General features: G+C 39.0%; 2 protein-coding genes across 2 annotated transcripts in view; one reads left to right on the plus strand and one right to left on the minus strand.

Moving 5' to 3' along the window:
* LOC143987803 (olfactory receptor 8D1-like) overlaps positions 1 to 1,612 on the plus strand; it is a 7,872-nt gene extending 6,260 nt beyond the window's left edge. Inside the window, exon 3 of the mRNA XM_077486835.1 lies at positions 783 to 1,612. Coding sequence (XP_077342961.1) covers positions 783 to 1,591 — 809 coding nt within the window. The 3' untranslated portion in view covers positions 1,592 to 1,612. The remainder of the gene's footprint in view (positions 1 to 782) is intronic.
* Positions 1,613 to 17,919: 16,307 nt separating this feature from the next.
* Positions 17,920 to 26,097, minus strand: LOC143985973 (uncharacterized). Its single transcript, XM_077484763.1, has 2 exons — positions 25,162 to 26,097; positions 17,920 to 21,598 (listed from the first exon to the last, which is right to left on the minus strand). The coding sequence occupies exon 2, from the start codon at positions 21,543 to 21,545 to the stop codon at positions 18,789 to 18,791; it is 2,757 nt and encodes a 918-aa protein (XP_077340889.1). The 5' UTR covers positions 21,546 to 21,598; positions 25,162 to 26,097; the 3' UTR covers positions 17,920 to 18,788.
* Between the last annotated feature and the right edge of the window lie 45,992 nt (positions 26,098 to 72,089).

A 72,089-nucleotide genomic window follows, 5' to 3' on the forward strand; every position in this document is an offset into this window, starting at 1 on the left:
AGAAAACAAATTATACAGGGGTGATAACCCTTCCCTATGTTTTCCAAAAAGCTTAAAAATAGTTTTTTGGACTGGAGCTACACTTTAAAAATGTACCAGTTGAAAATTACAAACAGATTCAACTTAACACAACAAACCTACACAGTCCCTGTCTTGTTTGCACCGCCTGTATACTGCTGTTCTGAGTATATAGGGCCTGGGGGCCATACGCATTTCCTTTTTTTAATATGGGTACGGGGTTCCCCTTAATATGCGTACGAAACCCAAAGGGGCTGGTAATGGGCAGGGAGGGCTACCCATGCCATTTTTCTGAATGATTTTCAACCATATTGCAGGAACCAGATATAACATTGAAACCGCAAGCAGTTTTAAATGGTGTTATTTCCGTTTAATGTCATTTTGTGCAGGGACTGTTCTAAACACGGGAAACACGTGGCACTTCACAGGCATACTACAGACACCCCCCAGGCACCATATTTAAAGGAATATTTCATTTTTTTTTCACTTTAATCGTCATTAAAATCAGTGCTCCCGCCAAAACGGACGCTTTTAAAACTTTTTTTTGCATTGACCCATGTCCCCTGAGGCAGGAGTCAGGTCCCCAAACCCTTTTTAGGACAGTATCTTGCATATCAGCCGTTAAAATTAGCACTTTCCATTTCGAACGTTCGAGTCCCATAGACTTCAATGGGGTTCTAACGTTCGTTACGAACGCGGGGTCCGTTCGAAAGTTCTGGTGCGAACCGAACCGGGGGGTGTTCGGCTCATCCCTACTGGTAACATGTCTATTCTCTTCCTGGTCTGCCTGGATACTAGTCTTCACACCCTAATGTACTTCTTCTTGGGCAACTTGTCCTTCCTTGATGTGTTTTGTCTGACAATCACCCTTCATAAAATCCTTTTGTCTTACATGTCTGGAGATAAAACTGTTTCTTTTGCCAACTGCATGTCACAAATGTATATCTTTTCTACTTTGACTTGCAGCGAGCTCCTTATACTCGCAGCCATGGGTTATGACCGTTACGTTGCCATTTGCAACCCCTTGCTTTACCACATCATCATGAGCAGCAGAGTTTGTGTTCTCTTGGCCATCATTTGTTGGGTTTTGGGTTTTGTAGAAGTTATACCTCACATGTGGGCAATATCTCGATTCTCATGCTACAAGTCAAATGAGATTAATCATTACTTCTGTGACATCTTGCCAATCATAAAACTATCCTGCAGTGACACCACCCCATTGAAGCTAATAATATTCATTGAGGGGCTCTTGGTAGTAAGCTTCACCCCCCTCCTCCTTACCTTCATCTCCTACAACTTCATCATAGCTACCATACTTAGGATACATTCAAGCACTGGAAGATGCAAAGCCTTCTACACTTGTTCGTCACACCTCACTGTTGTTATAATTCTGTATGTGAGTCTCGTCTGCCAGTATCTAAGGCCAAAGTCAACTGACACCTTGGACTCCAACAAACTGTTCTCTTTGTTTAACACAGCTGCAGTTCCTGTCCTCAATCCGTTTATCTACAGCTTGAAAAATAAAGATGCGAAGTCAGCGGCAAGAAGGCAATTGAAGGGGTTAATGCAGTAAGCAAAGTGTTATAAATGTATACTGGGGTAATAGTATATGGAACAGGAGCAGAGTCAGCTGTGACTATATCTCAGTTCCAAGAAGTAATGTAACAAAACTGTAAGTTGAAGTGCCACACCACTGCTGTAAGATTCGTGTATAGGATTTTACTCTAGTTAAAATTAGGGAGACAATCCCTCTGACTTTTATCATAACAGATGTCGTATCTGGACCTTTTAGCAGCGGTGTGGCACTTCAATTAAAATTTTTGTTATATTACACTACAAGCCAAGGAGATTGTGGAGATCCTCTGGGGTGTAAATCAATTACCGATTGAGAACAAAAAGGGGGTGGGACTTTACATGCATCGTGCAGGGTCTAATACATACACATACCAAAAAGGCTTATACAATAAACAAATCTTTAATTTCCATATACAAATGGTTAGATTTAAAAAAGTTAAATCTAAATCTAACCATTTTTATATGTAAATGAAAGATTTGTTTATTTTTTAAGCCTTTTTGGTATGTGTATTTATTAGACCCTGCACGATGCATGTAAAGTCCCACCCCATTTTTGTTCTTATTCAGTAATTGTTTTATATGGGATGGTACCTTTGTAGGGTCATAATTGCCTAACATTCATCCCTCATACTCTTCTAACATACTCTGGGGTGTAAAGCCATGTGCCCAGGGACCAGATCACTTATAGTACATCAACATCAATACTTTAGGATAGCAATAACATTAAGTTCCAGCGCTATTTTTCCACTTTCCTCAACTGTGTGTTCCAAGTGTGGCCAGTTGTTATGCCACTTTTTTTGTCAAGCCAAGGAGACCGTAGAGAGGTGTAGAAGCCACGTGCCCAGGACCCAGATCCCTTACATCAATATTTTAGGGTAGCAATGACATAACTATAGGTCCTGCGCAATTTTTCCACTTTCTTCAACTATCTGTTCCAAGAGTGGCCAGTTGCTGTTGCCTTTACTGCCTTACCAGCTATAAAGTCTCCATTATGCAGACTGGACAAAGAACATGCTGGATGGAAAAACTGCAGAAAAGTTACAGTCCTGGTGAAGGACATGTGTGATGTCGGATCACATGATCATGTGCCGGGTTGTATTGGTATTTGCATTGGTATTTACCTATGTCAATAGCTTCCTTGTGCAGTTCTGCAACCCAATACCTTTCATTATGGTGGGTTCCCAGCTGTGCAGTACGGGGAGGGGTTACCCCAAAAAAAGGACACAATCACAACTATCCATAGACATAAGTTTTGTAGAGTTGATAAAATTAATGGGTTGCTTTGAGTGTTGGGTACCAGGGGAGCTCATACCCTCCATATAAATATCGTCAAATTACGTCATCATTTAAATCAACCTTTTGTGATTCCTTCTTTTAATGTAATGTATAATTGTGTTTTCCTGAAAGAAAAGTATTTCTTAAATTAAAGTAACAATAAAAAAGTGCCACTGGTTGCAAATTTATTTTACTAATTAGTACTAATTGAACACAAATTGTATTAATCTTGCATTAAAGCTGAAGTTTAGTTAAAAACAAAAAAAGACTAATTACTTTTCAGGGTCTTTGCCTTTTGACTTTGTCCTGGGTAAGACAGCATGCATGGCACGTCACTGTATTTATATCTTATAATATCCTAATTATGATGTAATTAATTATTCTCGCTTTTTCTATTCTTTATCAAAGTATTAAATGTGATGATTGCTCTATCTAATAAGATCTTGAAGAAGTGGTGGTTTCCCCCTGCAAAACATATTGAGCATCCAAAACATGGATGGTATATTCTAAAGCTGACATTGGTTATTCTTCAAAGGTCACTCCATCTGTGATTTTTTAAAGCTGATTTTCAAGGACACAGGTCATTGTGTTCATTTTTAGAATGTCTGTATGCTTTAATATATTGTTGGAATAAAACTAATATTTTTTACTTATTAGCCTTTGTGCGGTACCATGAAAGTCCACAATAGCCTCTATTAATTTTCTCTCCAATTTGATAAGACGCAGACAACATTAATAATTGTTGCTAAAACCGACACTTCCTTTCAATATATTGTTTGGGTGGATAACACACCCTGGGGCAAATATTTAGTGCCATATTTACTCAATCTAAACATACGTAAAATATTGTTTTTCTTTCGTTTTCTCTACATTTATGTGAATACGGTTCCGGACAGATTGTGTGTCACAATGGATCTTCATGGTACCGCATGGGCAGGGTTCATGTCCCGAATTGAAACAGGGTATACTGTAAACAAAAAAAGTGATGATGATCTTGCTATGTATCTTGGTAAAATTAGGCTATTACTTACTATATCTATATGAATATTTCCAACATTACATTAAAGAGGACATAAATCCCCAAGGCTTTCCCCTCCCCACATTTCCAACGATAAAAAAACCCTCCGAGGATTTTAAAAAACTATGTGAGGGAGTCCTAACTAAATGTAGCAGGGACCTTATGACCTTATTGGTCAATCAGTATTCCAATGATTTACAAACATTGGATGCGGTGATTTACACTCTTAATGACCATTACAAACATGTCATTGATCTCCCTGTATTTCCTTCCAAATAGAAGGAGCTCAGGGACCACCAAGAGACTATGAATAAAGAGATTGTCACTAAAAAATAGAAAATGTAATTTAGATACATTAGCCTTCTCGAAGGGCTATGCCTATAAGTGGAGTCAACAACGTGATGCTACTGCATGCTGGGACATGGCGGCCATTTTTCTGGTGGGGAGAGGCTGTATACATACATACAGAGCTTGCTTTTGTTTGTCAGCAATGTGAGTGCAATTTCAATTGTTCTTATCGGAATAAATGCTGTTATGATGTACTGTGCAATGAGGTTAATCTCCTTTTGTCTGCATGGCATGTCATATATTTGATAATTATCTCTGGAGGGTAATTTTTGAACAAGGAAAGTCACATTCAGGTTTTCTGCATCCACTATCCGGTCTGCTGCCACTAAGTGTATGAAGATTGATGGGCTTCATTCTTACCTGAGTTTACTTTACATAAGCTGATGTGACCTTTATGATGAGGGTCTACCACATGGGGTAAGCGGCTGTATTGTCGGGTGCTGGTGACGGGTCTTCCTATTCCCTGTCTATTGAACTACTATTGAACTTTTGTTCCTGGATTGTTCTTTTGGGATTTAAAGAGCTTTTGGGATTGACTTCCTTCAATATTGTGCTGGCTGCTGATATATTATTAACCCAACTGATACTAAAGATCTGTAGCGCAACAAATTCTTCGTATTTTTTATGCCTATAAGTGGACTGGGAGAAATGTAACTAGAAATTTTGGTGGAAGTAATTTTTCACACACGCACCCCCAAATAAAAGATACCACAGAATCTGACTAATCTATGTCAGGTCACCTTGAGGCGAGGTGACAGATGCACTCCGTAGGGATCAGGAGTGCACCGCAAGGTTGTGGACCCTACGGCTGACTGCTGCGGACGGGAGACAGGTCCCACTGGGGTTAGAGCGTAAGATTCCCTGGGGCGCGGAGCCTAAGAGCCAGCAGGTGTTCACCAGAGCCTCAAGTGGTGAGGATGGACATGGCTGCAACTGACTCCAGGTCGCGACCCCCAGGGTCCCCCAGCTCACACCCACAGTAGGCAACAAGAGGATAGGGATGGTGAGGGACAAAGCCAAGGTCGGGGCCACAAGCAGACAGGAATAGTCAGGGACACGCCAAAAGGTCAGGATCACAGGCAAACAGGGATAGTCAAAGACACGCCAAAGTCGGTAACGGAACAACAGATGAGCACACGGCAGGTAACAGGAAGCTAAACACACAAAGGAATACACAATGGTTGATCAGCAGGGCTGGCCTGCAGTGCACAGGTTAATATAGAGCTCTCTGATAGGAGCTAGGGTGGAGGCATGCCAGAGGATGGATTACAAAAGCAGACAGGTGAGGGTCGGCTAGTCTCTAGATGAACACATGGGAACAGGTAAGCAGACAAACTATTGCATAACCATGACAAGCTACTACTGCTTCTGTTTCCTCATGGGTTATTTTGCGATTTTCAAATTCATAATCATTATGAGCACGTCTTCCCAAATGTTCTTGTAATCATGGTGGTTGCTATTCACCTACAGATATTGATAAATAAAGCACGTTCCAATGTGTCGCCTCGACTGGAAGAATCAAGCATTACACCAATAATACACAATCTGCTGAATAAATGCACCACAATTGTACCAGCTAATACCAAGCTCCCTGCTGCAATGGGATTGTTTAGACCCCACTCTGGCTTTGTCAGAAGCCAAAACTCAAAGCAACCTAAATACTTATGTGGTGCGGACTCCACAGGCACCAACAGTACCAACCACCCAGAGCTCAACATAATTACTCCTACAGATCTTCCCCCCACGATGGCTCAAGAATCTGTTTCCAGGTGGGCGTGGGCTTTTGCCCTTCCCAAGAGATAGATGTAATGGAAAAAATCAAAGATCTCTATTTGAATGTGACCTCACTTATGAATGAATGTTTGATCCTGAACGTAAGAAAATCGAGAAAGTAATTTCTGAACAAATTAAGGACTTCACTATGAAGGAATTTTGAGATCCTGGGACTTAATGTTGCTGTAGAACTGGATCCACCACTCCAGTCAACACAAAACATCTCCGAACCTAATATGCACAGGGTGAAAACATTCAAGCCCAAGTCACTTCACTTCCCTGAATTTTCTCTCTGTCCCATATATGGATGTTTTTTCATCAAACTATTAGAGAAATGAAAGCTGCACAATGACAATCCCACTTTTCTTCCTCAATTTTATCTGACTAACAAATCACTGCACTTAGACAACACAAAACGCAGATCAATGTAGTTATTAAACCATTTGAAAAAGGTGGAAACATAATTCTGATATCCTACCCGGAGTACCAACAAATGTGCTATGATGTACTTAACAACAAACAATCTTTTAGATCTCTTTCGAAGATCTTTGTACACAAGCATTTTTAGAAGGACTGATTGACAAGGAAACTCTGGATTATCTAATTAACCCCTATCCACGTATGCCTATTTTCTATACCTTACCCAAGGTTCACAAGAGCCTTACCCATCCACCAGACAGGTCCATTATTTCAGGCATTGTGTTATGTTCAGCCAAGGGCTCCATTATTAAATTGAAGATAAGGGGTGATAAGGGGCAGCCCTGGCGAATGCCATTAGTGAGTGCAAATGGTTTAAACAGCATCTCGGATGTGTACACCTGTGCTGAAGGTCTCGAGTATAAAGCCATTATTACAAAAAGAATGTGGCCTTGGAGTCTGAACTTAAGAAGTGTAGCTCTGAGATATGTCCAGTTGACTCTATCGAATGCCTTCTCTGCATCCAAGGATAGAAGTAGAGAAGGCGTTCACTCAGACTCTGCATTGTGAATTATATTGATGATTCTGCGGGTTGCATCGAACGTTTGTCTACCTTTCGTTAACCCGGATTGGTCTGGGTGAAATAGTGATGGCATAATGTTTACTAATCTTGTTGCTATGAGTTTAGCATATATTTTTGTGTCAATATTGAGAAGCGATATATGTCGAAAATTTTGTGGAGAGGTGGGATCCTTACCTGGCTTCAGTAGTGTGATGATTAGTGCATTTAACATTTCCTGTGGGAAAGAAGAGGAGGCAGCGTCATTGCATTGCATTTGGGCCAAGAATGGAGCAAGAATGTTGCGGAATTGTTTATAGTACTCCCCGGTGAGACAGTCTGGTCCAGGGGATTTGTTAGACGGTAGGGACGTGATTACCTCTAAAATTTCTGTTGGAGAAAATGGGGCATTTAGCGTTTCCAATTGATCCGGGGATAATTTTGGAAAATTGATTTCTTTTAGAAAGGTTTCTATTTCCTCTATGGATGGTTGACTAGTGGTGGAGTCATCTTTTAAATTATATAGTTTTTATAATAATGACTAAACGTCTCTGCAATGGCTTGTGGGTCTATTCGTTTTTGTTTTGTGGAGGGGTGATAGAGGTGTGGTATTTTTGTTTTAATATGATGGCCTTTGATTCTAAGTGCCATGGCTTTTCCTGCCTTATTCCCTGTGGAATAGTGATTAGCTTTAAATAGTTTTTGGGCTCTGTTATATGAGTCAAATAGTAGATTACGTAATTCTTGTCTGAGAAGTACTAGTTTTTCTTTAAGTTTAGGATCAGACCTTTTTGATTTTGATTATCTGTGGTTTCAATTTGGGAGATGAGAATGTCAAGACGCTGTGATCTCCTCCATTTCTCTCTAGCACCTATTAGGATAAGAATCCCTCTAATGACTGCTTTATGAGCATTCCAAAGTACTGTGTTATTTGATGTTGTTCCCTGGTTTAGAGCAAAGAATTCTTCTAAATGTTTACGAATAGTGGCAGAATGCTCAGGTGATTGTAGGAGACGTTGATTCTCCACAGCTTCATACGTGGGGAAGTTGGCAAATCGTCGATGGTTATTGACACTGGTGCATGGTCAGACCAGGTTATTGTGTCTATAGATGATTCAGATACTTTGGGTCCACTTGTCGACTAGGAAATAGTAAATCCTGGTGTACGAATTATGCCGGAGGGAAAAAAAATACAGTGGTATGGTGGCAACTCCATACATCGTATAAGTCATTGCTGTGTAGGAAATTTCCCATAGGTGAAGTACGTCTGGTTTTACGAGAGGAGTTATCCATGGAAGTATTCGGTAAAAAAAATACAACAATAACTCACAGCAGTGAAGTAAAACTGGTACTGTTGTGTTGTTGTGGGTTGAAAGCTTGTGGAGCAATTTGCAACAAGCAAGGCATCCGACCGGGTTTTTGGTAGAATGGATTATGTGTGATCCTACTATTCTGGTAGAAGTCAGCACCCACCAGTATGGCGGGTTTCGTTGGAGGGTTCAGTGCTTTCCCTATGATTGGTTGGTGCTGGGTTTGATGGATCAGGGATCTTCAGGTATCTTCCACCGTGGAGATGTTGTGTTTAATTCAATTTTTGGTGACTATTAGTTTGGTAGGAAAGCCCCATTGGTAAGGGATCTTGTGGTTGTTGAGAGGTTTAGTAATAGTTTTTAGTTATATTTTCGTTGTTGAGTATGCTGGGAGTGATCAGCGTACAATTGGAGATTAGCGTCTGGTGCCGGCAGTTGACCGAGATGTCTGGATTTGAATAGAAGTTGGTCTTTAGTGTGAAAAAAAAATTCTCATCAGGACATCACGCGGGGTTTCCGCTGGGAGGTGCGGGGGTTTGGGTAGACGATGAATTAGATCGATTATAGTTCCCATAGGTGTGAAATCAGGTAGGAGCGTGGAAATTAGTTTTCTGGCATATGCGTTAAGATCATGTGGGAGGACAGTTTCAGGGACCCCTCTGATCTTTATATTATTAGGACGGGACCGGTCCTTGAGGTCCACCATCTTGGCTCTCATCCATTGTTGTTCATTGACTGTTTCGGGCATTTCACCCACATGTTTTTCAACAGTGTGCAGTTTTTGTCCCATATGATGTATTTGTGAGGAGAATCTGTTAAACATGTTGGAGATGTCATTGTGAAGGGCGCTCTGAAGGGAGATGAGCATCTCCTTCATTGTAGTGTCCAATACAGGCTGATTTGAGGTAGGGAAGGCTGCTATGGGGGATGGGAGAGCAGGGATGGTATTAGATGCAGGGCTCACCTCATTCCCTGCCAAGTCTGTATCCACGACTTTACTGGGCTGTTGCTGGTCGGTGAAGCGAGGGATGATGGTGAGGCATCTGGGGAATGTAGTGGAGGTGTTATTTCCAAATCATCAGCATCCGGGAGATCTGTATAGGCCGCCGTTTTTTGGGATCAGGGCCGCGGGAGCCATCTTGGATTCTCGGCATTGAGAAGAAGTCTGTCAGTTTTTTAGGCTGATGAAAATCTTTCTTCTTGCGGTTCATTCCGGATGGTTTCGGAATGTAATCTGGTGTTCTGACAGTCCATGCAAGCACTGAGGGCCACGAGAGCAGCGGGGATGCTGAGATGAAGTCCGGTCAGTGCAGGAGCTGTGTAATTACACGTCCATCTTGCTCGGCGGTTGGCCACACCCCCACACGGAAGTGTTTTTGACAGGTATCCATCCCCCCCCATTCATATAGCATTTGCTTCTTGTAATCCACCTGCCCTTGGCTCAGACATGCAAACAGGAGGGTGTTCTTAGCACCTTCTCCCCTTCTGAAAACTCTTGGGATGTATTAAACCATTTGCCTAGATCAGAAAAACCAGGAAGTATCTGAAGAAATGTAAAAATAAAGTTTAAAATAAATCTGATATACTTTCCTGTCTATTTACTAATGCTAGTAGCATAAGGATTACAAATAGTCAATGTTAAGTAAGAGAGTGAAGTTCAGATTTTTTCATTTTAAATAATTAATTCAATGAATGATTAAATTAAAGGTTTTTTTTAACATAAGGAAAATGGTTGAATAATGAAAAAAAATGATGTAATGATATTATCTATCACCTGTCCAAGTATGTATACTTTTTTTGTTCATCCTAGAGCTCATTAAATATTATTATTGTATAATGCTGCATTTAATAATGTTAATGACTTCTTGAAACAATTGGTCTCTGGGGGAGTTAAGCCCTTTGGAGACAAGGCCTCAGGTAGATTTGATAATAAATAAAGTCTCGGCTCAGACACAATGGGATTAAGCAGTGAACCATCTTCATAGTTGGTAAGTGCACGCAGATCGATGAACATTACATGATCCATTGACTGGTAAAAAGATAATTGATCAATGGAAAACACAATCAAGAAGTGACACCCTGAGTGTACAAGCAGTGTAAGCCACCTGCACACACACACACATATATATATATATATATATATATCACAATATTCTTAGCCAATGAGATGATCCATAGAAGAGGACTGTTGCATTGGGCACCAAAGCCATGCTCAACCAGGGTTCCATGGAACTCTAGGGTTCCTACAAAGCTTGCTAGGGGTTCCTTGATCTGTCGCTGATTGACCTCCTATTTGATGGTGCCTGCAAAGTTCTAGGACCAACACCAATTGGCAGAGCCAGCTGTATGAACTCTGTAAATCTGTCTGTAAGGGTGGCATTGTGACCACCACTGCAACAGGGACACAGCTCCCAAATGATCCCCTGAGAACCTAATTTTTTTTTCAAGGGTTCCTCTGCAGTAAAAAGGTTAAGAAAGGCTGGGCTTTAGGGTTGAATTTTCACGTAATTGAGTAAATGACAAGCAGAAAATCAGATTTAACCACTTGTCGACCAGCCACCATCGTTATATACAGCGACAGGTCGGCACGTTCTTGCAAATCGCCATAGGTGTACATCAGCTCCTTAGGAGTGGGAGTAGGAGCCGTAGGAGGGGTGTGTGCATGTCCGCTGTATGGCGGGGCACCGATGCACGTGGGCGGCGACAGCATCCATCCAGCAGGAACAAGAGCCTGAACGGGAATCTGTCAATGTAAACAGACAGATCCCTGTTCTGACAGGGGAGCTAAAAAGAGATCTGCTCTTCCTCCAGTCAGCCCAGCCCCCATGCAGTTAGAAACACTCAAAGGGAACACACTTAACCTCTTGATCGCCCCTAGTGTTAACCCCTTCCCTGCCATTTATACAGTACTTAGTTGCTATTCTTAGCTCTGATCACTGTATAAATGTCAATGGTCCCAAAAAAAGGGTCAAAAGTGTCTGATCTGTCCGCCGCAATGTTGCAGTCCTGATAAAAATCACAGATTAACACCATTACTAGTAAAAAAAAAAAAATGCTATAAATATATCCACTATTTTGTAGATGCTAGAACTCTTGCACAAACAAATCAATATACACTTATTGCGATTTTTTTTTACCAAAAATATGTAGAAGAATACATATTGCCTTAAAATGATGAAGATTTATTTATTATTTTTTTGGGGAGATATTAATTATAGCAAAAAGTCAAAAATATTGTTTTTTTTTCAAAATGGTCGCTTTTTGTTTATAGCGCAAAAATAAAAACTGCAGAGATGATCAAATATCACCAAAAGAAAGTTCTATTTGTGGGGAAAAGGGACTTCAGTTTTGTTTGGGTACAGCTTTGCACGACCGCACAATTGTTAGTTAAAGCGACACAATGCCGCTATCGCAAAATATGGCTTGGTCATTAAGGGGGAAAATCTTCCGGTCTGTACAAAATATATGTATATTTTTTAAATTTAGCTGTATAGTTCTTGTTTCTATCATAACCTACCACCAAAGAACAACCCAAAATAAATTCTCCTGCTCCCAACAATCAAAGCAATACCACATGTATGCATGTTATTTGTTGTTTGTACCCATAGTACAGCCCAGAAACAATAGTGTGCATTTTACTTTTTTTATCCTGCATAAAACACACGGATACTAATTAATTTTTTTTTAATCCTGCCCAAAATATATTGACCATGACCTTTGACCCTAACCTTTACCTTTGACCCTTACTTACACACTACACACACACTAACCCTGGCACAAAACTATACCAAACCTTCATCTAGGGTGTTTTTATTTATTTTCTTTTCTTTCTTTATTTTTTTATACAAAGTTGTTTGTTTCTCTCTCTGCAAGAAGAGGGAGATATACAATGTATCTTTCCTATTCATTTAAAAAGGGAGAAATACAGGGGTGACTGATCACTGTGTTAGCCAATCAAAGGCTATCACAGTGATCAGGTGACCCAGAACCAGTACTGGATGCACACTGTGTGGCGTGCTCCCTGGACAAAGACAGATACGCATATATGCGGCTCCATGGAAAAAGAAGTGGGGCCGTATATATGCGTACTGTCGGCGTAAAGGGGTTAATGAATCCCTATGTGTCCACAGGCCATTATGATGGAAATACAGCCATGGTTCTGTCTATACAAACATTATGCACTGAAGGATCATGTAGGATGATGCTACTTACGCCTCAGTCTAAAAATGTAAATTGCTTGGCTTCCACGATGAGCTAATGTCTTCAGAAATTTTGATATGACTAACCTGAAACAGATACTCAAATAAGCACTTCTGAGTTCACTCCAGTTTTATTTCAGCGACATCAGTTTTCCTGTTTTTTATACATATTATATTATGTATTTATACATTAACATCAGTCTCTGCCCTCAGCACCTACCAGCATGTTTTTGGAATGTGCAGGCTCAGGCAAAATATGCAAACTATGTGCAGGTAGTGCCAACAAACCTAGTGCTGCCAAGTGCTAACCACTAACCCATTGTGCTACTCAATTTGCTGCAACTTTTGTGGATCATTAATTGAATGTATAGCACTCCACGTTTTAAAAATAAGTCTGCTTTTATTCCATGAATATATATAATCACAGCAAATAATTCAATGTTTCTGACCTATGACTCGATGGAGGACCGGTGACACTCTCCAATGTTGTTGTACACAATGTCAGTGGTTGGTTGTTTCAGCCCCCACGTGATGATGGTTAAGGAGAAGCTTGGTTCTAGCATTTTTATAAAGCTCCTAAATCCTCACCCAAATCCACATTCATGTGACACTCTGGCTCCCAAGTCATCTTTCTTAGCACAGCAAAGTTGGAGGGTCATTCTCCAGGACATTTCTCAGTGCCTATCCAGTGGCAGGTTCCTCTCTGGCTCCAGAACTGTAGCAACGTGATGAGGACACCGCAAAAAATACAGTTTGGAGTGGGCACATACTGCAGCTCTAGATCAGTGTTTCTCAACCATTTTCAGTCAAGGCATCCATTAAAATAATGGACAATCTCAAGGCACCCTTTAAAATTATGGAAAGTCTCAAGGCACCCCATTCTAAAATGTAAAAAACTATACTAAAAGTTTTACGTAATGCGGCAGCATCAACACATGGACATTAAACGTTTGAGGTGATTTATTCTTCCAAAGCAAACACACTTTTGCACACTGGTACAGACCGCTATGCCAGTGTTTCTCCTCTCCCTCAGTTTCTCTCCATCACTCAGGTAATTAGACCCACAATGCTGATGGAGAGGGGCAGGGGAGAGTCATACAAGGATGTTGGGCAGATGATCAACATCCTTCTTATCAACACTGATTGACATCACTGGTTTTACTCATTTGTGGCCAATTCTTAAACATTTTGTCAAGGCACCCTGGTTGAAAAAGGCTGCTCTAGATCACCAATTTCCAACTGAACAGGCACCAAAGCTGAACTCATGACAGTGGATTTAGGTCAGTAATAAATGGATTTCTTAACTACTTCAGTCCCAGAGCCTTTCTTTCATTGTTTGTACACATGTTAAAATTCACAATTTAGGACTGAAGATTAGTATAGTACCTTCTAGTGAGTGCTAGAAGTAGTGTTAGGATGGGTATGTTTTGTTTAGCTCCGGGCTAAGCCTGAGCTATAAATCTGGGTCAGGGTTCAGTGAATCAGGGCTGCATGACTCATCCTGACAGCTCCTCTACTGTCTCCCCCTGGTCTAGAAGGTTGTAGAATCTTTTAGAGCTAGCGGGTGGATGTTAGGAGGAGCTGTCTTGAATATTTATGAGGCCTCTGCTAATCCCCTGGAATGGGCTGGCAGCGGGCAGAACTTACCTCATAAACAGGCATGAGCATGCCAGCAGGGGCAGTCAGGTGGAAGATGGCGATATAGTGCTGAGGAGGCTGCCGGTGGCCCTCAGGGGTACCTACTAGTCTGGGGAGGGGGGTGTCCTGCCTGGGACCGGGGTATGGGTGCTGGAAGGATCCTGCCACAACACACAGAGGAAGCCCTTCCTGGAGGCACGGGAGCAAGAGAGAGAGGACGGCATGAGTAGGTCAGCACTACTGGGACCTGACAAAGGGGGGAGACTGCCACATGTAGCCAGTTCTCCCTGAAAATAGTAGTGGGCTTAGTCTTCATCCTACCCCAGGAGATTTCCTGAGAGTCAGCTGGGTAGGCTGGTGACATGGGTCAGCAAGATGGGCTGGTGAAGAGCAGACTGTACCGCACTCAACCCTATGTACTGTAGCACCCTTCACCATGTTACCAGTCCTTATAAGGACCTTTGTGGACCAAGTAGGTTGTGTGTGACTGATTAGCAGACTGTACATCAGTCCCTATACTGCTGAAGGACTGCTGCAGTATAGGGCAGCGGTCAGCAGTGGTGCACCTCAACCCTATCTATTGTGGACCGATAGCGGTCCTTACAGAACAGCAGACTGTACCTCACTCATCCCTATGTACTGTAGCACCCTTCACCAAGTTACCAGTCCTTATAAGGACCTTTGTGGACCAAGTAGGTTGTGTGTGACTGATTAGCAGACTGTACGTCAGTCCCTATACCGCTGAAGGACTGCTGCAGTATAAGGCAGCGGTCAGCAGTGGTGCACCTCAACCCTATCTATTGTGGACCGATAGCGGTCCTTACAGAACAGCAGACTGTACCGCACTCAACCCTATGTACTGTAGCACCCTACACAGACCAAGTTACCAGTCCTGATAAAGAGCTTTGTGGAACAAGTAGGTTGTGTGTGACTGATTAGCAGACTGTACGTCAGTCCCTATACTGCTGAAGGACTGCTGCAGTATAGGACAGCGGTCAGCAGTGGTGCACCTCAACCCTATCTATTGTGGACCGATAGCGGTCCTTACAGAACAGCAGACTGTACCGCACTCAACCCTATGTACTGTAGCACCCTACACAGACCAAGTTACCAGTCCTGATAAAGAGCTTTGTGGAACAAGTGAGTTGTGAATGATTAGCAGACTGCAGCAGAAGGGCAGCAGTGAAGTATAATATTCTTTCTATATTTGGAAGAAAGAATATTATACGTGTACAAGCCTATTACCATACCACTGATACCAGTCCTGAAAAGAACCTTTGTGGAACTAATAGTAACAGCAACTGTTTAAACTGACCCTCACTGCCTGACACACTGCTTCCTTCCTTTCCCTATACAAACTGGCAAAACAGAGGAGACTGGAACAATTACTGGTTACTCGAATAGCTCTTTGTGGACCTGATAGTAACAGCTAATGATGATGATGATGATGATGACTAATCTGGCTGTCCCTAAAATAGCAGCAGACACAGCGCTCTGTCCCTTTCTCTAAACTGACAAAAGACACTCAGGCTGCTGCAACAATCAGTAGCACAGCAAACCTATATACACCTAACACCTATACCAGTCCTGAAAAGAACTTTTGTGTACCAAATAGCTAGTGGTTTATCTGTCCCTGCTCCAAACAGCAACCTTTCCCTATAGTGACAGAAGAAAGAATGTAAAATGGCCGCCGGATCGGGTGTATTTATAAGTTAGGGGGAATGTCCAAGTGTCCATGTGCTGTCATGTCTCAATTGGCTTTCCTGTACCCCATGATGGATGTGTCATAAGGTCAAAGTTCCTTTACACAGTAACAACACGGAAGTCCGCCGGGGCGACCGACGCCAATAGTCCGCCAAATTGGCGGACCGCGAACAGCCGAAATTCGTCAGGAAACGACTGCCGGGCGAACTGTTCGGCCATCACTACTTATTTTATTATCTATTTGCCCAATTTTTATACCAGATAGTTTTGTGGCAGATCGTATATGTTCTGCTAGAGGTTCGATGGCTAAATGAAATATTAAAGGAGATAAGGGGCAACCTTGTCGTGTTCCATTCGAGATGCCAAAGGGCCTAGACATCATATCATTTGTGTATACTCTCGCTGAGGGGCCCTTATACAGTGCAAAAATTGCCGATAAAATATTTCCATGAAAGCCGAATTTTAAAAGCACTGACTGTAAATAGCCCCAATGGACCCTATCAAACGCCTTCTCTGCATCCAAAGAAAGGAGCAGAGAAGGCGTTTGATGTCTCTCAGTGAAGTGTATAATATCAATCAGACGTCTTGTTGCAGCTGAAGATTGTCGACCTTTAGTAAAGCCAGATTGATCTTTGTGAATGAGGTCTGGTATGTAGTTCATCAGTCGATTCGCTATTGCTTTGGCGTATATTTTGATGTCAATGTTCAATAATGAAATTGGTCTGAAATTTTGGGGAGCATTGGGATCTTTGCCTGGTTTCGGCAGTGTTATGATCAAGGCCTGAAGCATCTCAGCCGGAAATTCTGATTTGGATGCCGCTTCGTTAAAAAGTGAGCATAAGTGGGGAGCCAGTATATCTCAAAGTAATTTATAGTATTCTCCTATCATTCCGTCTGGGCCCGGAGATTTATTGTTGGGCAGGGAGTCTATAGTTCTAGCAATTTCTTCCACTGAAAATGGGACGTTAAGATGAGAGATTTGATCAGTAGTTAATGATGGGAGAATAATAGTATCTAAGAAATCACTTATTATCTTTCGGGTAGGTGTGGGAGTTTGAGAATCATCTTTAAGATTGTAAAGGGAGCTATAATAATAGCTAAATGCATTCGCTATGTCTTGGGGGTCTTGCAATTTTTCTCTAGTAATAGGGTGGTATAGATATGGAATCTTTAATTTGGAATATCTGCCTTTGATCCGAAGTGCCATGTTTTTTCCTGCTTTGTTGCTAGTATGGTAATATTTAGCTTTAAGTTTTCTAGTATGTTTTTCAAATGTATCCAATAAAGTCGTTCTGAGTTCCTGTCGTAATATTTGTAGTTTAGTTTTCAGTTGTTGTGATGGGTGAGATTGGTTTTGGGAATCTAATGTTTTAATGTCAGCAGTAAGTTTCTCAATGAGTTTCGTTTTATTTTTCCTGAATTGAGCATTCAGTTGCATTAGGATTCCCCTACTAAATGCTTTATGAGCACCCCATAGGGTGGCGGAGTCTGACACCAATCCCACATTATATTCAAAGAATTCAGTTATCTGGTTTTGTATAGCTGTAGCATAGGTAGGCATTTTGATAAGATACGCATTTGTTCTCCATAGAAAATGGGTCGTTTGAGAGTGTTTAGGTAGAATAGTCATACTAATTGGGGCATGATCAGTCCAAGTGATGGGTGCAATGTCAGACTCCCTCACCTGCTGCAATAACCACTTATCCGTAAAAATATAATCAATACGAGTATAGGTATTATGTACCAGGGAATGATATGTGTATTCACAATCTCCAGGATGATGGCATCCCCATACATCATAGAGATCGCTTTTATTCAAAAAAAAAATTTAAGTGCACAGTTGGCTCTGGTTTTGGGATTAGAAGTGTCTAGTTCTTGTTCATGTATTGTGTTGAAGTCTCCACAAATTATTAAGGCACCTTTTCGGCATTTACCTATTTTTCTCATCAGGCCATTCAGAAAATGGGATTGCCTTTTATTAGGCGCATACACATTTACCAATGTAGTAAGTGTATTATCAATGGTACATATTAATATGAGGTATCGTCCATTGGTATCTACATGTAATATATGAAATATGAAATAATTACGATATTTCAAAGTCTTAAGTATATGTTGAAATCAATCAATTCTTGTGAGACGAATTTCCTTAATTAGATCTGAGTCAGCGTAATTCAAAAATGTGTATTTATTTGTACACATTTAAATACAAAAGGATGCTTACAAAAATAGTACAATGTTAATCATTTGTATCTTAAAAAAGGTTCTTATAGAAGATATAAGGTTATTTCAAACCTAAAATGGCAGAATAGCCCTTTGTATGCTGGCAGCCTGTGTGCAAGACATGTGTCCTTCTGTGTGTAAAATTCAAGCGCCCCCCTTGCTCCCAGCACTTCTCATTATATTAACCAGGCTCTAATCTCCTGCCCGAAAGATAACTCCTCCTCCACAGAGGTGGGGGCTAAGGGTGGTAGTTATAACAGAGCTGACATGTGTTAACACTTAAATCACAACTCCACAGTCTAATGACAGGATGTGAGGGAGAAGGAATATTTTAGACTTAGAGTCTAGAAAAACATTGTCTCAACTTACATAAGCCTTCTCACTTACACATAAAATGACTTTCTAAAAACATATATATAATGAACTAGATAAGTTTACATAAACAATATCACTTTACATAGCCCTTGAAAGTATATATAAAATATACAATATTCATCAAAATCCTGACAGGTTTTAAATATTTACTTTTCCAGCTATGCAAGCCACAACACAGAATTAATTGATTCAAGGTTTTGCATTCACACAGTATGATGGGAATATTATTATCCTGAATAAAGTATAATAAAGCCAATTAAAATTTAGATATTAAGAATATAACATTCCCCTCTGAAATATGAATACTAATCATATTTTTCAGATTAAAAATTCATCCATCATCATTCATGTCACATTCAAACAAACTTTGATTCAATAATTCCAAATGTTTTGTCATGCAAAACTGAATTCATACCTTCAAAACGCATTTTCCTCTTCAATTTACTTTGTAACAAATCATCTCCTTTCTTAATATCACTTATAATTCGATAATATAATTTTTTCATTCTAAACATTAAACATAACTGGAATATAAGGAATAACATGATAATAATAAAAATAATTACAATAGGATGTGATAAAATATTTCCTGCTGCTGAAGTTATCGAAGTTTTTCCCCACATGGATACACTATTACTAAATCTTTTCCACCAATTACTTCCTGAAAATTCTGACCATTGATGTGATATTTCTTGCAAATTACCTTGTTCATGTTTAAACAATATTTCTGCATTCTGCAATTCCTTAGCCAAAGCTATTAATAAACCTTGATCCTTTTGAATTATATTTGCCCATTTTTCCCATGGAAATTCATCTATTTGGGAAATATTATACTGTGTAGGTAGAGCGCTAATATTTTTCATAAACATATTTGTTAAATTTGTTCTCAACCCATTAATACTTATTGCAACAATATCTCCTTCTATACAATACAACCCTTGATTTAGGTTTTCTGTATTTGTACAAGAAGAGAAAAAAGTTTTAACCCTTTCTGTATCTGACATAATTTGAAAACAAACCTTCTTTTTATCTACACGAGTAACTAATTCAGAATTAATTTTATTTTCAATTCTTGCTGAACATAATGTATGATTATGATAACAAGAATGAAATATGCTTTTATCTTGATTAGGTAAACATATAATTTTAGACTGGAATTGTAAACATGATGACAAATCTAATTGTTCTAATTCAGAATTTTCATTGTTAAATACAAAATCTGTATACTGTAATTTATAGTATAATAATTGTGTATTACTGACAGGTAATCCCAAAACAGTGATTGGAACCAAAATTTGTTCTTTTCCGGCTATTGGAATCATAGAAGAACTATAACATATGTCCTGCTTGCATCCTATCCATTTATTTACCCATAAATCTGTATGATTTATCGCATATAAATATTCTTTGGGCAAATACTGTAAAATGCCAAGAGGAGTTATTCCACTCTGAAATGCTTGCGCAATTATTTTAAAATTAGTGGAATATTCCGTTTGAATCTCTAAACATGCTCTGGCTATATGAGAATGTTGTTCACTTCTCATCAAATCAAGAGTAATATTTTGAAGATGTAAAATAGATGGACCCATTATATTAGCAGTTTTAATTACCATATTTTCTAAAATCTGATTTAAATGTCTTTGTATTTTAATACCATTACTTCCCACTAAACCAGTGGTTTCTAGATCAGACTTTAAAGTATTAATATCCATACTATTTGTAATACTCCCGATTGTGCCAATCCCTCCTAAAATACCTTCAACAATACCACGCTTATTCCTGTTATAATTTCTATTATTAATTCCAAACGATCTCTCAATACCCAATTCCATATTAACCAGATGTCCTTGACATTGTGGAAACCTTGTAGAAATTTTCCATTCTGAAACATTAAAGTTCCACAAAACAATGACAAACTTTCCCTCTCTCAAAAGAGTTCTGGATTGGAAATGGTTAATCTGAAAAGGGCTTGCAGAGAAACTATTCTTATTGACACATGGAGTTTTCCTTGGAGACATAACAACAACACTTGCCTTTGCACATTTCACCGGATAATTTTCTATTGATATGCAACATTCATATATGCCAGTATCATTCAAAGATACTCTCATTTGTTGATAAACAAATGTATTATTAATCCAATTCACATTACCAAAAATTCCTTTATGAATTATGATAGTTGAACTATAAAGAAAACTACCCAAAAACTCATCATTCCTTTTCCAAGTCAACAATGAATTTTGAGGTAAAGATATCTTTGTATCACATATCAAATGCAAATTATCTTTATCTTCCATAATTTTCAAAGATTGTGGGAAAATATTAATTTCTGGAACAATCTTATCAACTATAAAGATATCGATTTTGACCCTTATTTCAGTAAATTTTCTTATAACTTTAAAATCCCATGTTCTTACAACGTCTCCTTTTTCATCTCCAATGATGTTTAAATATTTTGGATTTAATATCTTTACAAAACTTTGAAAAAGATAATAAAATTGATCAAAGGAATAAAGTATTTTCCCAGATCTTGTCATAATATTAGTAACATCTCCAGACCAAATTGTTGACTCATTACCCTTTAAAAATATAGACCAGAAACTCCTCAACAATATGTTACACTCAAAAGTTCCGGTTTTGTTATTTAGTCTATAAGATCCCTGCATTTTAACAAACTTTGTTTTGGATTCTATTTTAACTTTGATGTCAATATCATTGCTGTGAATGAAATACAATTGTAAACAACAACGATATCCATCACCAATACATAAAAATCCATACAAATCTTCTGCTGTATTAATATCAACATCTCTAAAATTATGATTTTTATCATATGCACTAATATCAATAACTCTATCATTTTTGTCCTTTGTAATGATATCAATGTTCTTATTTTTCAGTTCATCTGCATTGATATCAATGTCTACATCTCTCTTATTTCTGAATAACATATGATCTTTGTTGTGTAATTCTTCATTCCTGTTAGTCTTTATATAACTTGAGCAGTTCTTGATATATCTTATCACAAATAAAATTGTCACTAAGGAAAAGATGCATCCTGTAGTGATGATACACTTTCTCTCTTTCAAACTTTTCATTTGTTGTGCTGACATCTTTTTCTTTTGGAATACGCACTTTCTTCAGGTTCGATTTTTATTTTTAATTCCTGAAAAAATAAAGGCAGCATCATTATCTTGGAATATAAAATTTGTTATACCCACATTTTTCTTTCTACATACTTGTTTCACTGAACTGAGAAAGTATTTGTACCCCTTGAACATCCCAAAATGTCCATGGACTTTCCCAATTACTTTTCCATGTTTCAACTCCTGAAACTCTGTGACGTGCATTCAACCATCTTCTGGGTGTGACCTCACATGTAACAATTCTTTAATCATCCTTTATCTTTTCTGTCTTAGACTTGTGTCAACAATATCTAATTTTATCTTAAATAAACCTTTCTGTTCCTGGTCTACTTAATAGACCGCTTATCTTATATAAAAGATAATTTTGGTTTAACAACAAAATAACAAAATGTTACAAAAAACAATATCAATTGTAAAATATATTATTCTGAAGATTAAATCCGATATGTGCTTGGATTTAATAACAATCCTTCATGATATATATATGTCTTGTGTGTGCTGGAGAAAAAATCTCCCTGGAATGTGTGTCCTCCAGTAATTGACTGTGTCTCCTCTCCTGTTACAAAATTCTACTCCTAAACACCAACTCCCACCTTTTTCCTTTTTAAGACTAGCTTAAAAGTTCCGCTGGGCTATATTGTTCCACAGAATGAGTATTTTCCCTCCCACCTTTCTAAAACAATGGGTGTCTCATTCTAAATTCCTAAGCGTTGCTATGAATAACCCTTTGTAAAAAATCATTTTAAACATACACAAACCTTTTTACCTTATCAATATATATACAAATTATTTCTTAATCTCTTAATCAAGAAACATTGTAATATAAAAACTTATATTTTTAACTAACAAAGACACTTTTTATCATGAATTAACTTTCTTTTTCAAACTTAGAAATATGAGGAGGAACCATTTTGTATACCTTTCTTCAACCAATTATGACTCCACGAGGCAACACAGACGCCATTTTACTTTTTCTTTTAAACTCAAAAGGAGCAGAAATTGTGCTTCTTACATCCATTAAAAATAACTGGAACAACATCAACCCAAATATTTCCTTTGTCCAACACCTTTTTATCAATCCTAGATTTAATTATCCGATACATCCTCACAATAATACCTACAAACTGTGAATGTTATCGTACATGAAATCTCTGTTCTATTCCCTGATATTACACATCCTCTGTCACAACTGAAGTTTGCTGATATATCCCAAACTAGAAAAACATGATTATTCAACCTCTAAACAATAGTTAAAACATCATCATTAGTGAATCCCACCTGTAGGTGCTGTGAACTATAAATACACAATAATCCTTTTTCGTCATGACACAAACTTATGGTCTAATGACCCAAATAATAACTTCGTGGCAACCTATGAGGACTGAAAAAAGCGTTATAACCTTTTTTTCCTCTGAAATTAAAGGAATATGTGTGTCCACTTTCTTCACAGCATTAATTTATACCATATCAGGTTGGACTACTAACTCTCCATGCAAAAGCTGCTTCCTTTGCCAATAAATCTGCTGTTCTATTACCTACAGATAACTCACTATCATCTTTTTATTTGCTGGAATTTTTACAATAGCATATGCAAGAGGATTACTCTCTGCAAGGTCAAAAACTACTTCTAATGTCTCTTTCTGCACAAGAGTCTTATTGGATGAATCCACAAAACCTCTACATAGATAACGTACAACATATGAACTATCACTATAAATCACTAGTGAACCTTACTTCTCTTCCTTGTCAATACTATCTCAATATCTTTAAACAAACCTGTATCCATTTTGGTCTGACTCCAAAGACTTTTATGTGCTCTAACTGATTGTTCCAATTCGAGATTGGTTCCTGTGTGTGGCCAATTAAAATCTGAAGACATGTCAGCGACTGCTGTACAAATACTTCCAACGTTACTGTACTTTGAGGAATCTATTAACATAGATTTGGGCCTAGATGAATCTTTCCATATAGTAGAATTACTTAAATCAATAATCCAATCTAATTTACTAATCACATCCATGCCTAAAATATTCTCTGTATTTTGGCAACACCATATGTCTATATTTGTTTTTAAAATTCCGGGAATTACGAGAGTCACATCAGAAACTTTAACTGCAACTGTATTTTCTTTTCCATTGAAATCAATTAAATTACATTTTGGAAAATCAATATTCACAGATAATTTGTTTTTAGTTAAACTGAGTTCAGATCCTAAATCTATTAACCATTTAGTATTCTTACCATTTAATAAACTATGTAACCATGGCCTTCCACTTTCATCTATTAAAAGTGAAGTCACATATTTTAATGTTGGAGGTGACTCAGAACCTTTTTTCCTAAATCCTGATAACATTTCCTGTCTATTCTGAAGCTTTAGCTCCGCCTATGGCATGTATCTCATCATCTCTGTCTCTCTGAGTACCATGCTGACTGAATACAACTCTTTCAATGTTCAGCTTGAACAAAACAAAAATAAAACTTAATACTCATGACAATGACACATTGATAAAAAATAATAATCCAATAGATTATCCTTGAAAATATTAAAATTATATCAAAGTCCTCAATAATATTCCAAACGTCAAAACCAAAAAATTCTTACCATATCTGCAGTTAATTTAAGGACTGCTGATTGTTTTCAGAGTGTTATATGCTACATAATTAAACCTTTCCTGTCTTAATGGACTATTTTCAGTTTGCAATCTTTGTCTTTGGTTCTTAGAAGAAAAATGAATTTGCTTATTATGACCTCTATACCTCAGATTACTGTGCCAACGTACAGAATAAACTTCTTGACGCCTGGGCAAAATTTTCGGATAATACAACCTCTTTTGTGTATTATTATTATTCAACTTTTTATAGACTTTCCTCTGAGCATATGGCGATGAAAATCTACATTTCTGCTTACTATCAGTATTATTTAAGTCAACTGACTTCCCACTCTCATTGTCTGAGGAAATATTAACATTTGACTCATTACAGGATATGATGTTGACGGCTGCCTTCGTCATATGTTCATCATCCTCCATCCTTGAGCACTGAACATGTGCAGGAATCTCAGCTTGTAATAACTGGGTCTTAAACAAATTTAAAACATTTCCATGCACACAGCTTTCCAAAAAACCTATTTGATTTTCATTTTCTTTCAGAGATTGCAATAATGCATCAATTCTATGTTCCAATTCAATTTTTCCAATCAATAATTGTTCAGTATATTTCTTCTCTTGCTTTGCTGCAATTTCTATTTCATTCTCTAAATTTTCAATATATGTACAAAAAGTCTCACAACTTGAACAACTAGATTCAAAAAGTACATTTTCAGTTACACTTTGACTTTGTTTTCCTGGCATATCAAACACCATATCATTATAACTTTTAACAAGTTTCATTATATTACGTACTTTTTTCTTTGTTTTAACTAATGAGAATCTATCCTTCTCAATGTCAGCATTTGCCTGAAAGCATTGATCATACATTAATTTCCATAAAACAGCATCAGAGACCTGTTTAGATAAACCTTTAAATTCTAATGTACTTTCATCAGCTAAAACATCTACAAATTCCATATTACGTTTCTACTCACCAAATAAAAAACTCGTCAGTTTTTTTCCGCTGGAAATTCTCCGGTCTTTCACAATCAATCGATCGATTTTTCTTCTAGGTTCTTTTTCAATCTTTGCGAAGTTTAATCTCTGTTCATCAATTCATTCCCCTCTGATCAAAGGATGAAGTTTAGAAAAAAAAACTTCCGACTTATGATTGAACTGGCTGGAATTCGCCAATTGTAATATATGAAATATGAAATAATTACGATATTTCAAAGTCTTAAGTATATGTTGAAATCAATCAATTCTTGTGAGACGAATTTCCTTAATTAGATCTGAGTCAGCGTAATTCAAAAATGTGTATTTATTTGTACACATTTAAATACAAAAGGATGCTTACAAAAATAGTACAATGTTAATCATTTGTATCTTAAAAAAGGTTCTTACAGAAGATATAAGGTTATTTCAAACCTAAAATGGCAGAATAGCCCTTTGTATGCTGGCAGCCTGTGTGCAAGACATGTGTCCTTCTGTGTGTAAAATTCAAGCGCCCCCCTTGCTCCCAGCACTTCTCATTATATTAACCAGGCTCTAATCTCCCGCCCGAAAGATAACTCCTCCTCCACAGAGGTGGGGGCTAAGGGTGGTAGTTATAACAGAGCTGACATGTGTTAACACTTAAATCACAACTCCACAGTCTAATGACAGGATGTGAGGGAGAAGGAATATTTTAGACTTAGAGTCTAGAAAAACATTGTCTCAACTTACATAAGCCTTCTCACTTACACATAAAATGACTTTCTAAAAACATATATATAATGAACTAGATAAGTTTACATAAACAATATCACTTTACATAGCCCTTGAAAGTATATATAAAATATACAATATTCATCAAAATCCTGACAGGTTTTAAATATTTACTTTTCCAGCTATGCAAGCCACAACACAGAATTAATTGATTCAAGGTTTTGCATTCACACAGTATGATGGGAATATTATTATCCTGAATAAAGTATAATAAAGCCAATTAAAATTTAGATATTAAGAATATAACACTACAATAGATTCATGCAATTGAAAATTAACTGAATGATGTATGGCAATAAGTACTCCTCTTTTTTCTGTTGGCCTGATGCTGTAAATATGTGAGGAAAGTTCTTATGGGTGCAAGTGGGAATAGTGCCTGTTTTGAAATGGGTTTCTTGTATACACAATATTTGACATCGCTGGGTATTAGCCATTTGCCACATCGACGCTCTTTTTGCTGGATGGTTAAGACCATTAGTATTTAAAGATATTAACTTTATACTCATAAAAGGATATTAATAAGATGGAAAAAGTAAGTACATGCTAGCCTGATGATAGTTTTAAATTCTACTTCCATGTGAACAATCTGTAGTCTGAAATGACTATGAATGTCCAAAAATTTAGTGACTGAAAAGTTTTGATTCAAATTTTGTAGGTTCACAACATACCTGTCCCTTTGAATGCTATGAGTTGTGTATAGGATACTGTGAAGCAAAAAATAAAAGTAAAAGCACAAACAAAAATATAACCAAACATTAAACTTAACTTGCAGTGGTAAACATTTCAATGTATACTGCGACATTAGAATGGAGAATTAGTTCAAAGGTCAGCTGTTCCAAAGATTTAGTATCGCACGGCATGGCGGGCAAGCTGATAGATCGGCTTCCTATAGATAGGATTGTATTTTGACCGGATCTAGTCAATGAAAGCTAATGCCATTGTGGCGTAAGTTTCTCCGGATTCTTCTTAGCTCCGATAGGTGGAGTTGGTTCGGGGATAATGTTATGTACGGCCTTGAAATAAGGGACATCTACGAAGTTTGATGTGAGTTACCACCCAACACATCCCTCCTGTTGAGACATGGCAAAGCCCATGGCTCAAAGCAAACAAATAAGGAAACAGAGTTGGAGGAGCAACCATTTTTCCCTTCATAGTCCACAGGCCATCCTCATCACAAACAGCCCCTTTGGAGCACCAGGATGGTCTGTGAGGTGAGTTTTCCTGTAAGGCAGACAAAATGTGTAAATCAACAGGTAAATCAGTCAGAAACAACATAGGCATGACACTGGATGGCTATTTGTAGATTGCTCCTTTAGCATATTCATTGGCTTGTTACACAAAATAGGTAGTGAGGTTTACTATAGTCAGGTAGCCCAAGATTTGGGGTTGTCAGTAAAATTTCTTTAATTTCTTTCTTCACTGCTGGGGTTAATTTGTCCTCGATAAACTTATAACTACCCTTTGTATGTCGCTTTAATAATACTTGTAAAATACCTAATACTAGTGGAGGATTGAGTCTCCTTCATCCAGTAAAATTTTCATTTTTTATTTATTTATTATCTATTCTTAATCACCGGGTAGCTTCAATTCTTGGTACTGACAGGGCTAAATCCCCATGACTTTTCACCGTGGCCACTTTCATATAGTCTGGTGAGAATTTCCAGTAATCCAGACTGCTGGATTCATAAGCCCCTTGTGGGCTTCTTATAATCCCTCCTGTTTAGGGTTAATAAAGTTCTGGCATAAGGAGCAAATTTAACATCTCCCTTTGCTTCAAGTATGTTTTACTCCCATCCCTTCAGGCATTAAAACTATAGTTACTATTATATTTTCTCTGTCTAGCAGACTGCTAGGGGAGTATGGCGATACACCACCTCTTACCCATAGAGGTTCAGTGATGTTGGCAGTAATTACATCATTACTTATCTTAACCAAGAAAATACTTGCTGATTCAAAGTAGGAAAATTGGCATCACATATATTTAACAAAGTCTTTTTTGTCTTTCTCGTTTAATTTGAAGAGCTACAACCTGCACTTCAATACTTTCCATATGCAGTGCTGTTTTCTATAGTGTATAAGGCTACTTTCACATACATTTACTATTTTTATCGCTATCCTTATTAATCTCTTAGATTCTTTAAGATCCACTATTCATTAATTCTAGCACTGGCTTCTTTTTCCATTCTTTAACTTCCTATAACAATCCTCCCATGAAACTGTTAACCAGACCATGTCTTTACACTTTCTTTTAATTCTTCTTAAATTCTTATTGCCGAGTCAGAAACGGTAACAGCAGGCATCTGCCGCACTGCTCCCTCACTGACACAGAGCCTGTTGACCCCTCCCTTTCAGGAAATCCTAAGCACAGCTGCAATTTGCTAGCTGTCCCGTGCACACCGATAGGGAGAGATTAACCCATTTGCTAACTCATCACTTACTTCTCTCTAACATTTTATTGTTCACAAGCACCCTTATTCTTTGCAAATACGTTCCATACATCCACATACTTTTCAGGCACCACATGGTCAATCAAGATCCACATATCTGTATATGTGGCTTGCTGAGTCCTTTCCATCCACATCATTTTCCTATACCATTTCTTAGGACATTTTTCCATATTGGGCAATTCTGCCACAATAGCTCTTATTTCACTAGGCTTCCATGGGACATAAACTTGAGCCATATTAGCTACATATTGATCTCCCACTACCCTTCCTGGCAGGGCTACTTCCCTTAGGGGCATCTGCTCTAGTGGCTTTTCTTTTAATAGAGACCTAAGCAACTCTCTTGTCTCTCTTTTTCTTTCTGGAGTATTCAGTATCCCCAGAGTTTTCTGTTTTGTTGCCTTTTGCCTTGTAGTTACTGGGCTATATTTTTGACTTATCTGTCTTAGGGGGCTATGTGATTGATCTACCTTTGTGAATTTTGCTGAAGCATTTGGCCTTGATGGAGTGTACTGCCAAATTTGTCCATCTTTATCAAATATTACCCCCTCACTTCTATCTAATGAAGATCCCAAACTACTCCTTCGCTGTGAAGTCCCTTGGGCTCCCTCTAGCCTTCTACTCCTTCCCTCCTGTGAGAAGCTGGAAACAGCTTGCTGCTGCTGAGGGGTAGCCTGGATGCTGGGAGCCCTCTATTTTCCCATGTCTTCTTCACTTTGCCCCATATGATCAATTTCAACTATAGGGGCAGACGCTGCTCTAGATGCTACTGCTAAATCCCTTTTTGCAAACTGATACGGAGATGCCCAAGCATTGGGAAGTTCCTCTTCATCTTCCAGATGCAGAGCAGTTTTTTTCAGTACACATCTTATAAGGGGGTGGTTTTAAATTATTTCGGGACTCTTCTTCCCAAGCAGCCAAACATTCAATCCCCCCACAATCAGACATTTTGAAGAGTAAATTAAATAACGCATCAATTGTTGTGGTGTCAAGTGCACCTTGTGGAGGCCACCATTTCGATGGGTCCTCTTTGTATTCTTTTTTTGTAATTTTACACCATTTTACATGATGCTTTAAAGCATCCGGCTCTCCACTTACCATCATCTTGATGATAGGAGCGCTTGGATGCAACTTTGCTACACTTAACCCTGTTTTCTTTGCTATTTTTAATAATTTCTTTGCCCTTTCTTTTGTTAACCCAAAAGTATTCATTACCGGTAATATATTTTTCTCAAGCAAATTTCCCATTTTCTTTATATTTTATGTTTTTCCTGTTACTCTTTTCAGAAATGACAACAGTTCAGAGCTCTGGGACTGAGAGCTCTACTTTTTACTTCTTACGGCTGTGTACCAGCAGCCCAGTACATATATTGAGATATCTCACTTCGTTCTACTCTCAGAAGGACGTCTCCTTTCTGAGTGGTAATAGGCTAGTCTGTCTGAACTCCCTATTCCAGAGAACATACAGCAGGTCATTCACCCATTTGTGGCTATCCGCTGAAGGCAAACCTATTCGCCTTAGGACCACAAATGTTTCTCAAAAAATCACACAAAAAATTCAACATTCACCACCTTCTATTCACTCATAGAAATTGTGGTACCTGCATTTTACACATCCCTTAATAACACAACTATATACATTGTCATTTCTGAGAGTAAGAAGTACGTACTTTTGCATGCATCAGCTATAATTGGTACCATTATTTTTCTCAGTAATCATACATAGACAGAATGCATTGAAATCAAAAAGGAACGTGTTACCTTCTGTATTCCACAAGCCCCACCCGGCTCCTCAAAACCGCACAGAAAGACAGTACTTTATAATAATGAGAAATAAAAAATTTCTCACCTGAGGCCTCTTTGTTGTCCCTCCTGTTGCGGGTTGAGAGCCGATGGTGGGGCAGCAGATAAGAAGAACGTCCGAGGGTCACCAAATGTTATGTACGGCCTTGAAATAAGGGACATCTATGAAGTTTGCATTCGGTCTGAATGTATATTTACTCAGAAAATCTCCATACAGAGGATCACTTCCTTTCCAACGGCAGAGTGATCACGAATACAGTCTTAACAGCGCTTTTATGAGAGATTGTAACATTACAGTTTATGACTGGCAAACAACCAGAATAGAAACTACGCAATACATTCCAGGATAATCTATTTCATATTTCAAATGGTCATTTTGGCGCTAACACAATAACAAATTTAAAGGTCATTCTGACATTTTGGCAATTTAGATATTAATTAAGAAGGGTTTCTGGGAATAATATGCTTTATCATGTTACTTGGCAGAACATTTGTGTTTAGCAATATGAAAAGTGAAAAACAAGATGTGTTGCAATAATGAGGATATCAAAAGAAGGAAAAACATTTTACAAAGAAATACAATCTTATATTGAGGGGGAACTCTGGATTATATACTGATATGTGTTACATATGTCTTCATATCTTGACAATAATACCCCATGCGTGAAGTAACTTAATGCCTTGTTCCACAGAAGTGATTGTATGGTAGGTGTCGTTCTTCTGTATCAGTAGTTTAGATGGGTGTTTCCAATGGTATTCAATTTTATGATTACGCAGAGCTTTTGTAATCGTGGAAAGTTGTCTTCTCATATCTAGAGTATGTTTAGACAAGTCAGCATAAATCTGGATTGTATTATATGGTTGTGGAAGTTGTCCTAGATGTCGCACTTTATATAGGATTTGTTCTTTAACATGGTAGAAGTGTACTCTAAGTAGTACATCATGTGGTATCTGTGGAGGGAGAAATTACGGTTTCGGAATCCGATGGATACGATCAATTGTGAGCTCTAAGGCTGGTATAGCTGGGAGGAAGTTGGAGAATAAATCAGTGGCATATTTTTTAAGATCAGACTGCTGTATATTTTCAGGGATACCCCTGATTTTGAGATTGTTCTTCCTTGAGCGGTCTTCTAAATCTGCGATTTTAAATTTAAGCCATCTTTTTCAGCTTTATTTTCTTCATGAGCATCTATTAAATCATTGATAGTATTAGTCATGTCTCCCATAGAGTTCTCAATAGTGTGTACTCTTTCACCTAAGGAGTTCACTGCTTTGGAGAATTGATTTGTGAGTCATAAAATATCCGTATGAAGTGAAGTATGTAAAGTTAATAGCATTTCTTTTAATTGGGTGTCCAGAATAGGCTGGTTATTAGTGGGGAATGCGGCTATAGGTGAAGCTATAGGAGTTATGACTGTGTTATCTTGACTAATATGAGGTATTTTATAGCTTACCTCCTGGCCTGTGAAATCCAGTTTGATACGAGTTTTAGCCGGGCTGCGACATGTAGGGCTGAGGTAATCTTCCTCATGAGGAGATTCCAGATGTGTTTTCTGAGGTGATTCTTCTAGAGCAGCATCAGGCCTGTCAGTGTATTGCGCTCTCCCTGAGGAGGCTGTTGCTGGTACAGCAGCTGTGAGAGGATCTGTGCCATCTTTTTTTCTCCCTCCCGCTGACTGAGAGGAGAATGTCGTTAGTTTTTTAATTTTCCGTTCGTCTTTCCGCTTTATTGACATCACCTTCGGATTCAGGAACTCTTCCGTCGTCTGTTCGTATCTTTTTTACCGATATTCGCTGTGAATTGTCACTAATATGCCAGTTCGTGTCACAGAGCTCTCTCACAGAGCTTCCATTCAGCTCATGCGCTGGCCACGCCCCCCTTTGTGTACATTTTTAAGTGTGTCGGTGTACAAATACAGTCCTAATTATATTGAGTAGTGATACCCCTAAAAGTCCATCCATAAAGAGTAAACGTGTAAATTAGTGCAAAAAGTGCTGGTGTTCAGCAATGTGACAGGCAAACTCTTCAGGTGAAAAACAACGGTGTACTCTTCCTGTGCTCCACTCAGTGCTCTCTATGCTAGGGTGACCAGATTTCCCCAGATTGAGGACACTGTCCCCGGACCAATTCTGTCCCCGATTTTGTCCCTCTATTTGACATCAACAGGAGCTGGGGCAATTTTCAAAGACAGTCAGTGCAGAATAAAAAAAAAATCTGAATTACACCCCCCGTTCCTACTAGCTTGGGGGGGTTCCGTTATCTGTGCCCCTTTCTGATGATGATGTGCTGGTCAGAACGGATGGACTATTTCTTCAGTTTAGGGCACATGCCCATTCAGCTCCGCTCACATATTCTTCTGCTTTGGCTCAAATCCCGGCCAGCCGCCTGCCTTCCTGCCCTCCCTGGGAAAGTCATTTTCCTCCACTCTCACCCAGTAGTAGCCGGGGCCCGGAGAGTAAGACCTGAGAGGCTGTGAGGCCAGCGGAGGCAACGGGCAGAGAGAGGCAGCTGAGCTCAGCTGATGATGTCCAGCAGCAGGAATAGAGTAGAAGTAGATCCGATCGTGGGGCTGTCAGTGCCTTCAGGGCTTCAACACGGGTGTGCTTTGAGGGTGTCTGTGAATAGACTACATTGCACTGTGTCTGTCTCTGTCTCATAATGGATGGTATCAGAACTCACAGGCAGCGGGGGGGGGCACTTATTGGTCAGAAGTTAACAAAATCAGCACCTAGCAGCCATGGTATGTGACACACTGTGACAGAGCCATGATAGAGTGCCCCCTGCCTGTAAGTTATCATAATGCTGTTGATCTTAACCAGTTTCCGATCGCCTGATAGCAGATTTACTGTTACAGGGCGGTCTCGCTGCACAGGATCACTTATATACGTGATCTTGCATTTCTGGGTATCAGAGCCAATCAGCGTATCCGGCGGTAGTAGTCTTCCCAGGTAAAAAAGGCAGTTCGCCAGTCTGTCAGTGTAGAAGACATTGATCCTGTGTTCCTGCGAAGCAGGTAAAGGGATCTATGTCTTCTCTTAGTAAAAGCACCCCCCCCCCCACAGTGAGAAAACACTTGTTAGGCACACATTTAACCCATTGATTGCCCTAGATGTTATACCCTTCCCAGGCAGTGTCCTTAGTACAGTGACAGTACATATTTTTAGCACTGATCACCATATTAATGTCACTGGTTTCCATAAAGTATCAAACGTGTCACTTAGTATCCAATTTGTCCACCGCAATATCACAGTCCCGCTATGAGTCGCTGATTGCTGTCATTACTATTAGAAAATAAAATGATTTCATTTTGAAAATCTGGTCACCTTACTCTATGGCTCGCAGTTGGTTAGTTTGCCCATTCATCCACGGCAAATGAAAGAAAAGGATCATGTGATACTCAGCACTTTATGATAATCTTGCACCATTTTGCACTATTTAGTGTTCATTCAATTATTATTTAATATTTAGCACCTGATGATGATTTGCACGATTTTGCACTATATTAATTGTTTGTCTTAATTATCTGCACAGCAGCAGCTATTTTATTCACTTTATGAATTTATGGCAATGTGTTGTGCATTTTTTGAAAATAATTTGTTTGCGTAGTTTGCACACAGTTTTGCACCTCTGCTAAATAGTTCCATGCGCAGCAGCAATTTGCATTCGAATTTGAATTATTGATTGATTGCACTTTATCTATGAGGTAGAATACATATCAAAGATTTTCCACTTTGTAGTAATATTTGGTATATAGTTTGTGCTGATAACCTTTTTTATTTATTTTTGTTCAAGTGCATGGTATACACTTTAGGTCTAGCAGCAATCTAACCAACATACCACATTCAGATATTTTTCACTTTGATAGCGCGAGGGAACCCCATTTTTCTAATTTACCTGGGATATTGACATTGTGTATGCGCCCCGCCCATGGTTGCCTGGACACTGTCACATGTGCGCCCCGCCCTAGTTGCTTAGACACCATTACGTGTGTGCCCCACCCCCTGCTGCTAACCATGGCTCTCGCTGCTGGCTCTTACTCCTGGCTGGTGTTCTGGCAAGAAATGTTCCCTATCGAGTAATAGACATTCCTAACCAGAATTGTGCATGCGCGGCATATGGATTTCTGGAAAGCTGCCGAACATCTCAATTTACCATCAGCTGTAGACGGCACCTGCGCACAATAGCCGACATGAAGGGGGCGTATTTTGTAATGATAGGCAGTGCTGCTAAGGTGGGGGTGGAATTTTTCATGAAACTCAAACACATCTCCTAAACAAACCTATCTCTGCTGACACTGAAAAACCCACCCTTCAGTTGGATAAACACGCCCCGCAAACACGTGTAGGAAATATAGCAGAGATATATTTGTTTAGGAGATGTGTTTGAATTTCGTGAAAAATTCCACCCCCATCTTAGCAATACTGCCTATCATTACAAAATACACCCCCTTCATGTAGGCATCTGCCCCTCACATGTGCCCCATCATGAACAAATCCACCCCTTGCAGACTTGCACGAGTATCAGGAGTGTGTGGAACAATGTTGGCTTTTGTGCGCATGCGCCGTCTACAGCTGATCATAAATTCAGATGTTCAGTGTTTTTCGGCAGCTCGGTACTGCACATGTGCAGTTCCGGCCAGGCATTTCTCGATAGGGGGAATTTCTCGACAGGACACCACCTCTTGCTCCTTGCGAGGTATACCTTGCAGCTTCTGCACCCTGCAGCTTGCCCCATGTGCCTGCCCTACAGGTATGTGGGGGCACATTATTTATTAAGGTGGCAATATTTTGTAATGGGCACGCTGATGGCAATATCTTGTAATGGGCACACTGATGGCAATATTTTGTAATGGGCACACTGATGGCCATATTTTGTAATGGGCACACTGATGCCCATATATTGCAAGGGGCACAGTGATACCCATATTTTGCAAGGGGCACACTGATGGGCACATTTTGTTGTGCCCATCAGACTATGCCCAGCAGAGTGACTTTAAAAAAAAACAAAAAACGGCCAACCTCTCGCTTTAACACCAGTCTGGCCAGGCTATGTTTGAAAGTTGTGCCTGGTCATGTGAACAGTGAGGTGCACATGACAGGCCAGAACCAAGTTGTAAAAATATTCAAATGTCTTATATGTGGAAAAAATGTGTAAACTGCGCTTGGGTGCAAAATAATAAAATAAACAATACCATTAAAAAATAAATAATAGGCCGCAGCTCAAAGTGAGATACAGTCACTCTAATGCAAATATAGAAAATAAAAAAGAGCAGCGCCAATAGTAGAAAATAAATAAATAATTAATAAATAACTATACAAAATGATGTTTACAGAGAAAGTATCACCAATCTGTGAACAATAGGAACTCTATATCAAATAAAGTGAACATAACTCAAAATTGGTATAAAATAAAAGTTCATTTAAGAAATTCAGAAAATCCAGGCGTTCCGCATATCACCACTTGTGGTCACAAATAATTCTTGAAAAATCTTGTGCCCGTCACCAGATAAGTGATGCGCTTACCAGACAAACAGATAATTAAAGCCTTCGGGATATTTAAATCGAAGTAGGGAGACTCTAGCTCCAATCAAGCCTCCTGTGTCCTGAGACCCTCAACGTGGAAATATAGCCAAATCGCAATCTCTGGATCTCCAATGGGTAAATCACCAGCAACACTGTTGTTAGAGAGAAAGAAATGCTTCCATAGCGTAAAATCGTCAAACAATTTATTTGAAATAAAAGAATCACACTTACAAATAGCAGCTTTTTAACGAGCGTTGAGACAGAGCAAAAAACACGCCGGCCGGCATACAAACAAACGAGCGTCCCATCCTCCCCTCGTAGAGCGTGGTGGCGTCACTGCGTACCTTTCCAGATGCGTTTTGTCATAGATGACGTTATCAATGGGGAACGGGTAACGCAGCGACGCACCACCTTATATACCCGGACCTCGTTCTGAAGTGCAAGTTCCGGTTTCAAAACGCCATCTTAACTGATGGCAAAAATAGCCTAAGTTCCCATACAATGAAGGGGAAAGAAAAGGGCAAAGCGGAAAGAAGTGGAAAAGACAATAGGACTGAACAGAGAAAAAGATTATGTGGAAACAAGTGACCTATGTGACAAATGAAGTGGGCAATATTGATGCCAATAGACAATAATATAGAGAACCAATAGTAGAGGCAATATTACATACCCCAATCAGATCATGAGTTCCGATATAAAAAGTGTACAAACACTTTCATATACAAACGGACGGAACCACAGAATATCTAAATATATTAAATGAAAATGGCAAAAAATGTTTTAAAAATAATGTGTGTGTATTAAAACACACATTAACGTTAGTAAATAATATAAAATGATATAAAAATCATTGTGAAGCCCCATGTATGAAAATGAACATACGAAGATAACAAATAATAAGAAATAAAAAATATGTGGTAAATTACAAAAATTAAAAAGAAAATGTATATACTACATAAGTGTATGTGACAAATATATAAAGTGTACAGTGCATGTGTATGTGGAATTATATTAAATAACCTCACACATTACAGCATATCATGACAGGCTGGTGTCCATATTAAGTGGGATCATGCCATACATATACCAGAAGCAACAGACCAAGATGGAAAAAGGAAAAAAAGAAGAGGTATCACCTTTATCCAACCCCAATATGTGCAATTACTATATAATGGAATCTGAATACAAGTAAAAAATAATAATACCCTCCATAAGTGTACTGTTAAATTAATAATCAATACCGGTTAGGCATCTCAGAATGAGTTTACAGGGAAAAACCAATAAACATAATATATACAAAAAATATATATGCCTATATACACGCCCAATTATCATAATCGATGGGAAAGACACATATGTATATATGCACAGCCATCTTCCGTATGATGGCTACCAAAATGAAATAAAGTTTTAATAAAAAAAAAAAATATTTCTTATTAAAAAATATTGATAAAAATATATGGAGAAGAGGCATGTGTCCACATATACAGCCATTTCACAAATATTAAAAAAATTTTAAAAAATATATAATTGAAAAATAATGAAAAAATGCAATGCACATTGCTGTTTTAGAAAATTTTCAAAGTTCAAGAATTATCGATAAAGGCGTTAATATCGGTTTCGATGTTTAATCCATATGGGGTATACTTTTTAAACGATGGATCCAGGACATTTCAAGTCTAGAAATGCCCCTCACCAAAGGGCTCCCTCGCCAATGGGGCTGAAATTTATCAATACCTAAAAATAACGTTTTTGACGGATCCTTATTATGTGCAATCAAGTAGTGCTTGGACACAGAATGCTTAGGGAAACCTGTCAGGATGTTGGTAATATGTTCGTTCAAACGCACCTGTAATGGGCGCTTGGTTCTGCCCACATATTGCAACCCACAGGGGCACTGGAGTAAATTGACCACCCCCGTGGTGCAACATGTGATACAAGGTTTTATAGTATGAGTCTGCCCTGTGGCTGTCCCCTCAAAAGAGATGGTACGTCTTCTGGGGCAAGAATTAATGGAACATACCCTACATCTACCACATTTATAATATCCAGTCAGTTGATCAAAGAAACCTTTAGTTCTAAGTGGAGGGTCAATGACATTGGGGGCCAGGCGGTTTCTTAATGATGAAGCACCCCTAAACACCACTCTGGGTTTCTCAGGGATTATGCCCCTTAAGGAGGCATCACTGCTGATAATGTGCCAATGTTTATTAATAAGTTGTTTTATTTTTCTCTGTTGGGTAGAGTAAGTTGTCACAAAGGGAACAAGCCCTCGAACATCGGCGGTTCGTGGGCCCCTCTCAATGAGCAATTACTGTCGATCCAAGTTTGTCACAATTTTAATGGTGTTACATAAAAAATCTGGCTGATAACCTTTCTCCAGGAATCTCATAGTGAGAACCTCAGCTTGAGACAGGAATTCCCCGACGTCTGAGCAATTTCGTCTCAATCTGATATACTGACTTTTTGGGATTGAATTAAGCCAGGGAGTGTGGTGACAGCTATCAGTGGGAATGAAAGAGTTTCTGTCAGTGTCTTTGAAAACTGTAGAGGTGACAAAACTTTCATCTTTTACCCCAATGACAAGGTCCAAAAAATGGATCGTGGATTGACTGGTAACGTAGTTAAGTTGTATGCCCCTCTCATTTTCGTTTAGGGAATCCAAAAAGGCATTCAAATCGTCACCTTTGCCGTCCCAAAGGAGGAGGACGTCATCAATGTACCTAGCCCATAAGACTATTTGGGGTACATTTTTAGCATAGATGACGTCCTCCTCCCATCGGCCATAAAAAGGTTCGCCAGGCTGGGGGCATATTTGGCCCCCATGGCTACACCCTTGACTTGCTTATAGAATTGGTTGCAAAACCAAAAATAATTATGTGAAGCTGCAAATTCAAGTAAACTCATAATAAAAGTGATTTGTTCAATTGGCAAGCCAGAATATCTAGTTAAATAAGACTGTACCGCTTCAAATTCCAAATGGTGTGGGATGATGGTGTACAGGGATGTGACGTCCGCTGTAACCAACCAAATGCCAGATTTGGCTGTAATGGTTCCTAGCATGTTGATAATATGTCTGGAATCTTTAACATATGAAGGGGTATCCTTCACCAGCGGTTGCAAATAAAAATCAATATATCTGCCCACCCGGGATGTGATGGAATCTATCCCACTAACAATGGGTCGTCCCGGGGGGCAGATAGGATTTTTATGCAATTTGGGCAGATAATACATAATAGGGGTACGTGGGGTCTGTGGAATCAAGAATAAACTCTCTTTCGTATTCAGAATCCCCATCGTGCGACCTATGGCAATTATTCTTTCAAGCTCCTTTTTGTATGGAATTATAGGATCAGAAGGCAAAACTAAGTAAGTCTTAGAGTCGCCTAAAATCCTATTCATTTCTGATAGATAGTCTGCACGGTCTAGAACAACTATTGCGCCACCCTTATCAGCCGGTCGAATGACCAAATATTTTCTATTGCACAGGGAATCCAACCCTTCCTGTAGGTTCTTACTCATCATATTTTTTTTAATTTTGAGGGAATCGAGATCCTGTAATACAAGATCCCTAAATACTCGAAGGGCGGGTGGAAGTGTACCTGGAGGGTTGAAAAGGGAAGCGTTTGCTAAGCCCGAATGGGTCACCTGTGAGGTTGAAGTATTGGAAACAACGTTTGAATTATTAGTTGAACACCCAGCCATGTATCTTTTTATATTGAGTTTCCTTACGAATTTATGAACATCCATGTACGTTCGAAATTTGTCTAAACTGGTTGGAGGCACAAACTTCAACCCTTTATCTAAAATGGATTGTTCAGATATTGATAGGGTTTTGGAACTCAAATTAAAGATCCCTTTCCCTACTACATCCTGGGCCTTTTTTGTTGTTCTCCTTCTCCTCCCCCCTCTGGTTCCTCTCCTCTTTCTCCCAGCCTTTTGGTTCCCTGTGTGGGCTTGGGAAAACCCCAGCTACTAGGGCCCAAAAGCCCGAGAGGGCCTTGCTCCACAGGGGTCGCACCTGGGGTCTGTCGGAATCCGACCAGTGAGGCACCCTCCCCAAAAGAAAATGGCGGTGGTAAATTATGTTCGCTCTCAGGGCCATTAAGATCTCTCAATGGAAAGAAGGCATTTCTAGTGGGAACATTATAATCCCATTCAGGGTAGCCGCCTACATTTTCCTGTATATGAGATCCATAATAATGTTCGTTATCAATGGGGTGATTCCATCTGTTTTGGTAGTATACAGGTGGACCACGTCCCCTTTGGTTGGGGTATTGACCCTGATCTCTCCCTCGTGGGGGGTGATTCCCAATATAGGGCAGGGGATATGTTGTATTCCCATTGGTATAACTATTAGGAGGTCTCGGGGGGCCAGGAGGTCTCCAAGCTCCCCGATTGGTAAGATTGATGGATCATGTTCTGTTGGATTTGGTTGACAGGGTATATACGTTTGGAGCCAGGAGGTTGTGTGGGTGGAGGGCACCTATCATCTGCCAACCTTTCCGGTTGGGTGGCTGTAATTTCCATATTAATAGGCTTGGGAAGATCTTCCAATAACTTTTTCTGCCATTCAAAAACAATATTGCTATTGATATCTGCCAGGTCTCTATTGTATTTTTTCTTTTTCTTAATTCTTTGATCCCTATCTTCCTTCTCCAAAATTTTCAAAAGATTTTGAGATTTCTCCTGGTATTCAACACTACCTTTAGCCGAAGTGAGATTAACTTGAAGACCTTTGATTTCATCATCAAGTTTAGATAATTTGGCCGTTTTTCTACCAACCAGAAATCTCAAAAAGGCCACTCCAGCTGTATTAAAATACTTAAACCATTCTTCCAACTCAATATCTCCTTTTTGGGGGGCTACCTCCCACCTCAGGCTTCTGGGGACCATGCCATGTTTGATATAAGTTTCTAAATAGGCAATGTCCCATTTAGTATGGTTCTCAGAAACCATGAGGTTTTTTAATCTAACAAACATCCCCCCTAAATCTCCCTCATCATCCCTATACACTTCAAATACCCCATCGACATCCACCACTTTAGTGGCTCTGAAGTCAAAGATGTCCATATAGAAAAACTTTATGAAGGAAAACCTGATCGTTTTCAATGATAACCCAGCTGCAGTAAAGAGTATCAGAACTAAATATGGAAAAAATGTGTAAACTGCGCTTGGGTGCAAAATAATAAAATAAACAATACCATTAAAAAATAAATAATAGGCCGCAGCTCAAAGTGAGATACAGTCACTCTAATGCAAATATAGAAAATAAAAAAGAGCAGCGCCAATAGTAGAAAATAAATAAATAAATAATAAATAACTATACAAAATGATGTTTACAGAGAAAGTATCATCAATCTGTGAACAATAGGAACTCTATATCAAATAAAGTGAACATAACTCAAAATTGGTATAAAATAAAACTTCATTTAAGAAATTCAGAAAATCCAGGCGTTCCGCATATCACCACTTGTGGTCACAAATAATTCTTGAAAAATCTTGTGCCCGTCACCAGATAAGTGATGCGCTTACCAGACAAACAGATAATTAAAGCCTTCGGGATATTTAAATCGAAGTAGGGAGACTCTAGCTCCAATCAAGCCTCCTGTGTCCTGAGACCCTCAACGTGGAAATATAGCCAAATCGCAATCTCTGGAGCTCCAATGGGTAAATCATCAGCAACACCGTTGTTAGAGAGAAAGAAATGCTTCCATAGCGTAAAATCGTCAAACAATTTATTTGAAATAAAAGAATCACACTTACAAATAGCAGCTTTTTAACGAGCGTTGAGACAGAGCAAAAAACACGCCGGCCGGCATACAAACAAACGAGCGTCCCATCCTCCCCTCGTAGAGCGTGGTGGCGTCACTGCGTACCTTTCCAGACGCGTTTTGTCATAGATGACGTTATCAATGGGGAACGGGTAACGCAGCGACGCACCACCTTATATACCCGGACCTCGTTCTGAAGTGCAAGTTCCGGTTTCAAAACGCCATCTTAACTGATGGCAAAAATAGCCTAAGTTCCCATACAATGAAGGGGAAAGAAAAGGGCAAAGCGGAAAGAAGTGGAAAAGACAATAGGACTGAACAGAGAAAAAGATTATGTGGAAACAAGTGACCTATGTGACAAATGAAGTGGGCAATATTGATGCCAATAGACAATAATATAGAGAACCAATAGTAGAGGCAATATTACATACCCCAATCAGATCATGAGTTCCGATATAAAAAGTGTACAAACACTTTCATATACAAACGGACAGAACCACAGAACATCTAAATATATTAAATGAAAATGGCAAAAAATGTTTTAAAAATAATGTGTGTGTATTAAAACACACATTAACGTTAGTAAATAATATAAAATGATATAAAAATCATTGTGAAGCCCCATGTATGAAAATGAACATACGAAGATAACAAATAATAAGAAATAAAAAATATGTGGTAAATTACAAAAATTAAAAAGAAAATGTATATACTACATAAGTGTATGTGACAAATATATAAAGTGTACAGTGCATGTGTATGTGGAATTATATTAAATAACCTCACACATTACAGCATATCATGACAGGCTGGTGTCCATATTAAGTGGGATCATGCCATACATATACCAGAAGCAACAGACCAAGATGGAAAAAGGAAAAAAAGAAGAGGTATCACCTTTATCCAACCCCAATATGTGCAATTACTATATAATGGAATCTGAATACAAGTAAAAAATAATAATACCCTCCATAAGTGTACTGTTAAATTAATAATCAATACCGGTTAGGCATCTCAGAATGAGTTTACAGGGAAAAACCAATAAACATAATATATACAAAAAATATATATGCCTATATACACGCCCAATTATCATAATCGATGGGAAAGACACATATGTATATATGCACAGCCATCTTCCGTATGATGGCTACCAAAATGAAATAAAGTTTTAATAAAAAAAAAAAATATTTCTTATTAAAAAATATTGATAAAAATATATGGAGAAGAGGCATGTGTCCACATATACAGCCATTTCACAAATATTAAAAAAATTTTAAAAAATATATAATTGAAAAATAATGAAAAAATGCAATGCACATTGCTGTTTTAGAAAATTTTCAAAGTTCAAGAATTATCGATAAAGGCGTTAATATCGGTTTCGATGTTTAATCCATATGGGGTATACTTTTTAAACGATGGATCCAGGACATTTCAAGTCTAGAAATGCCCCTCACCAAAGGGCTCCCTCGCCAATGGGGCTGAAATTTATCAATACCTAAAAATAACGTTTTTGACGGATCCTTATTATGTGCAATCAAGTAGTGCTTGGACACAGAATGCTTAGGGAAACCTGTCAGGATGTTGGTAATATGTTCGTTCAAACGCACCTGTAATGGGCGCTTGGTTCTGCCCACATATTGCAACCCACAGGGGCACTGGAGTAAATTGACCACCCCCGTGGTGCAACATGTGATACAAGGTTTTATAGTATGAGTCTGCCCTGTGGCTGTCCCCTCAAAAGAGATGGTACGTCTTCTGGGGCAAGAATTAATGGAACATACCCTACATCTACCACATTTATAATATCCAGTCAGTTGATCAAAGAAACCTTTAGTTCTAAGTGGAGGGTCAATGACATTGGGGGCCAGGCGGTTTCTTAATGATGAAGCACCCCTAAACACCACTCTGGGTTTCTCAGGGATTATGCCCCTTAAGGAGGCATCACTGCTGATAATGTGCCAATGTTTATTAATAAGTTGTTTTATTTTTCTCTGTTGGGTAGAGTAAGTTGTCACAAAGGGAACAAGCCCTCGAACATCGGTGGTTTGTGGGCCCCTCTCAATGAGCAATTACTGTCGATCCAAGTTTGTCACAATTTTAATGGTGTTACATAAAAAATCTGGCTGATAACCTTTCTCCAGGAATCTCATAGTGAGAACCTCAGCTTGAGACAGGAATTCCCCGACGTCTGAGCAATTTCGTCTCAATCTGATATACTGACTTTTTGGGATTGAATTAAGCCAGGGAGTGTGGTGACAGCTATCAGTGGGAATGAAAGAGTTTCTGTCAGTGTCTTTGAAAAATGTAGAGGTGACAAAACTTTCATCTTTTACCCCAATGACAAGGTCCAAAAAATGGATCGTGGATTGACTGGTAACGTAGTTAAGTTGTATGCCCCTCTCATTTTCGTTTAGGGAATCCAAAAAGGCATTCAAATCGTCACCTTTGCCGTCCCAAAGGAGGAGGACGTCATCAATGTACCTAGCCCATAAGACTATTTGGGGTACATTTTTAGCATAGATGACGTCCTCCTCCCATCGGCCATAAAAAGGTTCGCCAGGCTGGGGGCATATTTGGCCCCCATGGCTACACCCTTGACTTGCTTATAGAATTGGTTGCAAAACCAAAAATAATTATGTGAAGCTGCAAATTCAAGTAAACTCATAATAAAAGTGATTTGTTCAATTGGCAAGCCAGAATATCTAGTTAAATAAGACTGTACCGCTTCAAATTCCAAATGGTGTGGGATGATGGTGTACAGGGATGTGACGTCCGCTGTAACCAACCAAATGCCAGATTTGGCTGTAATGGTTCCTAGCATGTTGATAATATGTCTGGAATCTTTAACATATGAAGGGGTATCCTTCACCAGCGGTTGCAAATAAAAATCAATATATCTGCCCACCCGGGATGTGATGGAATCTATCCCACTAACAATGGGTCGTCCCGGGGGCAGATAGGATTTTTATGCAATTTGGGCAGATAATACATAATAGGGGTACGTGGGGTCTGTGGAATCAAGAATAAACTCTCTTTCGTATTCAGAATCCCCATCGTGCGACCTATGGCAATTATTCTTTCAAGCTCCTTTTTGTATGGAATTATAGGATCAGAAGGCAAAACTAAGTAAGTCTTAGAGTCGCCTAAAATCCTATTCATTTCTGATAGATAGTCTGCACGGTCTAGAACAACTATTGCGCCACCCTTATCAGCCGGTCGAATGACCAAATATTTTCTATTGCACAGGGAATCCAACCCTTCCTGTAGGTTCTTACTCATCATATTTTTTTTAATTTTGAGGGAATCGAGATCCTGTAATACAAGATCCCTAAATACTCGAAGGGCGGGTGGAAGTGTACCTGGAGGGTTGAAAAGGGAAGCGTTTGCTAAGCCCGAATGGGTCACCTGTGAGGTTGAAGTATTGGAAACAACGTTTGAATTATTAGTTGAACACCCAGCCATGTATCTTTTTATATTGAGTTTCCTTACGAATTTATGAACATCCATGTACGTTCGAAATTTGTCTAAACTGGTTGGAGGCACAAACTTCAACCCTTTATCTAAAATGGATTGTTCAGATATTGATAGGGTTTTGGAACTCAAATTAAAGATCCCTTTCCCTACTACATCCTGGGCCTTTTTTGTTGTTCTCCTTCTCCTCCCCCCTCTGGTTCCTCTCCTCTTTCTCCCAGCCTTTTGGTTCCCTGTGTGGGCTTGGGAAAACCCCAGCTACTAGGGCCCAAAAGCCCGAGAGGGCCTTGCTCCACAGGGGTCGCACCTGGGGTCTGTCGGAATCCGGCCAGTGAGGCACCCTCCCCAAAAGAAAATGGCGGTGGTAAATTATGTTCGCTCTCAGGGCCATTAAGATCTCTCAATGGAAAGAAGGCATTTCTAGTGGGAACATTATAATCCCATTCAGGGTAGCCGCCTACATTTTCCTGTATATGAGATCCATAATAATGTTCGTTATCAATGGGGTGATTCCATCTGTTTTGGTAGTATACAGGTGGACCACGTCCCCTTTGGTTGGGGTATTGACCCTGATCTCTCCCTCGTGGGGGGTGATTCCCAATATAGGGCAGGGGATATGTTGTATTCCCATTGGTATAACTATTAGGAGGTCTCGGGGGGCCAGGAGGTCTCCAAGCTCCCCGATTGGTAAGATTGATGGATCATGTTCTGTTGGATTTGGTTGACAGGGTATATACGTTTGGAGCCAGGAGGTTGTGTGGGTGGAGGGCACCTATCATCTGCCAACCTTTCCGGTTGGGTGGCTGTAATTTCCATATTAATAGGCTTGGGAAGATCTTCCAATAACTTTTTCTGCCATTCAAAAACAATATTGCTATTGATATCTGCCAGGTCTCTATTGTATTTTTTCTTTTTCTTAATTCTTTGATCCCTATCTTCCTTCTCCAAAATTTTCAAAAGATTTTGAGATTTCTCCTGGTATTCAACACTACCTTTAGCTGAAGTGAGATTAACTTGAAGACCTTTGATTTCATCATCAAGTTTAGATAATTTGGCCGTTTTTCTACCAACCAGAAATCTCAAAAAGGCCACTCCAGCTGTATTAAAATACTTAAACCATTCTTCCAACTCAATATCTCCTTTTTGGGGGGCTACCTCCCACCTCAGGCTTCTGGGGACCATGCCATGTTTGATATAAGTTTCTAAATAGGCAATGTCCCATTTAGTATGGTTCTCAGAAACCATGAGGTTTTTTAATCTAACAAACATCCCCCCTAAATCTCCCTCATCATCCCTATACACTTCAAATACCCCATCGACATCCACCACTTTAGTGGCTCTGAAGTCAAAGATGTCCATATAGAAAAACTTTATGAAGGAAAACCTGATCGTTTTCAATGATAACCCAGCTGCAGTAAAGAGTATCAGAACTAAATATGGAAAAAATGTGTAAACTGCGCTTGGGTGCAAAATAATAAAATAAACAATACCATTAAAAAATAAATAATAGGCCGCAGCTCAAAGTGAGATACAGTCACTCTAATGCAAATATAGAAAATAAAAAAGAGCAGCGCCAATAGTAGAAAATAAATAAATAAATAATAAATAACTATACAAAATGATGTTTACAGAGAAAGTATCACCAATCTGTGAACAATAGGAACTCTATATCAAATAAAGTGAACATAACTCAAAATTGGTATAAAATAAAACTTCATTTAAGAAATTCAGAAAATCCAGGCGTTCCGCATATCACCACTTGTGGTCACAAATAATTCTTGAAAAATCTTGTGCCCGTCACCAGATAAGTGATGCGCTTACCAGACAAACAGATAATTAAAGCCTTCGGGATATTTAAATCGAAGTAGGGAGACTCTAGCTCCAATCAAGCCTCCTGTGTCCTGAGACCCTCAACGTGGAAATATAGCCAAATCGCAATCTCTGGAGCTCCAATGGGTAAATCATCAGCAACACCGTTGTTAGAGAGAAAGAAATGCTTCCATAGCGTAAAATCGTCAAACAATTTATTTGAAATAAAAGAATCACACTTACAAATAGCAGCTTTTTAACGAGCGTTGAGACAGAGCAAAAAACACGCCGGCCGGCATACAAACAAACGAGCGTCCCATCCTCCCCTCGTAGAGCGTGGTGGCGTCACTGCGTACCTTTCCAGACGCGTTTTGTCATAGATGACGTTATCAATGGGGAACGGGTAACGCAGCGACGCACCACCTTATATACCCGGACCTCGTTCTGAAGTGCAAGTTCCGGTTTCAAAACGCCATCTTAACTGATGGCAAAAATAGCCTAAGTTCCCATACAATGAAGGGGAAAGAAAAGGGCAAAGCGGAAAGAAGTGGAAAAGACAATAGGACTGAACAGAGAAAAAGATTATGTGGAAACAAGTGACCTATGTGACAAATGAAGTGGGCAATATTGATGCCAATAGACAATAATATAGAGAACCAATAGTAGAGGCAATATTACATACCCCAATCAGATCATGAGTTCCGATATAAAAAGTGTACAAACACTTTCATATACAAACGGACGGAACCACAGAACATCTAAATATATTAAATGAAAATGGCAAAAAATGTTTTAAAAATAATGTGTGTGTATTAAAACACACATTAACGTTAGTAAATAATATAAAATGATATAAAAATCATTGTGAAGCCCCATGTATGAAAATGAACATACGAAGATAACAAATAATAAGAAATAAAAAATATGTGGTAAATTACAAAAATTAAAAAGAAAATGTATATACTACATAAGTGTATGTGACAAATATATAAAGTGTACAGTGCATGTGTATGTGGAATTATATTAAATAACCTCACACATTACAGCATATCATGACAGGCTGGTGTCCATATTAAGTGGGATCATGCCATACATATACCAGAAGCAACAGACCAAGATGGAAAAAGGAAAAAAAGAAGAGGTATCACCTTTATCCAACCCCAATATGTGCAATTACTATATAATGGAATCTGAATACAAGTAAAAAATAATAATACCCTCCATAAGTGTACTGTTAAATTAATAATCAATACCGGTTAGGCATCTCAGAATGAGTTTACAGGGAAAAACCAATAAACATAATATATACAAAAAATATATATGCCTATATACACGCCCAATTATCATAATCGATGGGAAAGACACATATGTATATATGCACAGCCATCTTCCGTATGATGGCAACCAAAATGAAATAAAGTTTTAATAAAAAAAAAAAATATTTCTTATTAAAAAATATTGATAAAAATATATGGAGAAGAGGCATGTGTCCACATATACAGCCATTTCACAAATATTAAAAATTTTTAAAAAAATATATAATTGAAAAATAATGAAAAAATGCAATGCACATTGCTGTTTTAGAAAATTTTCAAAGTTCAAGAATTATCGATAAAGGCGTTAATATCGGTTTCGATGTTTAATCCATATGGGGTATACTTTTTAAACGATGGATCCAGGACATTTCAAGTCTAGAAATGCCCCTCACCAAAGGGCTCCCTCGCCAATGGGGCTGAAATTTATCAATACCTAAAAATAACGTTTTTGACGGATCCTTATTATGTGCAATCAAGTAGTGCTTGGACACAGAATGCTTAGGGAAACCTGTCAGGATGTTGGTAATATGTTCGTTCAAACGCACCTGTAATGGGCGCTTGGTTCTGCCCACATATTGCAACCCACAGGGGCACTGGAGTAAATTGACCACCCCCGTGGTGCAACATGTGATACAAGGTTTTATAGTATGAGTCTGCCCTGTGGCTGTCCCCTCAAAAGAGATGGTACGTCTTCTGGGGCAAGAATTAATGGAACATACCCTACATCTACCACATTTATAATATCCAGTCAGTTGATCAAAGAAACCTTTAGTTCTAAGTGGAGGGTCAATGACATTGGGGGCCAGGCGGTTTCTTAATGATGAAGCACCCCTAAACACCACTCTGGGTTTCTCAGGGATTATGCCCCTTAAGGAGGCATCACTGCTGATAATGTGCCAATGTTTATTAATAAGTTGTTTTATTTTTCTCTGTTGGGTAGAGTAAGTTGTCACAAAGGGAACAAGCCCTCGAACATCGGTGGTTTGTGGGCCCCTCTCAATGAGCAATTACTGTCGATCCAAGTTTGTCACAATTTTAATGGTGTTACATAAAAAATCTGGCTGATAACCTTTCTCCAGGAATCTCATAGTGAGAACCTCAGCTTGAGACAGGAATTCCCCGACGTCTGAGCAATTTCGTCTCAATCTGATATACTGACTTTTTGGGATTGAATTAAGCCAGGGAGTGTGGTGACAGCTATCAGTGGGAATGAAAGAGTTTCTGTCAGTGTCTTTGAAAACTGTAGAGGTGACAAAACTTTCATCTTTTACCCCAATGACAAGGTCCAAAAAATGGATCGTGGATTGACTGGTAACGTAGTTAAGTTGTATGCCCCTCTCATTTTCGTTTAGGGAATCCAAAAAGGCATTCAAATCGTCACCTTTGCCGTCCCAAAGGAGGAGGACGTCATCAATGTACCTAGCCCATAAGACTATTTGGGGTACATTTTTAGCATAGATGACGTCCTCCTCCCATCGGCCATAAAAAGGTTCGCCAGGCTGGGGGCATATTTGGCCCCCATGGCTACACCCTTGACTTGCTTATAGAATTGGTTGCAAAACCAAAAATAATTATGTGAAGCTGCAAATTCAAGTAAACTCATAATAAAAGTGATTTGTTCAATTGGCAAGCCAGAATATCTAGTTAAATAAGACTGTACCGCTTCAAATTCCAAATGGTGTGGGATGATGGTGTACAGGGATGTGACGTCCGCTGTAACCAACCAAATGCCAGATTTGGCTGTAATGGTTCCTAGCATGTTGATAATATGTCTGGAATCTTTAACATATGAAGGGGTATCCTTCACCAGCGGTTGCAAATAAAAATCAATATATCTGCCCACCCGGGATGTGATGGAATCTATCCCACTAACAATGGGTCGTCCCGGGGGGCAGATAGGATTTTTATGCAATTTGGGCAGATAATACATAATAGGGGTACGTGGGGTCTGTGGAATCAAGAATAAACTCTCTTTCGTATTCAGAATCCCCATCGTGCGACCTATGGCAATTATTCTTTCAAGCTCCTTTTTGTATGGAATTATAGGATCAGAAGGCAAAACTAAGTAAGTCTTAGAGTCGCCTAAAATCCTATTCATTTCTGATAGATAGTCTGCACGGTCTAGAACAACTATTGCGCCACCCTTATCAGCCGGTCGAATGACCAAATATTTTCTATTGCACAGGGAATCCAACCCTTCCTGTAGGTTCTTACTCATCATATTTTTTTTAATTTTGAGGGAATCGAGATCCTGTAATACAAGATCCCTAAATACTCGAAGGGCGGGTGGAAGTGTACCTGGAGGGTTGAAAAGGGAAGCGTTTGCTAAGCCCGAATGGGTCACCTGTGAGGTTGAAGTATTGGAAACAACGTTTGAATTATTAGTTGAACACCCAGCCATGTATCTTTTTATATTGAGTTTCCTTACGAATTTATGAACATCCATGTACGTTCGAAATTTGTCTAAACTGGTTGGAGGCACAAACTTCAACCCTTTATCTAAAATGGATTGTTCAGATATTGATAGGGTTTTGGAACTCAAATTAAAGATCCCTTTCCCTACTACATCCTGGGTCTTTTTTGTTGTTCTCCTTCTCCTCCCCCCTCTGGTTCCTCTCCTCTTTCTCCCAGCCTTTTGGTTCCCTGTGTGGGCTTGGGAAAACCCCAGCTACTAGGGCCCAAAAGCCCGAGAGGGCCTTGCTCCACAGGGGTCGCACCTGGGGTCTGTCGGAATCCGGCCAGTGAGGCACCCTCCCCAAAAGAAAATGGCGGTGGTAAATTATGTTCGCTCTCAGGGCCATTAAGATCTCTCAATGGAAAGAAGGCATTTCTAGTGGGAACATTATAATCCCATTCAGGGTAGCCGCCTACATTTTCCTGTATATGAGATCCATAATAATGTTCGTTATCAATGGGGTGATTCCATCTGTTTTGGTAGTATACAGGTGGACCACGTCCCCTTTGGTTGGGGTATTGACCCTGATCTCTCCCTCGTGGGGGGTGATTCCCAATATAGGGCAGGGGATATGTTGTATTCCCATTGGTATAACTATTAGGAGGTCTCGGGGGGCCAGGAGGTCTCCAAGCTCCCCGATTGGTAAGATTGATGGATCATGTTCTGTTGGATTTGGTTGACAGGGTATATACGTTTGGAGCCAGGAGGTTGTGTGGGTGGAGGGCACCTATCATCTGCCAACCTTTCCGGTTGGGTGGCTGTAATTTCCATATTAATAGGCTTGGGAAGATCTTCCAATAACTTTTTCTGCCATTCAAAAACAATATTGCTATTGATATCTGCCAGGTCTCTATTGTATTTTTTCTTTTTCTTAATTCTTTGATCCCTATCTTCCTTCTCCAAAATTTTCAAAAGATTTTGAGATTTCTCCTGGTATTCAACACTACCTTTAGCCGAAGTGAGATTAACTTGAAGACCTTTGATTTCATCATCAAGTTTAGATAATTTGGCCGTTTTTCTACCAACCAGAAATCTCAAAAAGGCCACTCCAGCTGTATTAAAATACTTAAACCATTCTTCCAACTCAATATCTCCTTTTTGGGGGGCTACCTCCCACCTCAGGCTTCTGGGGACCATGCCATGTTTGATATAAGTTTCTAAATAGGCAATGTCCCATTTAGTATGGTTCTCAGAAACCATGAGGTTTTTTAATCTAACAAACATCCCCCCTAAATCTCCCTCATCATCCCTATACACTTCAAATACCCCATCGACATCCACCACTTTAGTGGCTCTGAAGTCAAAGATGTCCATATAGAAAAACTTTATGAAGGAAAACCTGATCGTTTTCAATGATAACCCAGCTGCAGTAAAGAGTATCAGAACTAAATATGGAAAAAATGTGTAAACTGCGCTTGGGTGCAAAATAATAAAATAAACAATACCATTAAAAAATAAATAATAGGCCGCAGCTCAAAGTGAGATACAGTCACTCTAATGCAAATATAGAAAATAAAAAAGAGCAGCGCCAATAGTAGAAAATAAATAAATAAATAATAAATAACTATACAAAATGATGTTTACAGAGAAAGTATCACCAATCTGTGAACAATAGGAACTCTATATCAAATAAAGTGAACATAACTCAAAATTGGTATAAAATAAAACTTCATTTAAGAAATTCAGAAAATCCAGGCGTTCCGCATATCACCACTTGTGGTCACAAATAATTCTTGAAAAATCTTGTGCCCGTCACCAGATAAGTGATGCGCTTACCAGACAAACAGATAATTAAAGCCTTCGGGATATTTAAATCGAAGTAGGGAGACTCTAGCTCCAATCAAGCCTCCTGTGTCCTGAGACCCTCAACGTGGAAATATAGCCAAATCGCAATCTCTGGAGCTCCAATGGGTAAATCATCAGCAACACCGTTGTTAGAGAGAAAGAAATGCTTCCATAGCGTAAAATCGTCAAACAATTTATTTGAAATAAAAGAATCACACTTACAAATAGCAGCTTTTTAACGAGCGTTGAGACAGAGCAAAAAACACGCCGGCCGGCATACAAACAAACGAGCGTCCCATCCTCCCCTCGTAGAGCGTGGTGGCGTCACTGCGTACCTTTCCAGACGCGTTTTGTCATAGATGACGTTATCAATGGGGAACGGGTAACGCAGCGACGCACCACCTTATATACCCGGACCTCGTTCTGAAGTGCAAGTTCCGGTTTCAAAACGCCATCTTAACTGATGGCAAAAATAGCCTAAGTTCCCATACAATGAAGGGGAAAGAAAAGGGCAAAGCGGAAAGAAGTGGAAAAGACAATAGGACTGAACAGAGAAAAAGATTATGTGGAAACAAGTGACCTATGTGACAAATGAAGTGGGCAATATTGATGCCAATAGACAATAATATAGAGAACCAATAGTAGAGGCAATATTACATACCCCAATCAGATCATGAGTTCCGATATAAAAAGTGTACAAACACTTTCATATACAAACGGACGGAACCACAGAACATCTAAATATATTAAATGAAAATGGCAAAAAATGTTTTAAAAATAATGTGTGTGTATTAAAACACACATTAACGTTAGTAAATAATATAAAATGATATAAAAATCATTGTGAAGCCCCATGTATGAAAATGAACATACGAAGATAACAAATAATAAGAAATAAAAAATATGTGGTAAATTACAAAAATTAAAAAGAAAATGTATATACTACATAAGTGTATGTGACAAATATATAAAGTGTACAGTGCATGTGTATGTGGAATTATATTAAATAACCTCACACATTACAGCATATCATGACAGGCTGGTGTCCATATTAAGTGGGATCATGCCATACATATACCAGAAGCAACAGACCAAGATGGAAAAAGGAAAAAAAGAAGAGGTATCACCTTTATCCAACCCCAATATGTGCAATTACTATATAATGGAATCTGAATACAAGTAAAAAATAATAATACCCTCCATAAGTGTACTGTTAAATTAATAATCAATACCGGTTAGGCATCTCAGAATGAGTTTACAGGGAAAAACCAATAAACATAATATATACAAAAAATATATATGCCTATATACACGCCCAATTATCATAATCGATGGGAAAGACACATATGTATATATGCACAGCCATCTTCCGTATGATGGCAACCAAAATGAAATAAAGTTTTAATAAAAAAAAAAAATATTTCTTATTAAAAAATATTGATAAAAATATATGGAGAAGAGGCATGTGTCCACATATACAGCCATTTCACAAATATTAAAAATTTTTAAAAAAATATATAATTGAAAAATAATGAAAAAATGCAATGCACATTGCTGTTTTAGAAAATTTTCAAAGTTCAAGAATTATCGATAAAGGCGTTAATATCGGTTTCGATGTTTAATCCATATGGGGTATACTTTTTAAACGATGGATCCAGGACATTTCAAGTCTAGAAATGCCCCTCACCAAAGGGCTCCCTCGCCAATGGGGCTGAAATTTATCAATACCTAAAAATAACGTTTTTGACGGATCCTTATTATGTGCAATCAAGTAGTGCTTGGACACAGAATGCTTAGGGAAACCTGTCAGGATGTTGGTAATATGTTCGTTCAAACGCACCTGTAATGGGCGCTTGGTTCTGCCCACATATTGCAACCCACAGGGGCACTGGAGTAAATTGACCACCCCCGTGGTGCAACATGTGATACAAGGTTTTATAGTATGAGTCTGCCCTGTGGCTGTCCCCTCAAAAGAGATGGTACGTCTTCTGGGGCAAGAATTAATGGAACATACCCTACATCTACCACATTTATAATATCCAGTCAGTTGATCAAAGAAACCTTTAGTTCTAAGTGGAGGGTCAATGACATTGGGGGCCAGGCGGTTTCTTAATGATGAAGCACCCCTAAACACCACTCTGGGTTTCTCAGGGATTATGCCCCTTAAGGAGGCATCACTGCTGATAATGTGCCAATGTTTATTAATAAGTTGTTTTATTTTTCTCTGTTGGGTAGAGTAAGTTGTCACAAAGGGAACAAGCCCTCGAACATCGGTGGTTTGTGGGCCCCTCTCAATGAGCAATTACTGTCGATCCAAGTTTGTCACAATTTTAATGGTGTTACATAAAAAATCTGGCTGATAACCTTTCTCCAGGAATCTCATAGTGAGAACCTCAGCTTGAGACAGGAATTCCCCGACGTCTGAGCAATTTCGTCTCAATCTGATATACTGACTTTTTGGGATTGAATTAAGCCAGGGAGTGTGGTGACAGCTATCAGTGGGAATGAAAGAGTTTCTGTCAGTGTCTTTGAAAAATGTAGAGGTGACAAAACTTTCATCTTTTACCCCAATGACAAGGTCCAAAAAATGGATCGTGGATTGACTGGTAACGTAGTTAAGTTGTATGCCCCTCTCATTTTCGTTTAGGGAATCCAAAAAGGCATTCAAATCGTCACCTTTGCCGTCCCAAAGGAGGAGGACGTCATCAATGTACCTAGCCCATAAGACTATTTGGGGTACATTTTTAGCATAGATGACGTCCTCCTCCCATCGGCCATAAAAAGGTTCGCCAGGCTGGGGGCATATTTGGCCCCCATGGCTACACCCTTGACTTGCTTATAGAATTGGTTGCAAAACCAAAAATAATTATGTGAAGCTGCAAATTCAAGTAAACTCATAATAAAAGTGATTTGTTCAATTGGCAAGCCAGAATATCTAGTTAAATAAGACTGTACCGCTTCAAATTCCAAATGGTGTGGGATGATGGTGTACAGGGATGTGACGTCCGCTGTAACCAACCAAATGCCAGATTTGGCTGTAATGGTTCCTAGCATGTTGATAATATGTCTGGAATCTTTAACATATGAAGGGGTATCCTTCACCAGCGGTTGCAAATAAAAATCAATATATCTGCCCACCCGGGATGTGATGGAATCTATCCCACTAACAATGGGTCGTCCCGGGGGGCAGATAGGATTTTTATGCAATTTGGGCAGATAATACATAATAGGGGTACGTGGGGTCTGTGGAATCAAGAATAAACTCTCTTTCGTATTCAGAATCCCCATCGTGCGACCTATGGCAATTATTCTTTCAAGCTCCTTTTTGTATGGAATTATAGGATCAGAAGGCAAAACTAAGTAAGTCTTAGAGTCGCCTAAAATCCTATTCATTTCTGATAGATAGTCTGCACGGTCTAGAACAACTATTGCGCCACCCTTATCAGCCGGTCGAATGACCAAATATTTTCTATTGCACAGGGAATCCAACCCTTCCTGTAGGTTCTTACTCATCATATTTTTTTTAATTTTGAGGGAATCGAGATCCTGTAATACAAGATCCCTAAATACTCGAAGGGCGGGTGGAAGTGTACCTGGAGGGTTGAAAAGGGAAGCGTTTGCTAAGCCCGAATGGGTCACCTGTGAGGTTGAAGTATTGGAAACAACGTTTGAATTATTAGTTGAACACCCAGCCATGTATCTTTTTATATTGAGTTTCCTTACGAATTTATGAACATCCATGTACGTTCGAAATTTGTCTAAACTGGTTGGAGGCACAAACTTCAACCCTTTATCTAAAATGGATTGTTCAGATATTGATAGGGTTTTGGAACTCAAATTAAAGATCCCTTTCCCTACTACATCCTGGGCCTTTTTTGTTGTTCTCCTTCTCCTCCCCCCTCTGGTTCCTCTCCTCTTTCTCCCAGCCTTTTGGTTCCCTGTGTGGGCTTGGGAAAACCCCAGCTACTAGGGCCCAAAAGCCCGAGAGGGCCTTGCTCCACAGGGGTCGCACCTGGGGTCTGTCGGAATCCGACCAGTGAGGCACCCTCCCCAAAAGAAAATGGCGGTGGTAAATTATGTTCGCTCTCAGGGCCATTAAGATCTCTCAATGGAAAGAAGGCATTTCTAGTGGGAACATTATAATCCCATTCAGGGTAGCCGCCTACATTTTCCTGTATATGAGATCCATAATAATGTTCGTTATCAATGGGGTGATTCCATCTGTTTTGGTAGTATACAGGTGGACCACGTCCCCTTTGGTTGGGGTATTGACCCTGATCTCTCCCTCGTGGGGGGTGATTCCCAATATAGGGCAGGGGATATGTTGTATTCCCATTGGTATAACTATTAGGAGGTCTCGGGGGGCCAGGAGGTCTCCAAGCTCCCCGATTGGTAAGATTGATGGATCATGTTCTGTTGGATTTGGTTGACAGGGTATATACGTTTGGAGCCAGGAGGTTGTGTGGGTGGAGGGCACCTATCATCTGCCAACCTTTCCGGTTGGGTGGCTGTAATTTCCATATTAATAGGCTTGGGAAGATCTTCCAATAACTTTTTCTGCCATTCAAAAACAATATTGCTATTGATATCTGCCAGGTCTCTATTGTATTTTTTCTTTTTCTTAATTCTTTGATCCCTATCTTCCTTCTCCAAAATTTTCAAAAGATTTTGAGATTTCTCCTGGTATTCAACACTACCTTTAGCCGAAGTGAGATTAACTTGAAGACCTTTGATTTCATCATCAAGTTTAGATAATTTGGCCGTTTTTCTACCAACCAGAAATCTCAAAAAGGCCACTCCAGCTGTATTAAAATACTTAAACCATTCTTCCAACTCAATATCTCCTTTTTGGGGGGCTACCTCCCACCTCAGGCTTCTGGGGACCATGCCATGTTTGATATAAGTTTCTAAATAGGCAATGTCCCATTTAGTATGGTTCTCAGAAACCATGAGGTTTTTTAATCTAACAAACATCCCCCCTAAATCTCCCTCATCATCCCTATACACTTCAAATACCCCATCGACATCCACCACTTTAGTGGCTCTGAAGTCAAAGATGTCCATATAGAAAAACTTTATGAAGGAAAACCTGATCGTTTTCAATGATAACCCAGCTGCAGTAAAGAGTATCAGAACTAAATATGGAAAAAATGTGTAAACTGCGCTTGGGTGCAAAATAATAAAATAAACAATACCATTAAAAAATAAATAATAGGCCGCAGCTCAAAGTGAGATACAGTCACTCTAATGCAAATATAGAAAATAAAAAAGAGCAGCGCCAATAGTAGAAAATAAATAAATAAATAATAAATAACTATACAAAATGATGTTTACAGAGAAAGTATCACCAATCTGTGAACAATAGGAACTCTATATCAAATAAAGTGAACATAACTCAAAATTGGTATAAAATAAAACTTCATTTAAGAAATTCAGAAAATCCAGGCGTTCCGCATATCACCACTTGTGGTCACAAATAATTCTTGAAAAATCTTGTGCCCGTCATCAGATAAGTGATGCGCTTACCAGACAAACAGATAATTAAAGCCTTCGGGATATTTAAATCGAAGTAGGGAGACTCTAGCTCCAATCAAGCCTCCTGTGTCCTGAGACCCTCAACGTGGAAATATAGCCAAATCGCAATCTCTGGAGCTCCAATGGGTAAATCATCAGCAACACCGTTGTTAGAGAGAAAGAAATGCTTCCATAGCGTAAAATCGTCAAACAATTTATTTGAAATAAAAGAATCACACTTACAAATAGCAGCTTTTTAACGAGCGTTGAGACAGAGCAAAAAACACGCCGGCCGGCATACAAACAAACGAGCGTCCCATCCTCCCCTCGTAGAGCGTGGTGGCGTCACTGCGTACCTTTCCAGACGCGTTTTGTCATAGATGACGTTATCAATGGGGAACGGGTAACGCAGCGACGCACCACCTTATATACCCGGACCTCGTTCTGAAGTGCAAGTTCCGGTTTCAAAACGCCATCTTAACTGATGGCAAAAATAGCCTAAGTTCCCATACAATGAAGGGGAAAGAAAAGGGGAAAGCGGAAAGAAGTGGAAAAGACAATAGGACTGAACAGAGAAAAAGATTATGTGGAAACAAGTGACCTATGTGACAAATGAAGTGGGCAATATTGATGCCAATAGACAATAATATAGAGAACCAATAGTAGAGGCAATATTACATACCCCAATCAGATCATGAGTTCCGATATAAAAAGTGTACAAACACTTTCATATACAAACGGACGGAACCACAGAACATCTAAATATATTAAATGAAAATGGCAAAAAATGTTTTAAAAATAATGTGTGTGTATTAAAACACACATTAACGTTAGTAAATAATATAAAATGATATAAAAATCATTGTGAAGCCCCATGTATGAAAATGAACATACGAAGATAACAAATAATAAGAAATAAAAAATATGTGGTAAATTACAAAAATTAAAAAGAAAATGTATATACTACATAAGTGTATGTGACAAATATATAAAGTGTACAGTGCATGTGTATGTGGAATTATATTAAATAACCTCACACATTACAGCATATCATGACAGGCTGGTGTCCATATTAAGTGGGATCATGCCATACATATACCAGAAGCAACAGACCAAGATGGAAAAAGGAAAAAAAGAAGAGGTATCACCTTTATCCAACCCCAATATGTGCAATTACTATATAATGGAATCTGAATACAAGTAAAAAATAATAATACCCTCCATAAGTGTACTGTTAAATTAATAATCAATACCGGTTAGGCATCTCAGAATGAGTTTACAGGGAAAAACCAATAAACATAATATATACAAAAAATATATATGCCTATATACACGCCCAATTATCATAATCGATGGGAAAGACACATATGTATATATGCACAGCCATCTTCCGTATGATGGCTACCAAAATGAAATAAAGTTTTAATAAAAAAAAAAAATATTTCTTATTAAAAAATATTGATAAAAATATATGGAGAAGAGGCATGTGTCCACATATACAGCCATTTCACAAATATTAAAAAAATTTTAAAAAATATATAATTGAAAAATAATGAAAAAATGCAATGCACATTGCTGTTTTAGAAAATTTTCAAAGTTCAAGAATTATCGATAAAGGCGTTAATATCGGTTTCGATGTTTAATCCATATGGGGTATACTTTTTAAACGATGGATCCAGGACATTTCAAGTCTAGAAATGCCCCTCACCAAAGGGCTCCCTCGCCAATGGGGCTGAAATTTATCAATACCTAAAAATAACGTTTTTGACGGATCCTTATTATGTGCAATCAAGTAGTGCTTGGACACAGAATGCTTAGGGAAACCTGTCAGGATGTTGGTAATATGTTCGTTCAAACGCACCTGTAATGGGCGCTTGGTTCTGCCCACATATTGCAACCCACAGGGGCACTGGAGTAAATTGACCACCCCCGTGGTGCAACATGTGATACAAGGTTTTATAGTATGAGTCTGCCCTGTGGCTGTCCCCTCAAAAGAGATGGTACGTCTTCTGGGGCAAGAATTAATGGAACATACCCTACATCTACCACATTTATAATATCCAGTCAGTTGATCAAAGAAACCTTTAGTTCTAAGTGGAGGGTCAATGACATTGGGGGCCAGGCGGTTTCTTAATGATGAAGCACCCCTAAACACCACTCTGGGTTTCTCAGGGATTATGCCCCTTAAGGAGGCATCACTGCTGATAATGTGCCAATGTTTATTAATAAGTTGTTTTATTTTTCTCTGTTGGGTAGAGTAAGTTGTCACAAAGGGAACAAGCCCTCGAACATCGGTGGTTTGTGGGCCCCTCTCAATGAGCAATTACTGTCGATCCAAGTTTGTCACAATTTTAATGGTGTTACATAAAAAATCTGGCTGATAACCTTTCTCCAGGAATCTCATAGTGAGAACCTCAGCTTGAGACAGGAATTCCCCGACGTCTGAGCAATTTCGTCTCAATCTGATATACTGACTTTTTGGGATTGAATTAAGCCAGGGAGTGTGGTGACAGCTATCAGTGGGAATGAAAGAGTTTCTGTCAGTGTCTTTGAAAACTGTAGAGGTGACAAAACTTTCATCTTTTACCCCAATGACAAGGTCCAAAAAATGGATCGTGGATTGACTGGTAACGTAGTTAAGTTGTATGCCCCTCTCATTTTCGTTTAGGGAATCCAAAAAGGCATTCAAATCGTCACCTTTGCCGTCCCAAAGGAGGAGGACGTCATCAATGTACCTAGCCCATAAGACTATTTGGGGTACATTTTTAGCATAGATGACGTCCTCCTCCCATCGGCCATAAAAAGGTTCGCCAGGCTGGGGGCATATTTGGCCCCCATGGCTACACCCTTGACTTGCTTATAGAATTGGTTGCAAAACCAAAAATAATTATGTGAAGCTGCAAATTCAAGTAAACTCATAATAAAAGTGATTTGTTCAATTGGCAAGCCAGAATATCTAGTTAAATAAGACTGTACCGCTTCAAATTCCAAATGGTGTGGGATGATGGTGTACAGGGATGTGACGTCCGCTGTAACCAACCAAATGCCAGATTTGGCTGTAATGGTTCCTAGCATGTTGATAATATGTCTGGAATCTTTAACATATGAAGGGGTATCCTTCACCAGCGGTTGCAAATAAAAATCAATATATCTGCCCACCCGGGATGTGATGGAATCTATCCCACTAACAATGGGTCGTCCCGGGGGGCAGATAGGATTTTTATGCAATTTGGGCAGATAATACATAATAGGGGTACGTGGGGTCTGTGGAATCAAGAATAAACTCTCTTTCGTATTCAGAATCCCCATCGTGCGACCTATGGCAATTATTCTTTCAAGCTCCTTTTTGTATGGAATTATAGGATCAGAAGGCAAAACTAAGTAAGTCTTAGAGTCGCCTAAAATCCTATTCATTTCTGATAGATAGTCTGCACGGTCTAGAACAACTATTGCGCCACCCTTATCAGCCGGTCGAATGACCAAATATTTTCTATTGCACAGGGAATCCAACCCTTCCTGTAGGTTCTTACTCATCATATTTTTTTTAATTTTGAGGGAATCGAGATCCTGTAATACAAGATCCCTAAATACTCGAAGGGCGGGTGGAAGTGTACCTGGAGGGTTGAAAAGGGAAGCGTTTGCTAAGCCCGAATGGGTCACCTGTGAGGTTGAAGTATTGGAAACAACGTTTGAATTATTAGTTGAACACCCAGCCATGTATCTTTTTATATTGAGTTTCCTTACGAATTTATGAACATCCATGTACGTTCGAAATTTGTCTAAACTGGTTGGAGGCACAAACTTCAACCCTTTATCTAAAATGGATTGTTCAGATATTGATAGGGTTTTGGAACTCAAATTAAAGATCCCTTTCCCTACTACATCCTGGGCCTTTTTTGTTGTTCTCCTTCTCCTCCCCCCTCTGGTTCCTCTCCTCTTTCTCCCAGCCTTTTGGTTCCCTGTGTGGGCTTGGGAAAACCCCAGCTACTAGGGCCCAAAAGCCCGAGAGGGCCTTGCTCCACAGGGGTCGCACCTGGGGTCTGTCGGAATCCGGCCAGTGAGGCACCCTCCCCAAAAGAAAATGGCGGTGGTAAATTATGTTCGCTCTCAGGGCCATTAAGATCTCTCAATGGAAAGAAGGCATTTCTAGTGGGAACATTATAATCCCATTCAGGGTAGCCGCCTACATTTTCCTGTATATGAGATCCATAATAATGTTCGTTATCAATGGGGTGATTCCATCTGTTTTGGTAGTATACAGGTGGACCACGTCCCCTTTGGTTGGGGTATTGACCCTGATCTCTCCCTCGTGGGGGGTGATTCCCAATATAGGGCAGGGGATATGTTGTATTCCCATTGGTATAACTATTAGGAGGTCTCGGGGGGCCAGGAGGTCTCCAAGCTCCCCGATTGGTAAGATTGATGGATCATGTTCTGTTGGATTTGGTTGACAGGGTATATACGTTTGGAGCCAGGAGGTTGTGTGGGTGGAGGGCACCTATCATCTGCCAACCTTTCCGGTTGGGTGGCTGTAATTTCCATATTAATAGGCTTGGGAAGATCTTCCAATAACTTTTTCTGCCATTCAAAAACAATATTGCTATTGATATCTGCCAGGTCTCTATTGTATTTTTTCTTTTTCTTAATTCTTTGATCCCTATCTTCCTTCTCCAAAATTTTCAAAAGATTTTGAGATTTCTCCTGGTATTCAACACTACCTTTAGCCGAAGTGAGATTAACTTGAAGACCTTTGATTTCATCATCAAGTTTAGATAATTTGGCCGTTTTTCTACCAACCAGAAATCTCAAAAAGGCCACTCCAGCTGTATTAAAATACTTAAACCATTCTTCCAACTCAATATCTCCTTTTTGGGGGGCTACCTCCCACCTCAGGCTTCTGGGGACCATGCCATGTTTGATATAAGTTTCTAAATAGGCAATGTCCCATTTAGTATGGTTCTCAGAAACCATGAGGTTTTTTAATCTAACAAACATCCCCCCTAAATCTCCCTCATCATCCCTATACACTTCAAATACCCCATCGACATCCACCACTTTAGTGGCTCTGAAGTCAAAGATGTCCATATAGAAAAACTTTATGAAGGAAAACCTGATCGTTTTCAATGATAACCCAGCTGCAGTAAAGAGTATCAGAACTAAATATGGAAAAAATGTGTAAACTGCGCTTGGGTGCAAAATAATAAAATAAACAATACCATTAAAAAATAAATAATAGGCCGCAGCTCAAAGTGAGATACAGTCACTCTAATGCAAATATAGAAAATAAAAAAGAGCAGCGCCAATAGTAGAAAATAAATAAATAAATAATAAATAACTATACAAAATGATGTTTACAGAGAAAGTATCACCAATCTGTGAACAATAGGAACTCTATATCAAATAAAGTGAACATAACTCAAAATTGGTATAAAATAAAACTTCATTTAAGAAATTCAGAAAATCCAGGCGTTCCGCATATCACCACTTGTGGTCACAAATAATTCTTGAAAAATCTTGTGCCCGTCACCAGATAAGTGATGCGCTTACCAGACAAACAGATAATTAAAGCCTTCGGGATATTTAAATCGAAGTAGGGAGACTCTAGCTCCAATCAAGCCTCCTGTGTCCTGAGACCCTCAACGTGGAAATATAGCCAAATCGCAATCTCTGGAGCTCCAATGGGTAAATCATCAGCAACACCGTTGTTAGAGAGAAAGAAATGCTTCCATAGCGTAAAATCGTCAAACAATTTATTTGAAATAAAAGAATCACACTTACAAATAGCAGCTTTTTAACGAGCGTTGAGACAGAGCAAAAAACACGCCGGCCGGCATACAAACAAACGAGCGTCCCATCCTCCCCTCGTAGAGCGTGGTGGCGTCACTGCGTACCTTTCCAGACGCGTTTTGTCATAGATGACGTTATCAATGGGGAACGGGTAACGCAGCGACGCACCACCTTATATACCCGGACCTCGTTCTGAAGTGCAAGTTCCGGTTTCAAAACGCCATCTTAACTGATGGCAAAAATAGCCTAAGTTCCCATACAATGAAGGGGAAAGAAAAGGGCAAAGCGGAAAGAAGTGGAAAAGACAATAGGACTGAACAGAGAAAAAGATTATGTGGAAACAAGTGACCTATGTGACAAATGAAGTGGGCAATATTGATGCCAATAGACAATAATATAGAGAACCAATAGTAGAGGCAATATTACATACCCCAATCAGATCATGAGTTCCGATATAAAAAGTGTACAAACACTTTCATATACAAACGGACGGAACCACAGAACATCTAAATATATTAAATGAAAATGGCAAAAAATGTTTTAAAAATAATGTGTGTGTATTAAAACACACATTAACGTTAGTAAATAATATAAAATGATATAAAAATCATTGTGAAGCCCCATGTATGAAAATGAACATACGAAGATAACAAATAATAAGAAATAAAAAATATGTGGTAAATTACAAAAATTAAAAAGAAAATGTATATACTACATAAGTGTATGTGACAAATATATAAAGTGTACAGTGCATGTGTATGTGGAATTATATTAAATAACCTCACACATTACAGCATATCATGACAGGCTGGTGTCCATATTAAGTGGGATCATGCCATACATATACCAGAAGCAACAGACCAAGATGGAAAAAGGAAAAAAAGAAGAGGTATCACCTTTATCCAACCCCAATATGTGCAATTACTATATAATGGAATCTGAATACAAGTAAAAAATAATAATACCCTCCATAAGTGTACTGTTAAATTAATAATCAATACCGGTTAGGCATCTCAGAATGAGTTTACAGGGAAAAACCAATAAACATAATATATACAAAAAATATATATGCCTATATACACGCCCAATTATCATAATCGATGGGAAAGACACATATGTATATATGCACAGCCATCTTCCGTATGATGGCAACCAAAATGAAATAAAGTTTTAATAAAAAAAAAAAATATTTCTTATTAAAAAATATTGATAAAAATATATGGAGAAGAGGCATGTGTCCACATATACAGCCATTTCACAAATATTAAAAATTTTTAAAAAAATATATAATTGAAAAATAATGAAAAAATGCAATGCACATTGCTGTTTTAGAAAATTTTCAAAGTTCAAGAATTATCGATAAAGGCGTTAATATCGGTTTCGATGTTTAATCCATATGGGGTATACTTTTTAAACGATGGATCCAGGACATTTCAAGTCTAGAAATGCCCCTCACCAAAGGGCTCCCTCGCCAATGGGGCTGAAATTTATCAATACCTAAAAATAACGTTTTTGACGGATCCTTATTATGTGCAATCAAGTAGTGCTTGGACACAGAATGCTTAGGGAAACCTGTCAGGATGTTGGTAATATGTTCGTTCAAACGCACCTGTAATGGGCGCTTGGTTCTGCCCACATATTGCAACCCACAGGGGCACTGGAGTAAATTGACCACCCCCGTGGTGCAACATGTGATACAAGGTTTTATAGTATGAGTCTGCCCTGTGGCTGTCCCCTCAAAAGAGATGGTACGTCTTCTGGGGCAAGAATTAATGGAACATACCCTACATCTACCACATTTATAATATCCAGTCAGTTGATCAAAGAAACCTTTAGTTCTAAGTGGAGGGTCAATGACATTGGGGGCCAGGCGGTTTCTTAATGATGAAGCACCCCTAAACACCACTCTGGGTTTCTCAGGGATTATGCCCCTTAAGGAGGCATCACTGCTGATAATGTGCCAATGTTTATTAATAAGTTGTTTTATTTTTCTCTGTTGGGTAGAGTAAGTTGTCACAAAGGGAACAAGCCCTCGAACATCGGTGGTTTGTGGGCCCCTCTCAATGAGCAATTACTGTCGATCCAAGTTTGTCACAATTTTAATGGTGTTACATAAAAAATCTGGCTGATAACCTTTCTCCAGGAATCTCATAGTGAGAACCTCAGCTTGAGACAGGAATTCCCCGACGTCTGAGCAATTTCGTCTCAATCTGATATACTGACTTTTTGGGATTGAATTAAGCCAGGGAGTGTGGTGACAGCTATCAGTGGGAATGAAAGAGTTTCTGTCAGTGTCTTTGAAAAATGTAGAGGTGACAAAACTTTCATCTTTTACCCCAATGACAAGGTCCAAAAAATGGATCGTGGATTGACTGGTAACGTAGTTAAGTTGTATGCCCCTCTCATTTTCGTTTAGGGAATCCAAAAAGGCATTCAAATCGTCACCTTTGCCGTCCCAAAGGAGGAGGACGTCATCAATGTACCTAGCCCATAAGACTATTTGGGGTACATTTTTAGCATAGATGACGTCCTCCTCCCATCGGCCATAAAAAGGTTCGCCAGGCTGGGGGCATATTTGGCCCCCATGGCTACACCCTTGACTTGCTTATAGAATTGGTTGCAAAACCAAAAATAATTATGTGAAGCTGCAAATTCAAGTAAACTCATAATAAAAGTGATTTGTTCAATTGGCAAGCCAGAATATCTAGTTAAATAAGACTGTACCGCTTCAAATTCCAAATGGTGTGGGATGATGGTGTACAGGGATGTGACGTCCGCTGTAACCAACCAAATGCCAGATTTGGCTGTAATGGTTCCTAGCATGTTGATAATATGTCTGGAATCTTTAACATATGAAGGGGTATCCTTCACCAGCGGTTGCAAATAAAAATCAATATATCTGCCCACCCGGGATGTGATGGAATCTATCCCACTAACAATGGGTCGTCCCGGGGGGCAGATAGGATTTTTATGCAATTTGGGCAGATAATACATAATAGGGGTACGTGGGGTCTGTGGAATCAAGAATAAACTCTCTTTCGTATTCAGAATCCCCATCGTGCGACCTATGGCAATTATTCTTTCAAGCTCCTTATTGTATGGAATTATAGGATCAGAAGGCAAAACTAAGTAAGTCTTAGAGTCGCCTAAAATCCTATTCATTTCTGATAGATAGTCTGCACGGTCTAGAACAACTATTGCGCCACCCTTATCAGCCGGTCGAATGACCAAATATTTTCTATTGCACAGGGAATCCAACCCTTCCTGTAGGTTCTTACTCATCATATTTTTTTTAATTTTGAGGGAATCGAGATCCTGTAATACAAGATCCCTAAATACTCGAAGGGCGGGTGGAAGTGTACCTGGAGGGTTGAAAAGGGAAGCGTTTGCTAAGCCCGAATGGGTCACCTGTGAGGTTGAAGTATTGGAAACAACGTTTGAATTATTAGTTGAACACCCAGCCATGTATCTTTTTATATTGAGTTTCCTTACGAATTTATGAACATCCATGTACGTTCGAAATTTGTCTAAACTGGTTGGAGGCACAAACTTCAACCCTTTATCTAAAATGGATTGTTCAGATATTGATAGGGTTTTGGAACTCAAATTAAAGATCCCTTTCCCTACTACATCCTGGGTCTTTTTTGTTGTTCTCCTTCTCCTCCCCCCTCTGGTTCCTCTCCTCTTTCTCCCAGCCTTTTGGTTCCCTGTGTGGGCTTGGGAAAACCCCAGCTACTAGGGCCCAAAAGCCCGAGAGGGCCTTGCTCCACAGGGGTCGCACCTGGGGTCTGTCGGAATCCGGCCAGTGAGGCACCCTCCCCAAAAGAAAATGGCGGTGGTAAATTATGTTCGCTCTCAGGGCCATTAAGATCTCTCAATGGAAAGAAGGCATTTCTAGTGGGAACATTATAATCCCATTCAGGGTAGCCGCCTACATTTTCCTGTATATGAGATCCATAATAATGTTCGTTATCAATGGGGTGATTCCATCTGTTTTGGTAGTATACAGGTGGACCACGTCCCCTTTGGTTGGGGTATTGACCCTGATCTCTCCCTCGTGGGGGGTGATTCCCAATATAGGGCAGGGGATATGTTGTATTCCCATTGGTATAACTATTAGGAGGTCTCGGGGGGCCAGGAGGTCTCCAAGCTCCCCGATTGGTAAGATTGATGGATCATGTTCTGTTGGATTTGGTTGACAGGGTATATACGTTTGGAGCCAGGAGGTTGTGTGGGTGGAGGGCACCTATCATCTGCCAACCTTTCCGGTTGGGTGGCTGTAATTTCCATATTAATAGGCTTGGGAAGATCTTCCAATAACTTTTTCTGCCATTCAAAAACAATATTGCTATTGTAATCTGCCAGGTCTCTATTGTATTTTTTCTTTTTCTTAATTCTTTGATCCCTATCTTCCTTCTCCAAAATTTTCAAAAGATTTTGAGATTTCTCCTGGTATTCAACACTACCTTTAGCCGAAGTGAGATTAACTTGAAGACCTTTGATTTCATCATCAAGTTTAGATAATTTGGCCGTTTTTCTACCAACCAGAAATCTCAAAAAGGCCACTCCAGCTGTATTAAAATACTTAAACCATTCTTCCAACTCAATATCTCCTTTTTGGGGGGCTACCTCCCACCTCAGGCTTCTGGGGACCATGCCATGTTTGATATAAGTTTCTAAATAGGCAATGTCCCATTTAGTATGGTTCTCAGAAACCATGAGGTTTTTTAATCTAACAAACATCCCCCCTAAATCTCCCTCATCATCCCTATACACTTCAAATACCCCATCGACATCCACCACTTTAGTGGCTCTGAAGTCAAAGATGTCCATATAGAAAAACTTTATGAAGGAAAACCTGATCGTTTTCAATGATAATCCAGCTGCAGTAAAGAGTATCAGAACTAAATATGGAAAAAATGTGTAAACTGCGCTTGGGTGCAAAATAATAAAATAAACAATACCATTAAAAAATAAATAATAGGCCGCAGCTCAAAGTGAGATACAGTCACTCTAATGCAAATATAGAAAATAAAAAAGAGCAGCGCCAATAGTAGAAAATAAATAAATAAATAATAAATAACTATACAAAATGATGTTTACAGAGAAAGTATCACCAATCTGTGAACAATAGGAACTCTATATCAAATAAAGTGAACATAACTCAAAATTGGTATAAAATAAAACTTCATTTAAGAAATTCAGAAAATCCAGGCGTTCCGCATATCACCACTTGTGGTCACAAATAATTCTTGAAAAATCTTGTGCCCGTCACCAGATAAGTGATGCGCTTACCAGACAAACAGATAATTAAAGCCTTCGGGATATTTAAATCGAAGTAGGGAGACTCTAGCTCCAATCAAGCCTCCTGTGTCCTGAGACCCTCAACGTGGAAATATAGCCAAATCGCAATCTCTGGAGCTCCAATGGGTAAATCATCAGCAACACCGTTGTTAGAGAGAAAGAAATGCTTCCATAGCGTAAAATCGTCAAACAATTTATTTGAAATAAAAGAATCACACTTACAAATAGCAGCTTTTTAACGAGCGTTGAGACAGAGCAAAAAACACGCCGGCCGGCATACAAACAAACGAGCGTCCCATCCTCCCCTCGTAGAGTGTGGTGGCGTCACTGCGTACCTTTCCAGACGCGTTTTGTCATAGATGACGTTATCAATGGGGAACGGGTAACGCAGCGACGCACCACCTTATATACCCGGACCTCGTTCTGAAGTGCAAGTTCCGGTTTCAAAACGCCATCTTAACTGATGGCAAAAATAGCCTAAGTTCCCATACAATGAAGGGGAAAGAAAAGGGCAAAGCGGAAAGAAGTGGAAAAGACAATAGGACTGAACAGAGAAAAAGATTATGTGGAAACAAGTGACCTATGTGACAAATGAAGTGGGCAATATTGATGCCAATAGACAATAATATAGAGAACCAATAGTAGAGGCAATATTACATACCCCAATCAGATCATGAGTTCCGATATAAAAAGTGTACAAACACTTTCATATACAAACGGACGGAACCACAGAACATCTAAATATATTAAATGAAAATGGCAAAAAATGTTTTAAAAATAATGTGTGTGTATTAAAACACACATTAACGTTAGTAAATAATATAAAATGATATAAAAATCATTGTGAAGCCCCATGTATGAAAATGAACATACGAAGATAACAAATAATAAGAAATAAAAAATATGTGGTAAATTACAAAAATTAAAAAGAAAATGTATATACTACATAAGTGTATGTGACAAATATATAAAGTGTACAGTGCATGTGTATGTGGAATTATATTAAATAACCTCACACATTACAGCATATCATGACAGGCTGGTGTCCATATTAAGTGGGATCATGCCATACATATACCAGAAGCAACAGACCAAGATGGAAAAAGGAAAAAAAGAAGAGGTATCACCTTTATCCAACCCCAATATGTGCAATTACTATATAATGGAATCTGAATACAAGTAAAAAATAATAATACCCTCCATAAGTGTACTGTTAAATTAATAATCAATACCGGTTAGGCATCTCAGAATGAGTTTACAGGGAAAAACCAATAAACATAATATATACAAAAAATATATATGCCTATATACACGCCCAATTATCATAATCGATGGGAAAGACACATATGTATATATGCACAGCCATCTTCCGTATGATGGCAACCAAAATGAAATAAAGTTTTAATAAAAAAAAAAAATATTTCTTATTAAAAAATATTGATAAAAATATATGGAGAAGAGGCATGTGTTCACATATACAGCCATTTCACAAATATTAAAAATTTTTAAAAAAATATATAATTGAAAAATAATGAAAAAATGCAATGCACATTGCTGTTTTAGAAAATTTTCAAAGTTCAAGAATTATCGATAAAGGCGTTAATATCGGTTTCGATGTTTAATCCATATGGGGTATACTTTTTAAACGATGGATCCAGGACATTTCAAGTCTAGAAATGCCCCTCACCAAAGGGCTCCCTCGCCAATGGGGCTGAAATTTATCAATACCTAAAAATAACGTTTTTGACGGATCCTTATTATGTGCAATCAAGTAGTGCTTGGACACAGAATGCTTAGGGAAACCTGTCAGGATGTTGGTAATATGTTCGTTCAAACGCACCTGTAATGGGCGCTTGGTTCTGCCCACATATTGCAACCCACAGGGGCACTGGAGTAAATTGACCACCCCCGTGGTGCAACATGTGATACAAGGTTTTATAGTATGAGTCTGCCCTGTGGCTGTCCCCTCAAAAGAGATGGTACGTCTTCTGGGGCAAGAATTAATGGAACATACCCTACATCTACCACATTTATAATATCCAGTCAGTTGATCAAAGAAACCTTTAGTTCTAAGTGGAGGGTCAATGACATTGGGGGCCAGGCGGTTTCTTAATGATGAAGCACCCCTAAACACCACTCTGGGTTTCTCAGGGATTATGCCCCTTAAGGAGGCATCACTGCTGATAATGTGCCAATGTTTATTAATAAGTTGTTTTATTTTTCTCTGTTGGGTAGAGTAAGTTGTCACAAAGGGAACAAGCCCTCGAACATCGGTGGTTTGTGGGCCCCTCTCAATGAGCAATTACTGTCGATCCAAGTTTGTCACAATTTTAATGGTGTTACATAAAAAATCTGGCTGATAACCTTTCTCCAGGAATCTCATAGTGAGAACCTCAGCTTGAGACAGGAATTCCCCGACGTCTGAGCAATTTCGTCTCAATCTGATATACTGACTTTTTGGGATTGAATTAAGCCAGGGAGTGTGGTGACAGCTATCAGTGGGAATGAAAGAGTTTCTGTCAGTGTCTTTGAAAAATGTAGAGGTGACAAAACTTTCATCTTTTACCCCAATGACAAGGTCCAAAAAATGGATCGTGGATTGACTGGTAACGTAGTTAAGTTGTATGCCCCTCTCATTTTCGTTTAGGGAATCCAAAAAGGCATTCAAATCGTCACCTTTGCCGTCCCAAAGGAGGAGGACGTCATCAATGTACCTAGCCCATAAGACTATTTGGGGTACATTTTTAGCATAGATGACGTCCTCCTCCCATCGGCCATAAAAAGGTTCACCAGGCTGGGGGCATATTTGGCCCCCATGGCTACACCCTTGACTTGCTTATAGAATTGGTTGCAAAACCAAAAATAATTATGTGAAGCTGCAAATTCAAGTAAACTCATAATAAAAGTGATTTGTTCAATTGGCAAGCCAGAATATCTAGTTAAATAAGACTGTACCGCTTCAAATTCCAAATGGTGTGGGATGATGGTGTACAGGGATGTGACGTCCGCTGTAACCAACCAAATGCCAGATTTGGCTGTAATGGTTCCTAGCATGTTGATAATATGTCTGGAATCTTTAACATATGAAGGGGTATCCTTCACCAGCGGTTGCAAATAAAAATCAATATATCTGCCCACCCGGGATGTGATGGAATCTATCCCACTAAC

This window comes from Lithobates pipiens, unplaced genomic scaffold (genome assembly GCF_037356315.1).
Source record: "Lithobates pipiens isolate NorthernLeopardFrog02 unplaced genomic scaffold, aLitPip1_a1.2 Scaffold_1, whole genome shotgun sequence".
Taxonomy (NCBI): domain Eukaryota; kingdom Metazoa; phylum Chordata; class Amphibia; order Anura; family Ranidae; genus Lithobates; species Lithobates pipiens.

Bases quoted from the DNA above. Each gene is read 5' to 3' on its own strand.
- LOC143985973 (XM_077484763.1), bottom strand. From the start codon at position 21,545: ATGTCAGCACAACAAATGAAAAGTTTGAAAGAGAGAAAGTGTATCATC.